The following is a 72,089-nucleotide window of genomic DNA, read 5'->3' on the forward strand; positions in this document are numbered from 1 at the left end:
TGTTCCACTCGATTGGCACGATTTACAAGTAGAATGACTGCTTTTGGTTAGTAGTGACCCCTGGTGGCTAATAGTTATAAGCTGCAAATGGTAAAGTGAGCTGATTATATATATATATATATATATAAATATATATATTGATGAATAGAAAGATAGCTAGATAGACAGATCGATAGATATTTATTTCAATGAAATAATTTCTTCATAAAACTAATTGTTTTTGGCTAGGAATTTCTGTATTGTAATAATTTAGGAAAAAAGATTACTTGTCCTAACCAAAAGCAGCAATTCTGCCTATTACAATACTGAGAATTGATCGAGGGCATGCCTTAACCCCAGGGAGATGAGCACTGTTTAACTGAAGCCAATAAGTCCTCGTTAGTATAGTGGTCAGTATCCCCGCCTGTCACGCGGGAGACCGGGGTTCAATTCCCCGACGGGGAGGAGATTCCTTTTATTCACACAATTAAATAAAATGATGTACGTTCTAACATTGTAAAATATATCTGTCATTATCCTTGCCTATTCCGATTGAGAAAAAAGGTTGAATTCACTGATGGCCAAAATGCTTACTGATGTGTTAACTGAAATTCAGAATATGCTCTGAATATTTCAGCATGCACAGGCGTACCATCAAAACCAATTTACGTCTACAATCTGTTGGAAAATGAGATGAAGCAGTGGTGAATCCTAGGCCGCTGTTCCACTCGATTGGCACGATTTACAAGTAGAATGACTGCTTTTGGTTAGTAGTGACCCCTGGTGGCTAATAGTTATAAGCTGCAAATGGTAAAGTGAGCTGATTATATATATATATATTTATATAAATATATAGATTGATGAATAGAAAGATAGCTAGATAGACAGATCGATAGATATTTATTTCAATGAAATAATTTCTTCATAAAACTAATTGTTTTTGGCTAGGAATTTCTGTATTGTAATAATTTAGGAAAAAAGATTACTTGTCCTAACCAAAAGCAGCAATTCTGCCTATTACAATACTGAGAATTGATCGAGGGCATGCCTTAACCCCAGGGAGATGAGCACTGTTTAACTGAAGCCAATAAGTCCTCGTTAGTATAGTGGTCAGTATCCCCGCCTGTCACGCGGGAGACCGGGGTTCATTTCCCCGACGGGGAGGAGATTCCTTTTATTCACACAATTAAATAAAATGATGTACTTTCTAACATTGTAAAATATATCTGTCATTATCCTTGCCTATTCCGATTGAGAAAAAAGGTTGATGTCACTGATGGCCAAAATGCTTACTGATGTGTTAACTGAAATTCAGAATATGCTCTGAATATTTCAGCATGCACAGGCGTACCATCAAAACCAATTTACGTCTACAATCTGTTGGAAAATGAGATGAAGCAGTGGTGAATCCTAGGCCGCTGTTCCACTCGATTGGCACGATTTACAAGTAGAATGACTGCTTTTGGTTAGTAGTGACCCCTGGTGGCTAATAGTTATAAGCTGCAAATGGTAAAGTGAGCTGATTATATATATATATATATATATAAATATATATATTGATGAATAGAAAGATAGCTAGATAGACAGATCGATAGATATTTATTTCAATGAAATAATTTCTTCATAAAACTAATTGTTTTTGGCTAGGAATTTCTGTATTGTAATAATTTAGGAAAAAAGATTACTTGTCCTAACCAAAAGCAGCAATTCTGCCTATTACAATACTGAGAATTGATCGAGGGCATGCCTTAACCCCAGGGAGATGAGCACTGTTTAACTGAAGCCAATAAGTCCTCGTTAGTATAGTGGTCAGTATCCCCGCCTGTCACGCGGGAGACCGGGGTTCATTTCCCCGACGGGGAGGCGATTCCTTTTATTCACACAATTAAATAAAATGATGTACTTTCTAACATTGTAAAATATATCTGTCATTATCCTTGCCTATTCCGATTGAGAAAAAAGGTTGAATTCACTGATGGCCAAAATGCTTACTGATGTGTTAACTGAAATTCAGAATATGCTCTGAATATTTCAGCATGCACAGGCGTACCATCAAAACCAATTTACGTCTACAATCTGTTAGAAAATGAGATGAAGCAGTGGTGAATCCTAGGCCGCTGTTCCACTCGATTGGCACAATTTACAAGTAGAATGACTGCTTTTGGTTAGTAGTGACCCCTGGTGGCTAATAGTTATAAGCTGCAAATGGTAAAGTGAGCTCATTATATATATATATATATATATATATAAATATATATATTGATGAATAGAAAGATAGCTAGATAGACAGATCGATAGATATTTATTTCAATGAAATAATTTCTTCATAAAACTAATTGTTTTTGGCTAGGAATTTCTGTATTGTAATAATTTAGGAAAAAAGATTACTTGTCCTAACCAAAAGCAGCAATTCTGCCTATTACAATACTGAGAATTGATCGAGGGCATGCCTTAACCCCAGGGAGGTGAGCACTGTTTAACTGAAGCCAATAAGTCCTCGTTAGTATAGTGGTCAGTATCCCCGCCTGTCACGCGGGAGACCAGGGTTCAATTCCCCGACGGGGAGGCGATTCCTTTTATTCACACAATTAAATAAAATGATGTACTTTCTAACATTGTAAAATATATCTGTCATTATCCTTGCCTATTCCGATTGAGAAAAAAGGTTGAATTCACTGATGGCCAAAATGCTTACTGATGTGTTAACTGAAATTCAGAATATGCTCTGAATATTTCAGCATGCACAGGCGTACCATCAAAACCAATTTACGTCTACAATCTGTTGGAAAATGAGATGAAGCAGTGGTGAATCCTAGGCCGCTGTTCCACTCGATTGGCACGATTTACAAGTAGAATGACTGCTTTTGGTTAGTAGTGACCCCTGGTGGCTAATAGTTATAAGCTGCAAATGGTAAAGTGAGCTGATTATATATATATATATTTATATAAATATATAGATTGATGAATAGAAAGATAGCTAGATAGACAGATCGATAGATATTTATTTCAATGAAATAATTTCTTCATAAAACTAATTGTTTTTGGCTAGGAATTTCTGTATTGTAATAATTTAGGAAAAAAGATTACTTGTCCTAACCAAAAGCAGCAATTCTGCCTATTACAATACTGAGAATTGATCGAGGGCATGCCTTAACCCCAGGGAGATGAGCACTGTTTAACTGAAGCCAATAAGTCCTCGTTAGTATAGTGGTCAGTATCCCCGCCTGTCACGCGGGAGACCGGGGTTCATTTCCCCGACGGGGAGGAGATTCCTTTTATTCACACAATTAAATAAAATGATGTACTTTCTAACATTGTAAAATATATCTGTCATTATCCTTGCCTATTCCGATTGAGAAAAAAGGTTGATGTCACTGATGGCCAAAATGCTTACTGATGTGTTAACTGAAATTCAGAATATGCTCTGAATATTTCAGCATGCACAGGCGTACCATCAAAACCAATTTACGTCTACAATCTGTTGGAAAATGAGATGAAGCAGTGGTGAATCCTAGGCCGCTGTTCCACTCGATTGGCACGATTTACAAGTAGAATGACTGCTTTTGGTTAGTAGTGACCCCTGGTGGCTAATAGTTATAAGCTGCAAATGGTAAAGTGAGCTGATTATATATATATATATTTATATAAATATATATATTGATGAATAGAAAGATAGCTAGATAGACAGATCGATAGATATTTATTTCAATGAAATAATTTCTTCATAAAACTAATTGTTTTTGGCTAGGAATTTCTGTATTGTAATAATTTAGGAAAAAAGATTACTTGTCCTAACCAAAAGCAGCAATTCTGCCTATTACAATACTGAGAATTGATCGAGGGCATGCCTTAACCCCAGGGAGGTGAGCACTGTTTAACTGAAGCCAATAAGTCCTCGTTAGTATAGTGGTCAGTATCCCCGCCTGTCACGCGGGAGACCAGGGTTCAATTCCCCGACGGGGAGGCGATTCCTTTTATTCACACAATTAAATAAAATGATGTACTTTCTAACATTGTAAAATATATCTGTCATTATCCTTGCCTATTCCGATTGAGAAAAAAGGTTGAATTCACTGATGGCCAAAATGCTTACTGATGTGTTAACTGAAATTCAGAATATGCTCTGAATATTTCAGCATGCACAGGCGTACCATCAAAACCAATTTACGTCTACAATCTGTTAGAAAATGAGATGAAGCAGTGGTGAATCCTAGGCCGCTGTTCCACTCGATTGGCACAATTTACAAGTAGAATGACTGCTTTTGGTTAGTAGTGACCCCTGGTGGCTAATAGTTATAAGCTGCAAATGGTAAAGTGAGCTCATTATATATATATATATATATATATATAAATATATATATTGATGAATAGAAAGATAGCTAGATAGACAGATCGATAGATATTTATTTCAATGAAATAATTTCTTCATAAAACTAATTGTTTTTGGCTAGGAATTTCTGTATTGTAATAATTTAGGAAAAAAGATTACTTGTCCTAACCAAAAGCAGCAATTCTGCCTATTACAATACTGAGAATTGATCGAGGGCATGCCTTAACCCCAGGGAGGTGAGCACTGTTTAACTGAAGCCAATAAGTCCTCGTTAGTATAGTGGTCAGTATCCCCGCCTGTCACGCGGGAGACCAGGGTTCAATTCCCCGACGGGGAGGCGATTCCTTTTATTCACACAATTAAATAAAATGATGTACTTTCTAACATTGTAAAATATATCTGTCATTATCCTTGCCTATTCCGATTGAGAAAAAAGGTTGAATTCACTGATGGCCAAAATGCTTACTGATGTGTTAACTGAAATTCAGAATATGCTCTGAATATTTCAGCATGCACAGGCGTACCATCAAAACCAATTTACGTCTACAATCTGTTAGAAAATGAGATGAAGCAGTGGTGAATCCTAGGCCGCTGTTCCACTCGATTGGCACAATTTACAAGTAGAATGACTGCTTTTGGTTAGTAGTGACCCCTGGTGGCTAATAGTTATAAGCTGCAAATGGTAAAGTGAGCTCATTATATATATATATATATATATATATAAATATATATATTGATGAATAGAAAGATAGCTAGATAGACAGATCGATAGATATTTATTTCAATGAAATAATTTCTTCATAAAACTAATTGTTTTTGGCTAGGAATTTCTGTATTGTAATAATTTAGGAAAAAAGATTACTTGTCCTAACCAAAAGCAGCAATTCTGCCTATTACAATACTGAGAATTGATCGAGGGCATGCCTTAACCCCAGGGAGATGAGCACTGTTTAACTGAAGCCAATAAGTCCTCGTTAGTATAGTGGTCAGTATCCCCGCCTGTCACGCGGGAGACCGGGGTTCAATTCCCCGACGGGGAGGAGATTCCTTTTATTCACACAATTAAATAAAATGATGTACGTTCTAACATTGTAAAATATATCTGTCATTATCCTTGCCTATTCCGATTGAGAAAAAAGGTTGATGTCACTGATGGCCAAAATGCTTACTGATGTGTTAACTGAAATTCAGAATATGCTCTGAATATTTCAGCATGCACAGGCGTACCATCAAAACCAATTTACGTCTACAATCTGTTGGAAAATGAGATGAAGCAGTGGTGAATCCTAGGCCGCTGTTCCACTCGATTGGCACGATTTACAAGTAGAATGACTGCTTTTGGTTAGTAGTGACCCCTGGTGGCTAATAGTTATAAGCTGCAAATGGTAAAGTGAGCTGATTATATATATATATATTTATATAAATATATAGATTGATGAATAGAAAGATAGCTAGATAGACAGATCGATAGATATTTATTTCAATGAAATAATTTCTTCATAAAACTAATTGTTTTTGGCTAGGAATTTCTGTATTGTAATAATTTAGGAAAAAAGATTACTTGTCCTAACCAAAAGCAGCAATTCTGCCTATTACAATACTGAGAATTGATCGAGGGCATGCCTTAACCCCAGGGAGATGAGCACTGTTTAACTGAAGCCAATAAGTCCTCGTTAGTATAGTGGTCAGTATCCCCGCCTGTCACGCGGGAGACCGGGGTTCATTTCCCCGACGGGGAGGAGATTCCTTTTATTCACACAATTAAATAAAATGATGTACTTTCTAACATTGTAAAATATATCTGTCATTATCCTTGCCTATTCCGATTGAGAAAAAAGGTTGATGTCACTGATGGCCAAAATGCTTACTGATGTGTTAACTGAAATTCAGAATATGCTCTGAATATTTCAGCATGCACAGGCGTACCATCAAAACCAATTTACGTCTACAATCTGTTGGAAAATGAGATGAAGCAGTGGTGAATCCTAGGCCGCTGTTCCACTCGATTGGCACGATTTACAAGTAGAATGACTGCTTTTGGTTAGTAGTGACCCCTGGTGGCTAATAGTTATAAGCTGCAAATGGTAAAGTGAGCTGATTATATATATATATATATATATAAATATATATATTGATGAATAGAAAGATAGCTAGATAGACAGATCGATAGATATTTATTTCAATGAAATAATTTCTTCATAAAACTAATTGTTTTTGGCTAGGAATTTCTGTATTGTAATAATTTAGGAAAAAAGATTACTTGTCCTAACCAAAAGCAGCAATTCTGCCTATTACAATACTGAGAATTGATCGAGGGCATGCCTTAACCCCAGGGAGGTGAGCACTGTTTAACTGAAGCAAATAAGTCCTCGTTAGTATAGTGGTCAGTATCCCCGCCTGTCACGCGGGAGACCAGGGTTCAATTCCCCGACGGGGAGGCGATTCCTTTTATTCACACAATTAAATAAAATGATGTACTTTCTAACATTGTAAAATATATCTGTCATTATCCTTGCCTATTCCGATTGAGAAAAAAGGTTGAATTCACTGATGGCCAAAATGCTTACTGATGTGTTAACTGAAATTCAGAATATGCTCTGAATATTTCAGCATGCACAGGCGTACCATCAAAACCAATTTACGTCTACAATCTGTTAGAAAATGAGATGAAGCAGTGGTGAATCCTAGGCCGCTGTTCCACTCGATTGGCACGATTTACAAGTAGAATGACTGCTTTTGGTTAGTAGTGACCCCTGGTGGCTAATAGTTATAAGCTGCAAATGGTAAAGTGAGCTCATTATATATATATATATATATATATATATATAAATATATATATTGATGAATAGAAAGATAGCTAGATAGACAGATCGATAGATATTTATTTCAATGAAATAATTTCTTCATAAAACTAATTGTTTTTGGCTAGGAATTTCTGTATTGTAATAATTTAGGAAAAAAGATTACTTGTCCTAACCAAAAGCAGCAATTCTGCCTATTACAATACTGAGAATTGATCGAGGGCATGCCTTAACCCCAGGGAGATGAGCACTGTTTAACTGAAGCCAATAAGTCCTCGTTAGTATAGTGGTCAGTATCCCCGCCTGTCACGCGGGAGACCGGGGTTCAATTCCCCGACGGGGAGGAGATTCCTTTTATTCACACAATTAAATAAAATGATGTACGTTCTAACATTGTAAAATATATCTGTCATTATCCTTGCCTATTCCGATTGAGAAAAAAGGTTGAATTCACTGATGGCCAAAATGCTTACTGATGTGTTAACTGAAATTCAGAATATGCTCTGAATATTTCAGCATGCACAGGCGTACCATCAAAACCAATTTATGTCTACAATCTGTTGGAAAATGAGATGAAGCAGTGGTGAATCCTAGGCCGCTGTTCCACTCGATTGGCACGATTTACAAGTAGAATGACTGCTTTTGGTTAGTAGTGACCCCTGGTGGCTAATAGTTATAAGCTGCAAATGGTAAAGTGAGCTGATTATATATATATATATATATATATAAATATATATTTTGATGAATAGAAAGATAGCTAGATAGACAGATCGATAGATATTTATTTCAATGAAATAATTTCTTCATAAAACTAATTGTTTTTGGCTAGGAATTTCTGTATTGTAATAATTTAGGAAAAAAGATTACTTGTCCTAACCAAAAGCAGCAATTCTGCCTATTACAATACTGAGAATTGATCGAGGGCATGCCTTAACCCCAGGGAGGTGAGCACTGTTTAACTGAAGCCAATAAGTCCTCGTTAGTATAGTGGTCAGTATCCCCGCCTGTCACGCGGGAGACCAGGGTTCAATTCCCCGACGGGGAGGCGATTCCTTTTATTCACACAATTAAATAAAATGATGTACTTTCTAACATTGTAAAATATATCTGTCATTATCCTTGCCTATTCCGATTGAGAAAAAAGGTTGATGTCACTGATGGCCAAAATGCTTACTGATGTGTTAACTGAAATTCAGAATATGCTCTGAATATTTCAGCATGCACAGGCGTACCATCAAAACCAATTTACGTCTACAATCTGTTGGAAAATGAGATGAAGCAGTGGTGAATCCTAGGCCGCTGTTCCACTCGATTGGCACGATTTACAAGTAGAATGACTGCTTTTGGTTAGTAGTGACCCCTGGTGGCTAATAGTTATAAGCTGCAAATGGTAAAGTGAGCTGATTATATATATATATATATATATAAATATATATATTGATGAATAGAAAGATAGCTAGATAGACAGATCGATAGATATTTATTTCAATGAAATAATTTCTTCATAAAACTAATTGTTTTTGGCTAGGAATTTCTGTATTGTAATAATTTAGGAAAAAAGATTACTTGTCCTAACCAAAAGCAGCAATTCTGCCTATTACAATACTGAGAATTGATCGAGGGCATGCCTTAACCCCAGGGAGGTGAGCACTGTTTAACTGAAGCCAATAAGTCCTCGTTAGTATAGTGGTCAGTATCCCCGCCTGTCACGCGGGAGACCGGGGTTCAATTCCCCGACGGGGAGGAGATTCCTTTTATTCACACAATTAAATAAAATGATGTACGTTCTAACATTGTAAAATATATCTGTCATTATCCTTGCCTATTCCGATTGAGAAAAAAGGTTGAATTCACTGATGGCCAAAATGCTTACTGATGTGTTAACTGAAATTCAGAATATGCTCTGAATATTTCAGCATGCACAGGCGTACCATCAAAACCAATTTACGTCTACAATCTGTTGGAAAATGAGATGAAGCAGTGGTGAATCCTAGGCCGCTGTTCCACTCGATTGGCACGATTTACAAGTAGAATGACTGCTTTTGGTTAGTAGTGACCCCTGGTGGCTAATAGTTATAAGCTGCAAATGGTAAAGTGAGCTGATTATATATATATATATTTATATAAATATATAGATTGATGAATAGAAAGATAGCTAGATAGACAGATCGATAGATATTTATTTCAATGAAATAATTTCTTCATAAAACTAATTGTTTTTGGCTAGGAATTTCTGTATTGTAATAATTTAGGAAAAAAGATTACTTGTCCTAACCAAAAGCAGCAATTCTGCCTATTACAATACTGAGAATTGATCGAGGGCATGCCTTAACCCCAGGGAGGTGAGCACTGTTTAACTGAAGCCAATAAGTCCTCGTTAGTATAGTGGTCAGTATCCCCGCCTGTCACGCGGGAGACCAGGGTTCAATTCCCCGACGGGGAGGCGATTCCTTTTATTCACACAATTAAATAAAATGATGTACTTTCTAACATTGTAAAATATATCTGTCATTATCCTTGCCTATTCCGATTGAGAAAAAAGGTTGAATTCACTGATGGCCAAAATGCTTACTGATGTGTTAACTGAAATTCAGAATATGCTCTGAATATTTCAGCATGCACAGGCGTACCATCAAAACCAATTTACGTCTACAATCTGTTAGAAAATGAGATGAAGCAGTGGTGAATCCTAGGCCGCTGTTCCACTCGATTGGCACGATTTACAAGTAGAATGACTGCTTTTAGTTAGTAGTGACCCCTGGTGGCTAATAGTTATAAGCTGCAAATGGTAAAGTGAGCTCATTATATATATATATATATATATATATATAAATATATATATTGATGAATAGAAAGATAGCTAGATAGACAGATCGATAGATATTTATTTCAATGAAATAATTTCTTCATAAAACTAATTGTTTTTGGCTAGGAATTTCTGTATTGTAATAATTTAGGAAAAAAGATTACTTGTCCTAACCAAAAGCAGCAATTCTGCCTATTACAATACTGAGAATTGATCGAGGGCATGCCTTAACCCCAGGGAGGTGAGCACTGTTTAACTGAAGCCAATAAGTCCTCGTTAGTATAGTGGTCAGTATCCCCGCCTGTCACGCGGGAGACCAGGGTTCAATTCCCCGACGGGGAGGCGATTCCTTTTATTCACACAATTAAATAAAATGATGTACTTTCTAACATTGTAAAATATATCTGTCATTATCCTTGCCTATTCCGATTGAGAAAAAAGGTTGAATTCACTGATGGCCAAAATGCTTACTGATGTGTTAACTGAAATTCAGAATATGCTCTGAATATTTCAGCATGCACAGGCGTACCATCAAAACCAATTTACGTCTACAATCTGTTAGAAAATGAGATGAAGCAGTGGTGAATCCTAGGCCGCTGTTCCACTCGATTGGCACGATTTACAAGTAGAATGACTGCTTTTGGTTAGTAGTGACCCCTGGTGGCTAATAGTTATAAGCTGCAAATGGTAAAGTGAGCTCATTATATATATATATATATATATAAATATATATATTGATGAATAGAAAGATAGCTAGATAGACAGATCGATAGATATTTATTTCAATGAAATAATTTCTTCATAAAACTAATTGTTTTTGGCTAGGAATTTCTGTATTGTAATAATTTAGGAAAAAAGATTACTTGTCCTAACCAAAAGCAGCAATTCTGCCTATTACAATACTGAGAATTGATCGAGGGCATGCCTTAACCCCAGGGAGGTGAGCACTGTTTAACTGAAGCCAATAAGTCCTCGTTAGTATAGTGGTCAGTATCCCCGCCTGTCACGCGGGAGACCAGGGTTCAATTCCCCGACGGGGAGGCGATTCCTTTTATTCACACAATTAAATAAAATGATGTACTTTCTAACATTGTAAAATATATCTGTCATTATCCTTGCCTATTCCGATTGAGAAAAAAGGTTGAATTCACTGATGGCCAAAATGCTTACTGATGTGTTAACTGAAATTCAGAATATGCTCTGAATATTTCAGCATGCACAGGCGTACCATCAAAACCAATTTACGTCTACAATCTGTTAGAAAATGAGATGAAGCAGTGGTGAATCCTAGGCCGCTGTTCCACTCGATTGGCACGATTTACAAGTAGAATGACTGCTTTTGGTTAGTAGTGACCCCAGGTGGCTAATAGTTATAAGCTGCAAATGGTAAAGTGAGCTCATTATATATATATATATATATATATAAATATATATATTGATGAATAGAAAGATAGCTAGATAGACAGATCGATAGATATTTATTTCAATGAAATAATTTCTTCATAAAACTAATTGTTTTTGGCTAGGAATTTCTGTATTGTAATAATTTAGGAAAAAAGATTACTTGTCCTAACCAAAAGCAGCAATTCTGCCTATTACAATACTGAGAATTGATCGAGGGCATGCCTTAACCCCAGGGAGGTGAGCACTGTTTAACTGAAGCCAATAAGTCCTTGTTAGTATAGTGGTCAGTATCCCCGCCTGTCACGCGGGAGACCAGGGTTCAATTCCCCGACGGGGAGGCGATTCCTTTTATTCACACAATTAAATAAAATGATGTACTTTCTAACATTGTAAAATATATCTGTCATTATCCTTGCCTACTCCGATTGAGAAAAAAGGTTGAATTCACTGATGGCCAAAATGCTTACTGATGTGTTAACTGAAATTCAGAATATGCTCTGAATATTTCAGCATGCACAGGCGTACCATCAAAACCAATTTACGTCTACAATCTGTTGGAAAATGAGATGAAGCAGTGGTGAATCCTAGGCCGCTGTTCCACTCGATTGGCACGATTTACAAGTAGAATGACTGCTTTTGGTTAGTAGTGACCCCTGGTGGCTAATAGTTATAAGCTGCAAATGGTAAAGTGAGCTGATTATATATATATATATATATATATATATAAATATATATATTGATGAATAGAAAGATAGCTAGATAGACAGATCGATAGATATTTATTTCAATGAAATAATTTCTTCATAAAACTAATTGTTTTTGGCTAGGAATTTCTGTATTGTAATAATTTAGGAAAAAAGATTACTTGTCCTAACCAAAAGCAGCAATTCTGCCTATTACAATACTGAGAATTGATCGAGGGCATGCCTTAACCCCAGGGAGGTGAGCACTGTTTAACTGAAGCCAATAAGTCCTCGTTAGTATAGTGGTCAGTATCCCCGCCTGTCACGCGGGAGACCGGGGTTCAATTCCCCGACGGGGAGGAGATTCCTTTTATTCACACAATTAAATAAAATGATGTACTTTCTAACATTGTAAAATATATCTGTCATTATCCTTGCCTATTCCGATTGAGAAAAAAGGTTGAATTCACTGATGGCCAAAATGCTTACTGATGTGTTAACTGAAATTCAGAATATGCTCTGAATATTTCAGCATGCACAGGCGTACCATCAAAACCAATTTACGTCTACAATCTGTTAGAAAATGAGATGAAGCAGTGGTGAATCCTAGGCCGCTGTTCCACTCGATTGGCACAATTTACAAGTAGAATGACTGCTTTTGGTTAGTAGTGACCCCTGGTGGCTAATAGTTATAAGCTGCAAATGGTAAAGTGAGCTCATTATATATATATATATATATATATATAAATATATATATTGATGAATAGAAAGATAGCTAGATAGACAGATCGATAGATATTTATTTCAATGAAATAATTTCTTCATAAAACTAATTGTTTTTGGCTAGGAATTTCTGTATTGTAATAATTTAGGAAAAAAGATTACTTGTCCTAACCAAAAGCAGCAATTCTGCCTATTACAATACTGAGAATTGATCGAGGGCATGCCTTAACCCCAGGGAGGTGAGCACTGTTTAACTGAAGCCAATAAGTCCTCGTTAGTATAGTGGTCAGTATCCCCGCCTGTCACGCGGGAGACCAGGGTTCAATTCCCCGACGGGGAGGCGATTCCTTTTATTCACACAATTAAATAAAATGATGTACTTTCTAACATTGTAAAATATATCTGTCATTATCCTTGCCTATTCCGATTGAGAAAAAAGGTTGAATTCACTGATGGCCAAAATGCTTACTGATGTGTTAACTGAAATTCAGAATATGCTCTGAATATTTCAGCATGCACAGGCGTACCATCAAAACCAATTTACGTCTACAATCTGTTGGAAAATGAGATGAAGCAGTGGTGAATCCTAGGCCGCTGTTCCACTCGATTGGCACGATTTACAAGTAGAATGACTGCTTTTGGTTAGTAGTGACCCCTGGTGGCTAATAGTTATAAGCTGCAAATGGTAAAGTGAGCTGATTATATATATATATATATATATATATAAATATATATATTGATGAATAGAAAGATAGCTAGATAGACAGATCGATAGATATTTATTTCAATGAAATAATTTCTTCATAAAACTAATTGTTTTTGGCTAGGAATTTCTGTATTGTAATAATTTAGGAAAAAAGATTACTTGTCCTAACCAAAAGCAGCAATTCTGCCTATTACAATACTGAGAATTGATCGAGGGCATGCCTTAACCCCAGGGAGGTGAGCACTGTTTAACTGAAGCCAATAAGTCCTCGTTAGTATAGTGGTCAGTATCCCCGCCTGTCACGCGGGAGACCGGGGTTCAATTCCCCAACGGGGAGGAGATTCCTTTTATTCACACAATTAAATAAAATGATGTCCTTTCTAACATTGTAAAATATATCTGTCATTATCCTTGCCTATTCCGATTGAGAAAAAAGGTTGAATTCACTGATGGCCAAAATGCTTACTGATGTGTTAACTGAAATTCAGAATATGCTCTGAATATTTCAGCATGCACAGGCGTACCATCAAAACCAATTTACGTCTACAATCTGTTAGAAAATGAGATGAAGCAGTGGTGAATCCTAGGCCGCTGTTCCACTCGATTGGCACGATTTACAAGTAGAATGACTGCTTTTGGTTAGTAGTGACCCCTGGTGGCTAATAGTTATAAGCTGCAAATGGTAAAGTGAGCTCATTATATATATATATATTTATATAAATATATATATTGATGAATAGAAAGATAGCTAGATAGACAGATCGATAGATATTTATTTCAATGAAATAATTTCTTCATAAAACTAATTGTTTTTGGCTAGGAATTTCTGTATTGTAATAATTTAGGAAAAAAGATTACTTGTCCTAACCAAAAGCAGCAATTCTGCCTATTACAATACTGAGAATTGATCGAGGGCATGCCTTAACCCCAGGGAGATGAGCACTGTTTAACTGAAGCCAATAAGTCCTCGTTAGTATAGTGGTCAGTATCCCCGCCTGTCACGCGGGAGACCGGGGTTCAATTCCCCGACGGGGAGGCGATTCCTTTTATTCACACAATTAAATAAAATGATGTACTTTCTAACATTGTAAAATATATCTGTCATTATCCTTGCCTATTCCGATTGAGAAAAAAGGTTGAATTCACTGATGGCCAAAATGCTTACTGATGTGTTAACTGAAATTCAGAATATGCTCTGAATATTTCAGCATGCACAGGCGTACCATCAAAACCAATTTACGTCTACAATCTGTTGGAAAATGAGATGAAGCAGTGGTGAATCCTAGGCCACTGTTCCACTCGATTGGCACGATTTACAAGTAGAATGACTGCTTTTGGTTAGTAGTGACCCCTGGTGGCTAATAGTTATAAGCTGCAAATGGTAAAGTGAGCTGATTATATATATATATATATATATATATAAATATATATATTGATGAATAGAAAGATAGCTAGATAGACAGATCGATAGATATTTATTTCAATGAAATAATGTCTTCATAAAACTAATTGTTTTTGGCTAGGAAATTCTGTATTGTAATAATTTAGGAAAAAAGTCTACTTGTCCTAACCAAAAGCAGCAATTCTGCCTATTACAATACTGAGAATTGATCGAGGGCATGCCTTAACCCCAGGGAGATGAGCACTGTTTAACTGAAGCCAATAAGTCCTCGTTAGTATAGTGGTCAGTATCCCCGCTTGTCACGCGGGAGACCGGGGTTCAATTCCCCGACGGGGAGGAGATTCCTTTTATTCACACAATTAAATAAAATGATGTACTTTCTAACATTGTAAAATATATCTGTCATTATCCTTGCCTATTCCGATTGAGAAAAAAGGTTGAATTCACTGATGGCCAAAATGCTTACTGATGTGTTAACTGAAATTCAGAATATGCTCTGAATATTTCAGCATGCACAGGCGTACCATCAAAACCAATTTACGTCTACAATCTGTTGGAAAATGAGATGAAGCAGTGGTGAATCCTAGGCCGCTGTTCCACTCGATTGGCACGATTTACAAGTAGAATGACTGCTTTTGGTTAGTAGTGACCCCTGGTGGCTAATAGTTATAAGCTGCAAATGGTAAAGTGAGCTGATTATATATATATATATATATATAAATATATATATTGATGAATAGAAAGATAGCTAGATAGACAGATCGATAGATATTTATTTCAATGAAATAATTTCTTCATAAAACTAATTGTTTTTGGCTAGGAATTTCTGTATTGTAATAATTTAGGAAAAAAGATTACTTGTCCTAACCAAAAGCAGCAATTCTGCCTATTACAATACTGAGAATTGATCGAGGGCATGCCTTAACCCCAGGGAGATGAGCACTGTTTAACTGAAGCCAATAAGTCCTCGTTAGTATAGTGGTCAGTATCCCCGCCTGTCACGCGGGAGACCGGGGTTCAATTCCCCGACGGGGAGGCGATTCCTTTTATTCACACAATTAAATAAAATGATGTACTTTCTAACATTGTAAAATATATCTGTCATTATCCTTGCCTATTCCGATTGAGAAAAAAGGTTGATGTCACTGATGGCCAAAATGCTTACTGATGTGTTAACTGAAATTCAGAATATGCTCTGAATATTTCAGCATGCACAGGCGTACCATCAAAACCAATTTACGTCTACAATCTGTTGGAAAATGAGATGAAGCAGTGGTGAATCCTAGGCGCTGTTCCACTCGATTGGCACAATTTACAAGTAGAATGACTGCTTTTGGTTAGTAGTGACCCCTGGTGGCTAATAGTTATAAGCTGCAAATGGTAAAGTGAGCTGATTATATATATATATATATATATATAAATATATATATTGATGAATAGAAAGATAGCTAGATAGACAGATCGATAGATATTTATTTCAATGAAATAATTTCTTCATAAAACTAATTGTTTTTGGCTAGGAATTTCTGTATTGTAATAATTTAGGAAAAAAGATTACTTGTCCTAACCAAAAGCAGCAATTCTGCCTATTACAATACTGAGAATTGATCGAGGGCATGCCTTAACCCCAGGGAGATGAGCACTGTTTAACTGAAGCCAATAAGTCCTCGTTAGTATAGTGGTCAGTATCCCCGCCTGTCACGCGGGAGACCGGGGTTCAATTCCCCGACGGGGAGGAGATTCCTTTTATTCACACAATTAAATAAAATGATGTACGTTCTAACATTGTAAAATATATCTATCATTATCCTTGCCTATTCCGATTGAGAAAAAAGGTTGAATTCACTGATGGCCAAAATGCTTACTGATGTGTTAACTGAAATTCAGAATATGCTCTGAATATTTCAGCATGCACAGGCGTACCATCAAAACCAATTTACGTCTACAATCTGTTGGAAAATGAGATGAAGCAGTGGTGAATCCTAGGCCGCTGTTCCACTCGATTGGCACGATTTACAAGTAGAATGACTGCTTTTGGTTAGTAGTGACCCCTGGTGGCTAATAGTTATAAGCTGCAAATGGTAAAGTGAGCTGATTATATATATATATATATATATAAATATATATATTGATGAATAGAAAGATAGCTAGATAGACAGATCGATAGATATTTATTTCAATGAAATAATTTCTTCATAAAACTAATTGTTTTTGGCTAGGAATTTCTGTATTGTAATAATTTAGGAAAAAAGATTACTTGTCCTAACCAAAAGCAGCAATTCTGCCTATTACAATACTGAGAATTGATCGAGGGCATGCCTTAACCCCAGGGAGATGAGCACTGTTTAACTGAAGCCAATAAGTCCTCGTTAGTATAGTGGTCAGTATCCCCGCCTGTCACGCGGGAGACCGGGGTTCAATTCCCCGACGGGGAGGAGATTCCTTTTATTCACACAATTAAATAAAATGATGTACTTTCTAACATTGTAAAATATATCTGTCATTATCCTTGCCTATTCCGATTGAGAAAAAAGGTTGAATTCACTGATGGCCAAAATGCTTACTGATGTGTTAACTGAAATTCAGAATATGCTCTGAATATTTCAGCATGCACAGGCGTACCATCAAAACCAATTTACGTCTACAATCTGTTGGAAAATGAGATGAAGCAGTGGTGAATCCTAGGCCGCTGTTCCACTCGATTGGCACGATTTACAAGTAGAATGACTGCTTTTGGTTAGTAGTGACCCCTGGTGGCTAATAGTTATAAGCTGCAAATGGTAAAGTGAGCTGATTATATATATATATATATATATATAAATATATATATTGATGAATAGAAAGATAGCTAGATAGACAGATCGATAGATATTTATTTCAATGAAATAATTTCTTCATAAAACTAATTGTTTTTGGCTAGGAATTTCTGTATTGTAATAATTTAGGAAAAAAGATTACTTGTCCTAACCAAAAGCAGCAATTCTGCCTATTACAATACTGAGAATTGATCGAGGGCATGCCTTAACCCCAGGGAGATGAGCACTGTTTAACTGAAGCCAATAAGTCCTCGTTAGTATAGTGGTCAGTATCCCCGCCTGTCACGCGGGAGACCGGGGTTCAATTCCCCGACGGGGAGGCGATTCCTTTTATTCACACAATTAAATAAAATGATGTACTTTCTAACATTGTAAAATATATCTGTCATTATCCTTGCCTATTCCGATTGAGAAAAAAGGTTGATGTCACTGATGGCCAAAATGCTTACTGATGTGTTAACTGAAATTCAGAATATGCTCTGAATATTTCAGCATGCACAGGCGTACCATCAAAACCAATTTACGTCTACAATCTGTTGGAAAATGAGATGAAGCAGTGGTGAATCCTAGGCGCTGTTCCACTCGATTGGCACAATTTACAAGTAGAATGACTGCTTTTGGTTAGTAGTGACCCCTGGTGGCTAATAGTTATAAGCTGCAAATGGTAAAGTGAGCTGATTATATATATATATATATATATATAAATATATATATTGATGAATAGAAAGATAGCTAGATAGACAGATCGATAGATATTTATTTCAATGAAATAATTTCTTCATAAAACTAATTGTTTTTGGCTAGGAATTTCTGTATTGTAATAATTTAGGAAAAAAGATTACTTGTCCTAACCAAAAGCAGCAATTCTGCCTATTACAATACTGAGAATTGATCGAGGGCATGCCTTAACCCCAGGGAGATGAGCACTGTTTAACTGAAGCCAATAAGTCCTCGTTAGTATAGTGGTCAGTATCCCCGCCTGTCACGCGGGAGACCGGGGTTCAATTCCCCGACGGGGAGGAGATTCCTTTTATTCACACAATTAAATAAAATGATGTACGTTCTAACATTGTAAAATATATCTATCATTATCCTTGCCTATTCCGATTGAGAAAAAAGGTTGAATTCACTGATGGCCAAAATGCTTACTGATGTGTTAACTGAAATTCAGAATATGCTCTGAATATTTCAGCATGCACAGGCGTACCATCAAAACCAATTTACGTCTACAATCTGTTGGAAAATGAGATGAAGCAGTGGTGAATCCTAGGCCGCTGTTCCACTCGATTGGCACGATTTACAAGTAGAATGACTGCTTTTGGTTAGTAGTGACCCCTGGTGGCTAATAGTTATAAGCTGCAAATGGTAAAGTGAGCTGATTATATATATATATATATATATAAATATATATATTGATGAATAGAAAGATAGCTAGATAGACAGATCGATAGATATTTATTTCAATGAAATAATTTCTTCATAAAACTAATTGTTTTTGGCTAGGAATTTCTGTATTGTAATAATTTAGGAAAAAAGATTACTTGTCCTAACCAAAAGCAGCAATTCTGCCTATTACAATACTGAGAATTGATCGAGGGCATGCCTTAACCCCAGGGAGATGAGCACTGTTTAACTGAAGCCAATAAGTCCTCGTTAGTATAGTGGTCAGTATCCCCGCCTGTCACGCGGGAGACCGGGGTTCAATTCCCCGACGGGGAGGCGATTCCTTTTATTCACACAATTAAATAAAATGATGTACTTTCTAACATTGTAAAATATATCTGTCATTATCCTTGCCTATTCCGATTGAGAAAAAAGGTTGATGTCACTGATGGCCAAAATGCTTACTGATGTGTTAACTGAAATTCAGAATATGCTCTGAATATTTCAGCATGCACAGGCGTACCATCAAAACCAATTTACGTCTACAATCTGTTGGAAAATGAGATGAAGCAGTGGTGAATCCTAGGCGCTGTTCCACTCGATTGGCACAATTTACAAGTAGAATGACTGCTTTTGGTTAGTAGTGACCCCTGGTGGCTAATAGTTATAAGCTGCAAATGGTAAAGTGAGCTGATTATATATATATATATATATATATAAATATATATATTGATGAATAGAAAGATAGCTAGATAGACAGATCGATAGATATTTATTTCAATGAAATAATTTCTTCATAAAACTAATTGTTTTTGGCTAGGAATTTCTGTATTGTAATAATTTAGGAAAAAAGATTACTTGTCCTAACCAAAAGCAGCAATTCTGCCTATTACAATACTGAGAATTGATCGAGGGCATGCCTTAACCCCAGGGAGATGAGCACTGTTTAACTGAAGCCAATAAGTCCTCGTTAGTATAGTGGTCAGTATCCCCGCCTGTCACGCGGGAGACCGGGGTTCAATTCCCCGACGGGGAGGCGATTCCTTTTATTCACACAATTAAATAAAATGATGTACTTTCTAACATTGTAAAATATATCTGTCATTATCCTTGCCTATTCCGATTGAGAAAAAAGGTTGATGTCACTGATGGCCAAAATGCTTACTGATGTGTTAACTGAAATTCAGAATATGCTCTGAATATTTCAGCATGCACAGGCGTACCATCAAAACCAATTTACGTCTACAATCTGTTGGAAAATGAGATGAAGCAGTGGTGAATCCTAGGCGCTGTTCCACTCGATTGGCACAATTTACAAGTAGAATGACTGCTTTTGGTTAGTAGTGACCCCTGGTGGCTAATAGTTATAAGCTGCAAATGGTAAAGTGAGCTGATTATATATATATATATATATATATAAATATATATATTGATGAATAGAAAGATAGCTAGATAGACAGATCGATAGATATTTATTTCAATGAAATAATTTCTTCATAAAACTAATTGTTTTTGGCTAGGAATTTCTGTATTGTAATAATTTAGGAAAAAAGATTACTTGTCCTAACCAAAAGCAGCAATTCTGCCTATTACAATACTGAGAATTGATCGAGGGCATGCCTTAACCCCAGGGAGATGAGCACTGTTTAACTGAAGCCAATAAGTCCTCGTTAGTATAGTGGTCAGTATCCCCGCCTGTCACGCGGGAGACCGGGGTTCAATTCCCCGACGGGGAGGAGATTCCTTTTATTCACACAATTAAATAAAATGATGTACGTTCTAACATTGTAAAATATATCTATCATTATCCTTGCCTATTCCGATTGAGAAAAAAGGTTGAATTCACTGATGGCCAAAATGCTTACTGATGTGTTAACTGAAATTCAGAATATGCTCTGAATATTTCAGCATGCACAGGCGTACCATCAAAACCAATTTACGTCTACAATCTGTTGGAAAATGAGATGAAGCAGTGGTGAATCCTAGGCCGCTGTTCCACTCGATTGGCACGATTTACAAGTAGAATGACTGCTTTTGGTTAGTAGTGACCCCTGGTGGCTAATAGTTATAAGCTGCAAATGGTAAAGTGAGCTGATTATATATATATATATATATATAAATATATATATTGATGAATAGAAAGATAGCTAGATAGACAGATCGATAGATATTTATTTCAATGAAATAATTTCTTCATAAAACTAATTGTTTTTGGCTAGGAATTTCTGTATTGTAATAATTTAGGAAAAAAGATTACTTGTCCTAACCAAAAGCAGCAATTCTGCCTATTACAATACTGAGAATTGATCGAGGGCATGCCTTAACCCCAGGGAGATGAGCACTGTTTAACTGAAGCCAATAAGTCCTCGTTAGTATAGTGGTCAGTATCCCCGCCTGTCACGCGGGAGACCGGGGTTCAATTCCCCGACGGGGAGGAGATTCCTTTTATTCACACAATTAAATAAAATGATGTACTTTCTAACATTGTAAAATATATCTGTCATTATCCTTGCCTATTCCGATTGAGAAAAAAGGTTGAATTCACTGATGGCCAAAATGCTTACTGATGTGTTAACTGAAATTCAGAATATGCTCTGAATATTTCAGCATGCACAGGCGTACCATCAAAACCAATTTACGTCTACAATCTGTTGGAAAATGAGATGAAGCAGTGGTGAATCCTAGGCCGCTGTTCCACTCGATTGGCACGATTTACAAGTAGAATGACTGCTTTTGGTTAGTAGTGACCCCTGGTGGCTAATAGTTATAAGCTGCAAATGGTAAAGTGAGCTGATTATATATATATATATATATATATAAATATATATATTGATGAATAGAAAGATAGCTAGATAGACAGATCGATAGATATTTATTTCAATGAAATAATTTCTTCATAAAACTAATTGTTTTTGGCTAGGAATTTCTGTATTGTAATAATTTAGGAAAAAAGATTACTTGTCCTAACCAAAAGCAGCAATTCTGCCTATTACAATACTGAGAATTGATCGAGGGCATGCCTTAACCCCAGGGAGATGAGCACTGTTTAACTGAAGCCAATAAGTCCTCGTTAGTATAGTGGTCAGTATCCCCGCCTGTCACGCGGGAGACCGGGGTTCAATTCCCCGACGGGGAGGCGATTCCTTTTATTCACACAATTAAATAAAATGATGTACTTTCTAACATTGTAAAATATATCTGTCATTATCCTTGCCTATTCCGATTGAGAAAAAAGGTTGATGTCACTGATGGCCAAAATGCTTACTGATGTGTTAACTGAAATTCAGAATATGCTCTGAATATTTCAGCATGCACAGGCGTACCATCAAAACCAATTTACGTCTACAATCTGTTGGAAAATGAGATGAAGCAGTGGTGAATCCTAGGCGCTGTTCCACTCGATTGGCACAATTTACAAGTAGAATGACTGCTTTTGGTTAGTAGTGACCCCTGGTGGCTAATAGTTATAAGCTGCAAATGGTAAAGTGAGCTGATTATATATATATATATATATATATAAATATATATATTGATGAATAGAAAGATAGCTAGATAGACAGATCGATAGATATTTATTTCAATGAAATAATTTCTTCATAAAACTAATTGTTTTTGGCTAGGAATTTCTGTATTGTAATAATTTAGGAAAAAAGATTACTTGTCCTAACCAAAAGCAGCAATTCTGCCTATTACAATACTGAGAATTGATCGAGGGCATGCCTTAACCCCAGGGAGATGAGCACTGTTTAACTGAAGCCAATAAGTCCTCGTTAGTATAGTGGTCAGTATCCCCGCCTGTCACGCGGGAGACCGGGGTTCAATTCCCCGACGGGGAGGAGATTCCTTTTATTCACACAATTAAATAAAATGATGTACGTTCTAACATTGTAAAATATATCTATCATTATCCTTGCCTATTCCGATTGAGAAAAAAGGTTGAATTCACTGATGGCCAAAATGCTTACTGATGTGTTAACTGAAATTCAGAATATGCTCTGAATATTTCAGCATGCACAGGCGTACCATCAAAACCAATTTACGTCTACAATCTGTTGGAAAATGAGATGAAGCAGTGGTGAATCCTAGGCCGCTGTTCCACTCGATTGGCACGATTTACAAGTAGAATGACTGCTTTTGGTTAGTAGTGACCCCTGGTGGCTAATAGTTATAAGCTGCAAATGGTAAAGTGAGCTGATTATATATATATATATATATATAAATATATATATTGATGAATAGAAAGATAGCTAGATAGACAGATCGATAGATATTTATTTCAATGAAATAATTTCTTCATAAAACTAATTGTTTTTGGCTAGGAATTTCTGTATTGTAATAATTTAGGAAAAAAGATTACTTGTCCTAACCAAAAGCAGCAATTCTGCCTATTACAATACTGAGAATTGATCGAGGGCATGCCTTAACCCCAGGGAGATGAGCACTGTTTAACTGAAGCCAATAAGTCCTCGTTAGTATAGTGGTCAGTATCCCCGCCTGTCACGCGGGAGACCGGGGTTCAATTCCCCGACGGGGAGGCGATTCCTTTTATTCACACAATTAAATAAAATGATGTACTTTCTAACATTGTAAAATATATCTGTCATTATCCTTGCCTATTCCGATTGAGAAAAAAGGTTGATGTCACTGATGGCCAAAATGCTTACTGATGTGTTAACTGAAATTCAGAATATGCTCTGAATATTTCAGCATGCACAGGCGTACCATCAAAACCAATTTACGTCTACAATCTGTTGGAAAATGAGATGAAGCAGTGGTGAATCCTAGGCGCTGTTCCACTCGATTGGCACAATTTACAAGTAGAATGACTGCTTTTGGTTAGTAGTGACCCCTGGTGGCTAATAGTTATAAGCTGCAAATGGTAAAGTGAGCTGATTATATATATATATATATATATATAAATATATATATTGATGAATAGAAAGATAGCTAGATAGACAGATCGATAGATATTTATTTCAATGAAATAATTTCTTCATAAAACTAATTGTTTTTGGCTAGGAATTTCTGTATTGTAATAATTTAGGAAAAAAGATTACTTGTCCTAACCAAAAGCAGCAATTCTGCCTATTACAATACTGAGAATTGATCGAGGGCATGCCTTAACCCCAGGGAGATGAGCACTGTTTAACTGAAGCCAATAAGTCCTCGTTAGTATAGTGGTCAGTATCCCCGCCTGTCACGCGGGAGACCGGGGTTCAATTCCCCGACGGGGAGGCGATTCCTTTTATTCACACAATTAAATAAAATGATGTACTTTCTAACATTGTAAAATATATCTGTCATTATCCTTGCCTATTCCGATTGAGAAAAAAGGTTGATGTCACTGATGGCCAAAATGCTTACTGATGTGTTAACTGAAATTCAGAATATGCTCTGAATATTTCAGCATGCACAGGCGTACCATCAAAACCAATTTACGTCTACAATCTGTTGGAAAATGAGATGAAGCAGTGGTGAATCCTAGGCGCTGTTCCACTCGATTGGCACAATTTACAAGTAGAATGACTGCTTTTGGTTAGTAGTGACCCCTGGTGGCTAATAGTTATAAGCTGCAAATGGTAAAGTGAGCTGATTATATATATATATATATATATATAAATATATATATTGATGAATAGAAAGATAGCTAGATAGACAGATCGATAGATATTTATTTCAATGAAATAATTTCTTCATAAAACTAATTGTTTTTGGCTAGGAATTTCTGTATTGTAATAATTTAGGAAAAAAGATTACTTGTCCTAACCAAAAGCAGCAATTCTGCCTATTACAATACTGAGAATTGATCGAGGGCATGCCTTAACCCCAGGGAGATGAGCACTGTTTAACTGAAGCCAATAAGTCCTCGTTAGTATAGTGGTCAGTATCCCCGCCTGTCACGCGGGAGACCGGGGTTCAATTCCCCGACGGGGAGGAGATTCCTTTTATTCACACAATTAAATAAAATGATGTACGTTCTAACATTGTAAAATATATCTATCATTATCCTTGCCTATTCCGATTGAGAAAAAAGGTTGAATTCACTGATGGCCAAAATGCTTACTGATGTGTTAACTGAAATTCAGAATATGCTCTGAATATTTCAGCATGCACAGGCGTACCATCAAAACCAATTTACGTCTACAATCTGTTGGAAAATGAGATGAAGCAGTGGTGAATCCTAGGCCGCTGTTCCACTCGATTGGCACGATTTACAAGTAGAATGACTGCTTTTGGTTAGTAGTGACCCCTGGTGGCTAATAGTTATAAGCTGCAAATGGTAAAGTGAGCTGATTATATATATATATATATATATAAATATATATATTGATGAATAGAAAGATAGCTAGATAGACAGATCGATAGATATTTATTTCAATGAAATAATTTCTTCATAAAACTAATTGTTTTTGGCTAGGAATTTCTGTATTGTAATAATTTAGGAAAAAAGATTACTTGTCCTAACCAAAAGCAGCAATTCTGCCTATTACAATACTGAGAATTGATCGAGGGCATGCCTTAACCCCAGGGAGATGAGCACTGTTTAACTGAAGCCAATAAGTCCTCGTTAGTATAGTGGTCAGTATCCCCGCCTGTCACGCGGGAGACCGGGGTTCAATTCCCCGACGGGGAGGAGATTCCTTTTATTCACACAATTAAATAAAATGATGTACTTTCTAACATTGTAAAATATATCTGTCATTATCCTTGCCTATTCCGATTGAGAAAAAAGGTTGAATTCACTGATGGCCAAAATGCTTACTGATGTGTTAACTGAAATTCAGAATATGCTCTGAATATTTCAGCATGCACAGGCGTACCATCAAAACCAATTTACGTCTACAATCTGTTGGAAAATGAGATGAAGCAGTGGTGAATCCTAGGCCGCTGTTCCACTCGATTGGCACGATTTACAAGTAGAATGACTGCTTTTGGTTAGTAGTGACCCCTGGTGGCTAATAGTTATAAGCTGCAAATGGTAAAGTGAGCTGATTATATATATATATATATATATATAAATATATATATTGATGAATAGAAAGATAGCTAGATAGACAGATCGATAGATATTTATTTCAATGAAATAATTTCTTCATAAAACTAATTGTTTTTGGCTAGGAATTTCTGTATTGTAATAATTTAGGAAAAAAGATTACTTGTCCTAACCAAAAGCAGCAATTCTGCCTATTACAATACTGAGAATTGATCGAGGGCATGCCTTAACCCCAGGGAGATGAGCACTGTTTAACTGAAGCCAATAAGTCCTCGTTAGTATAGTGGTCAGTATCCCCGCCTGTCACGCGGGAGACCGGGGTTCAATTCCCCGACGGGGAGGCGATTCCTTTTATTCACACAATTAAATAAAATGATGTACTTTCTAACATTGTAAAATATATCTGTCATTATCCTTGCCTATTCCGATTGAGAAAAAAGGTTGATGTCACTGATGGCCAAAATGCTTACTGATGTGTTAACTGAAATTCAGAATATGCTCTGAATATTTCAGCATGCACAGGCGTACCATCAAAACCAATTTACGTCTACAATCTGTTGGAAAATGAGATGAAGCAGTGGTGAATCCTAGGCGCTGTTCCACTCGATTGGCACAATTTACAAGTAGAATGACTGCTTTTGGTTAGTAGTGACCCCTGGTGGCTAATAGTTATAAGCTGCAAATGGTAAAGTGAGCTGATTATATATATATATATATATATATAAATATATATATTGATGAATAGAAAGATAGCTAGATAGACAGATCGATAGATATTTATTTCAATGAAATAATTTCTTCATAAAACTAATTGTTTTTGGCTAGGAATTTCTGTATTGTAATAATTTAGGAAAAAAGATTACTTGTCCTAACCAAAAGCAGCAATTCTGCCTATTACAATACTGAGAATTGATCGAGGGCATGCCTTAACCCCAGGGAGATGAGCACTGTTTAACTGAAGCCAATAAGTCCTCGTTAGTATAGTGGTCAGTATCCCCGCCTGTCACGCGGGAGACCGGGGTTCAATTCCCCGACGGGGAGGAGATTCCTTTTATTCACACAATTAAATAAAATGATGTACGTTCTAACATTGTAAAATATATCTATCATTATCCTTGCCTATTCCGATTGAGAAAAAAGGTTGAATTCACTGATGGCCAAAATGCTTACTGATGTGTTAACTGAAATTCAGAATATGCTCTGAATATTTCAGCATGCACAGGCGTACCATCAAAACCAATTTACGTCTACAATCTGTTGGAAAATGAGATGAAGCAGTGGTGAATCCTAGGCCGCTGTTCCACTCGATTGGCACGATTTACAAGTAGAATGACTGCTTTTGGTTAGTAGTGACCCCTGGTGGCTAATAGTTATAAGCTGCAAATGGTAAAGTGAGCTGATTATATATATATATATATATATATATAAATATATATATTGATGAATAGAAAGATAGCTAGATAGACAGATCGATAGATATTTATTTCAATGAAATAATTTCTTCATAAAACTAATTGTTTTTGGCTAGGAATTTCTGTATTGTAATAATTTAGGAAAAAAGATTACTTGTCCTAACCAAAAGCAGCAATTCTGCCTATTACAATACTGAGAATTGATCGAGGGCATGCCTTAACCCCAGGGAGATGAGCACTGTTTAACTGAAGCCAATAAGTCCTCGTTAGTATAGTGGTCAGTATCCCCGCCTGTCACGCGGGAGACCGGGGTTCAATTCCCCGACGGGGAGGCGATTCCTTTTATTCACACAATTAAATAAAATGATGTACTTTCTAACATTGTAAAATATATCTATCATTATCCTTGCCTATTCCGATTGAGAAAAAAGGTTGAATTCACTGATGGCCAAAATGCTTACTGATGTGTTAACTGAAATTCAGAATATGCTCTGAATATTTCAGCATGCACAGGCGTACCATCAAAACCAATTTACGTCTACAATCTGTTGGAAAATGAGATGAAGCAGTGGTGAATCCTAGGCCGCTGTTCCACTCGATTGGCACGATTTACAAGTAGAATGACTGCTTTTGGTTAGTAGTGACCCCTGGTGGCTAATAGTTATAAGCTGCAAATGGTAAAGTGAGCTGATATATATATATATATATATATATATAAATATATATATTGATGAATAGAAAGATAGCTAGATAGACAGATCGATAGATATTTATTTCAATGAAATAATTTCTTCATAAAACTAATTGTTTTTGGCTAGGAATTTCTGTATTGTAATAATTTAGGAAAAAAGATTACTTGTCCTAACCAAAAGCAGCAATTCTGCCTATTACAATACTGAGAATTGATCGAGGGCATGCCTTAACCCCAGGGAGATGAGCACTGTTTAACTGAAGCCAATAAGTCCTCGTTAGTATAGTGGTCAGTATCCCCGCCTGTCACGCGGGAGACCGGGGTTCAATTCCCCGACGGGGAGGCGATTCCTTTTATTCACACAATTAAATAAAATGATGTACTTTCTAACATTGTAAAATATATCTGTCATTATCCTTGCCTATTCCGATTGAGAAAAAAGGTTGATGTCACTGATGGCCAAAATGCTTACTGATGTGTTAACTGAAATTCAGAATATGCTCTGAATATTTCAGCATGCACAGGCGTACCATCAAAACCAATTTACGTCTACAATCTGTTGGAAAATGAGATGAAGCAGTGGTGAATCCTAGGCGCTGTTCCACTCGATTGGCACAATTTACAAGTAGAATGACTGCTTTTGGTTAGTAGTGACCCCTGGTGGCTAATAGTTATAAGCTGCAAATGGTAAAGTGAGCTGATTATATATATATATATATATATATAAATATATATATTGATGAATAGAAAGATAGCTAGATAGACAGATCGATAGATATTTATTTCAATGAAATAATTTCTTCATAAAACTAATTGTTTTTGGCTAGGAATTTCTGTATTGTAATAATTTAGGAAAAAAGATTACTTGTCCTAACCAAAAGCAGCAATTCTGCCTATTACAATACTGAGAATTGATCGAGGGCATGCCTTAACCCCAGGGAGATGAGCACTGTTTAACTGAAGCCAATAAGTCCTCGTTAGTATAGTGGTCAGTATCCCCGCCTGTCACGCGGGAGACCGGGGTTCAATTCCCCGACGGGGAGGAGATTCCTTTTATTCACACAATTAAATAAAATGATGTACGTTCTAACATTGTAAAATATATCTATCATTATCCTTGCCTATTCCGATTGAGAAAAAAGGTTGAATTCACTGATGGCCAAAATGCTTACTGATGTGTTAACTGAAATTCAGAATATGCTCTGAATATTTCAGCATGCACAGGCGTACCATCAAAACCAATTTACGTCTACAATCTGTTGGAAAATGAGATGAAGCAGTGGTGAATCCTAGGCCGCTGTTCCACTCGATTGGCACGATTTACAAGTAGAATGACTGCTTTTGGTTAGTAGTGACCCCTGGTGGCTAATAGTTATAAGCTGCAAATGGTAAAGTGAGCTGATTATATATATATATATATATATAAATATATATATTGATGAATAGAAAGATAGCTAGATAGACAGATCGATAGATATTTATTTCAATGAAATAATTTCTTCATAAAACTAATTGTTTTTGGCTAGGAATTTCTGTATTGTAATAATTTAGGAAAAAAGATTACTTGTCCTAACCAAAAGCAGCAATTCTGCCTATTACAATACTGAGAATTGATCGAGGGCATGCCTTAACCCCAGGGAGATGAGCACTGTTTAACTGAAGCCAATAAGTCCTCGTTAGTATAGTGGTCAGTATCCCCGCCTGTCACGCGGGAGACCGGGGTTCAATTCCCCGACGGGGAGGAGATTCCTTTTATTCACACAATTAAATAAAATGATGTACTTTCTAACATTGTAAAATATATCTGTCATTATCCTTGCCTATTCCGATTGAGAAAAAAGGTTGAATTCACTGATGGCCAAAATGCTTACTGATGTGTTAACTGAAATTCAGAATATGCTCTGAATATTTCAGCATGCACAGGCGTACCATCAAAACCAATTTACGTCTACAATCTGTTGGAAAATGAGATGAAGCAGTGGTGAATCCTAGGCCGCTGTTCCACTCGATTGGCACGATTTACAAGTAGAATGACTGCTTTTGGTTAGTAGTGACCCCTGGTGGCTAATAGTTATAAGCTGCAAATGGTAAAGTGAGCTGATTATATATATATATATATATATAAATATATATATTGATGAATAGAAAGATAGCTAGATAGACAGATCGATAGATATTTATTTCAATGAAATAATTTCTTCATAAAACTAATTGTTTTTGGCTAGGAATTTCTGTATTGTAATAATTTAGGAAAAAAGATTACTTGTCCTAACCAAAAGCAGCAATTCTGCCTATTACAATACTGAGAATTGATCGAGGGCATGCCTTAACCCCAGGGAGATGAGCACTGTTTAACTGAAGCCAATAAGTCCTCGTTAGTATAGTGGTCAGTATCCCCGCCTGTCACGCGGGAGACCGGGGTTCAATTCCCCGACGGGGAGGAGATTCCTTTTATTCACACAATTAAATAAAATGATGTACTTTCTAACATTGTAAAATATATCTGTCATTATCCTTGCCTATTCCGATTGAGAAAAAAGGTTGAATTCACTGATGGCCAAAATGCTTACTGATGTGTTAACTGAAATTCAGAATATGCTCTGAATATTTCAGCATGCACAGGCGTACCATCAAAACCAATTTACGTCTACAATCTGTTGGAAAATGAGATGAAGCAGTGGTGAATCCTAGGCCGCTGTTCCACTCGATTGGCACGATTTACAAGTAGAATGACTGCTTTTGGTTAGTAGTGACCCCTGGTGGCTAATAGTTATAAGCTGCAAATGGTAAAGTGAGCTGATTATATATATATATATTTATATAAATATATAGATTGATGAATAGAAAGATAGCTAGATAGACAGATCGATAGATATTTATTTCAATGAAATAATTTCTTCATAAAACTAATTGTTTTTGGCTAGGAATTTCTGTATTGTAATAATTTAGGAAAAAAGATTACTTGTCCTAACCAAAAGCAGCAATTCTGCCTATTACAATACTGAGAATTGATCGAGGGCATGCCTTAACCCCAGGGAGGTGAGCACTGTTTAACTGAAGCCAATAAGTCCTCGTTAGTATAGTGGTCAGTATCCCCGCCTGTCACGCGGGAGACCAGGGTTCAATTCCCCGACGGGGAGGCGATTCCTTTTATTCACACAATTAAATAAAATGATGTACTTTCTAACATTGTAAAATATATCTGTCATTATCCTTGCCTATTCCGATTGAGAAAAAAGGTTGAATTCACTGATGGCCAAAATGCTTACTGATGTGTTAACTGAAATTCAGAATATGCTCTGAATATTTCAGCATGCACAGGCGTACCATCAAAACCAATTTACGTCTACAATCTGTTAGAAAATGAGATGAAGCAGTGGTGAATCCTAGGCCGCTGTTCCACTCGATTGGCACGATTTACAAGTAGAATGACTGCTTTTAGTTAGTAGTGACCCCTGGTGGCTAATAGTTATAAGCTGCAAATGGTAAAGTGAGCTCATTATATATATATATATATATATATATATAAATATATATATTGATGAATAGAAAGATAGCTAGATAGACAGATCGATAGATATTTATTTCAATGAAATAATTTCTTCATAAAACTAATTGTTTTTGGCTAGGAATTTCTGTATTGTAATAATTTAGGAAAAAAGATTACTTGTCCTAACCAAAAGCAGCAATTCTGCCTATTACAATACTGAGAATTGATCGAGGGCATGCCTTAACCCCAGGGAGGTGAGCACTGTTTAACTGAAGCCAATAAGTCCTCGTTAGTATAGTGGTCAGTATCCCCGCCTGTCACGCGGGAGACCAGGGTTCAATTCCCCGACGGGGAGGCGATTCCTTTTATTCACACAATGAAATAAAATGATGTACTTTCTAACATTGTAAAATATATCTGTCATTATCCTTGCCTATTCCGATTGAGAAAAAAGGTTGAATTCACTGATGGCCAAAATGCTTACTGATGTGTTAACTGAAATTCAGAATATGCTCTGAATATTTCAGCATGCACAGGCGTACCATCAAAACCAATTTACGTCTACAATCTGTTAGAAAATGAGATGAAGCAGTGGTGAATCCTAGGCCGCTGTTCCACTCGATTGGCACGATTTACAAGTAGAATGACTGCTTTTGGTTAGTAGTGACCCCTGGTGGCTAATAGTTATAAGCTGCAAATGGTAAAGTGAGCTCATTATATATATATATATATATATAAATATATATATTGATGAATAGAAAGATAGCTAGATAGACAGATCGATAGATATTTATTTCAATGAAATAATTTCTTCATAAAACTAATTGTTTTTGGCTAGGAATTTCTGTATTGTAATAATTTAGGAAAAAAGATTACTTGTCCTAACCAAAAGCAGCAATTCTGCCTATTACAATACTGAGAATTGATCGAGGGCATGCCTTAACCCCAGGGAGGTGAGCACTGTTTAACTGAAGCCAATAAGTCCTCGTTAGTATAGTGGTCAGTATCCCCGCCTGTCACGCGGGAGACCAGGGTTCAATTCCCCGACGGGGAGGCGATTCCTTTTATTCACACAATTAAATAAAATGATGTACTTTCTAACATTGTAAAATATATCTGTCATTATCCTTGCCTATTCCGATTGAGAAAAAAGGTTGAATTCACTGATGGCCAAAATGCTTACTGATGTGTTAACTGAAATTCAGAATATGCTCTGAATATTTCAGCATGCACAGGCGTACCATCAAAACCAATTTACGTCTACAATCTGTTAGAAAATGAGATGAAGCAGTGGTGAATCCTAGGCCGCTGTTCCACTCGATTGGCACGATTTACAAGTAGAATGACTGCTTTTGGTTAGTAGTGACCCCAGGTGGCTAATAGTTATAAGCTGCAAATGGTAAAGTGAGCTCATTATATATATATATATATATATATAAATATATATATTGATGAATAGAAAGATAGCTAGATAGACAGATCGATAGATATTTATTTCAATGAAATAATTTCTTCATAAAACTAATTGTTTTTGGCTAGGAATTTCTGTATTGTAATAATTTAGGAAAAAAGATTACTTGTCCTAACCAAAAGCAGCAATTCTGCCTATTACAATACTGAGAATTGATCGAGGGCATGCCTTAACCCCAGGGAGGTGAGCACTGTTTAACTGAAGCCAATAAGTCCTTGTTAGTATAGTGGTCAGTATCCCCGCCTGTCACGCGGGAGACCAGGGTTCAATTCCCCGACGGGGAGGCGATTCCTTTTATTCACACAATTAAATAAAATGATGTACTTTCTAACATTGTAAAATATATCTGTCATTATCCTTGCCTATTCCGATTGAGAAAAAAGGTTGAATTCACTGATGGCCAAAATGCTTACTGATGTGTTAACTGAAATTCAGAATATGCTCTGAATATTTCAGCATGCACAGGCGTACCATCAAAACCAATTTACGTCTACAATCTGTTAGAAAATGAGATGAAGCAGTGGTGAATCCTAGGCCGCTGTTCCACTCGATTGGCACAATTTACAAGTAGAATGACTGCTTTTGGTTAGTAGTGACCCCTGGTGGCTAATAGTTATAAGCTGCAAATGGTAAAGTGAGCTCATTATATATATATATATATATATATATAAATATATATATTGATGAATAGAAAGATAGCTAGATAGACAGATCGATAGATATTTATTTCAATGAAATAATTTCTTCATAAAACTAATTGTTTTTGGCTAGGAATTTCTGTATTGTAATAATTTAGGAAAAAAGATTACTTGTCCTAACCAAAAGCAGCAATTCTGCCTATTACAATACTGAGAATTGATCGAGGGCATGCCTTAACCCCAGGGAGGTGAGCACTGTTTAACTGAAGCCAATAAGTCCTCGTTAGTATAGTGGTCAGTATCCCCGCCTGTCACGCGGGAGACCAGGGTTCAATTCCCCGACGGGGAGGCGATTCCTTTTATTCACACAATTAAATAAAATGATGTACTTTCTAACATTGTAAAATATATCTGTCATTATCCTTGCCTATTCCGATTGAGAAAAAAGGTTGAATTCACTGATGGCCAAAATGCTTACTGATGTGTTAACTGAAATTCAGAATATGCTCTGAATATTTCAGCATGCACAGGCGTACCATCAAAACCAATTTACGTCTACAATCTGTTGGAAAATGAGATGAAGCAGTGGTGAATCCTAGGCCGCTGTTCCACTCGATTGGCACGATTTACAAGTAGAATGACTGCTTTTGGTTAGTAGTGACCCCTGGTGGCTAATAGTTATAAGCTGCAAATGGTAAAGTGAGCTGATTATATATATATATATATATATATATAAATATATATATTGATGAATAGAAAGATAGCTAGATAGACAGATCGATAGATATTTATTTCAATGAAATAATTTCTTCATAAAACTAATTGTTTTTGGCTAGGAATTTCTGTATTGTAATAATTTAGGAAAAAAGATTACTTGTCCTAACCAAAAGCAGCAATTCTGCCTATTACAATACTGAGAATTGATCGAGGGCATGCCTTAACCCCAGGGAGATGAGCACTGTTTAACTGAAGCCAATAAGTCCTCGTTAGTATAGTGGTCAGTATCCCCGCCTGTCACGCGGGAGACCGGGGTTCAATTCCCCGACGGGGAGGAGATTCCTTTTATTCACACAATTAAATAAAATGATGTACGTTCTAACATTGTAAAATATATCTATCATTATCCTTGCCTATTCCGATTGAGAAAAAAGGTTGAATTCACTGATGGCCAAAATGCTTACTGATGTGTTAACTGAAATTCAGAATATGCTCTGAATATTTCAGCATGCACAGGCGTACCATCAAAACCAATTTACGTCTACAATCTGTTGGAAAATGAGATGAAGCAGTGGTGAATCCTAGGCGCTGTTCCACTCGATTGGCACAATTTACAAGTAGAATGACTGCTTTTGGTTAGTAGTGACCCCTGGTGGCTAATAGTTATAAGCTGCAAATGGTAAAGTGAGCTGATTATATATATATATATATATATATAAATATATATATTGATGAATAGAAAGATAGCTAGATAGACAGATCGATAGATATTTATTTCAATGAAATAATTTCTTCATAAAACTAATTGTTTTTGGCTAGGAATTTCTGTATTGTAATAATTTAGGAAAAAAGATTACTTGTCCTAACCAAAAGCAGCAATTCTGCCTATTACAATACTGAGAATTGATCGAGGGCATGCCTTAACCCCAGGGAGATGAGCACTGTTTAACTGAAGCCAATAAGTCCTCGTTAGTATAGTGGTCAGTATCCCCGCCTGTCACGCGGGAGACCGGGGTTCAATTCCCCGACGGGGAGGAGATTCCTTTTATTCACACAATTAAATAAAATGATGTACGTTCTAACATTGTAAAATATATCTATCATTATCCTTGCCTATTCCGATTGAGAAAAAAGGTTGAATTCACTGATGGCCAAAATGCTTACTGATGTGTTAACTGAAATTCAGAATATGCTCTGAATATTTCAGCATGCACAGGCGTACCATCAAAACCAATTTACGTCTACAATCTGTTGGAAAATGAGATGAAGCAGTGGTGAATCCTAGGCCGCTGTTCCACTCGATTGGCACGATTTACAAGTAGAATGACTGCTTTTGGTTAGTAGTGACCCCTGGTGGCTAATAGTTATAAGCTGCAAATGGTAAAGTGAGCTGATTATATATATATATATATATATAAATATATATATTGATGAATAGAAAGATAGCTAGATAGACAGATCGATAGATATTTATTTCAATGAAATAATTTCTTCATAAAACTAATTGTTTTTGGCTAGGAATTTCTGTATTGTAATAATTTAGGAAAAAAGATTACTTGTCCTAACCAAAAGCAGCAATTCTGCCTATTACAATACTGAGAATTGATCGAGGGCATGCCTTAACCCCAGGGAGATGAGCACTGTTTAACTGAAGCCAATAAGTCCTCGTTAGTATAGTGGTCAGTATCCCCGCCTGTCACGCGGGAGACCGGGGTTCAATTCCCCGACGGGGAGGCGATTCCTTTTATTCACACAATTAAATAAAATGATGTACTTTCTAACATTGTAAAATATATCTGTCATTATCCTTGCCTATTCCGATTGAGAAAAAAGGTTGATGTCACTGATGGCCAAAATGCTTACTGATGTGTTAACTGAAATTCAGAATATGCTCTGAATATTTCAGCATGCACAGGCGTACCATCAAAACCAATTTACGTCTACAATCTGTTGGAAAATGAGATGAAGCAGTGGTGAATCCTAGGCGCTGTTCCACTCGATTGGCACAATTTACAAGTAGAATGACTGCTTTTGGTTAGTAGTGACCCCTGGTGGCTAATAGTTATAAGCTGCAAATGGTAAAGTGAGCTGATTATATATATATATATATATATATAAATATATATATTGATGAATAGAAAGATAGCTAGATAGACAGATCGATAGATATTTATTTCAATGAAATAATTTCTTCATAAAACTAATTGTTTTTGGCTAGGAATTTCTGTATTGTAATAATTTAGGAAAAAAGATTACTTGTCCTAACCAAAAGCAGCAATTCTGCCTATTACAATACTGAGAATTGATCGAGGGCATGCCTTAACCCCAGGGAGATGAGCACTGTTTAACTGAAGCCAATAAGTCCTCGTTAGTATAGTGGTCAGTATCCCCGCCTGTCACGCGGGAGACCGGGGTTCAATTCCCCGACGGGGAGGAGATTCCTTTTATTCACACAATTAAATAAAATGATGTACGTTCTAACATTGTAAAATATATCTATCATTATCCTTGCCTATTCCGATTGAGAAAAAAGGTTGAATTCACTGATGGCCAAAATGCTTACTGATGTGTTAACTGAAATTCAGAATATGCTCTGAATATTTCAGCATGCACAGGCGTACCATCAAAACCAATTTACGTCTACAATCTGTTGGAAAATGAGATGAAGCAGTGGTGAATCCTAGGCCGCTGTTCCACTCGATTGGCACGATTTACAAGTAGAATGACTGCTTTTGGTTAGTAGTGACCCCTGGTGGCTAATAGTTATAAGCTGCAAATGGTAAAGTGAGCTGATTATATATATATATATATATATAAATATATATATTGATGAATAGAAAGATAGCTAGATAGACAGATCGATAGATATTTATTTCAATGAAATAATTTCTTCATAAAACTAATTGTTTTTGGCTAGGAATTTCTGTATTGTAATAATTTAGGAAAAAAGATTACTTGTCCTAACCAAAAGCAGCAATTCTGCCTATTACAATACTGAGAATTGATCGAGGGCATGCCTTAACCCCAGGGAGATGAGCACTGTTTAACTGAAGCCAATAAGTCCTCGTTAGTATAGTGGTCAGTATCCCCGCCTGTCACGCGGGAGACCGGGGTTCAATTCCCCGACGGGGAGGAGATTCCTTTTATTCACACAATTAAATAAAATGATGTACTTTCTAACATTGTAAAATATATCTGTCATTATCCTTGCCTATTCCGATTGAGAAAAAAGGTTGAATTCACTGATGGCCAAAATGCTTACTGATGTGTTAACTGAAATTCAGAATATGCTCTGAATATTTCAGCATGCACAGGCGTACCATCAAAACCAATTTACGTCTACAATCTGTTGGAAAATGAGATGAAGCAGTGGTGAATCCTAGGCCGCTGTTCCACTCGATTGGCACGATTTACAAGTAGAATGACTGCTTTTGGTTAGTAGTGACCCCTGGTGGCTAATAGTTATAAGCTGCAAATGGTAAAGTGAGCTGATTATATATATATATATATATATAAATATATATATTGATGAATAGAAAGATAGCTAGATAGACAGATCGATAGATATTTATTTCAATGAAATAATTTCTTCATAAAACTAATTGTTTTTGGCTAGGAATTTCTGTATTGTAATAATTTAGGAAAAAAGATTACTTGTCCTAACCAAAAGCAGCAATTCTGCCTATTACAATACTGAGAATTGATCGAGGGCATGCCTTAACCCCAGGGAGATGAGCACTGTTTAACTGAAGCCAATAAGTCCTCGTTAGTATAGTGGTCAGTATCCCCGCCTGTCACGCGGGAGACCGGGGTTCAATTCCCCGACGGGGAGGAGATTCCTTTTATTCACACAATTAAATAAAATGATGTACTTTCTAACATTGTAAAATATATCTGTCATTATCCTTGCCTATTCCGATTGAGAAAAAAGGTTGAATTCACTGATGGCCAAAATGCTTACTGATGTGTTAACTGAAATTCAGAATATGCTCTGAATATTTCAGCATGCACAGGCGTACCATCAAAACCAATTTACGTCTACAATCTGTTGGAAAATGAGATGAAGCAGTGGTGAATCCTAGGCCGCTGTTCCACTCGATTGGCACGATTTACAAGTAGAATGACTGCTTTTGGTTAGTAGTGACCCCTGGTGGCTAATAGTTATAAGCTGCAAATGGTAAAGTGAGCTGATTATATATATATATATATATATAAATATATATATTGATGAATAGAAAGATAGCTAGATAGACAGATCGATAGATATTTATTTCAATGAAATAATTTCTTCATAAAACTAATTGTTTTTGGCTAGGAATTTCTGTATTGTAATAATTTAGGAAAAAAGATTACTTGTCCTAACCAAAAGCAGCAATTCTGCCTATTACAATACTGAGAATTGATCGAGGGCATGCCTTAACCCCAGGGAGATGAGCACTGTTTAACTGAAGCCAATAAGTCCTCGTTAGTATAGTGGTCAGTATCCCCGCCTGTCACGCGGGAGACCGGGGTTCAATTCCCCGACGGGGAGGAGATTCCTTTTATTCACACAATTAAATAAAATGATGTACGTTCTAACATTGTAAAATATATCTATCATTATCCTTGCCTATTCCGATTGAGAAAAAAGGTTGAATTCACTGATGGCCAAAATGCTTACTGATGTGTTAACTGAAATTCAGAATATGCTCTGAATATTTCAGCATGCACAGGCGTACCATCAAAACCAATTTACGTCTACAATCTGTTGGAAAATGAGATGAAGCAGTGGTGAATCCTAGGCCGCTGTTCCACTCGATTGGCACGATTTACAAGTAGAATGACTGCTTTTGGTTAGTAGTGACCCCTGGTGGCTAATAGTTATAAGCTGCAAATGGTAAAGTGAGCTGATTATATATATATATATATATATAAATATATATATTGATGAATAGAAAGATAGCTAGATAGACAGATCGATAGATATTTATTTCAATGAAATAATTTCTTCATAAAACTAATTGTTTTTGGCTAGGAATTTCTGTATTGTAATAATTCAGGAAAAAAGATTACTTGTCCTAACCAAAAGCAGCAATTCTGCCTATTACAATACTGAGAATTGATCGAGGGCATGCCTTAACCCCAGGGAGATGAGCACTGTTTAACTGAAGCCAATAAGTCCTCGTTAGTATAGTGGTCAGTATCCCCGCCTGTCACGCGGGAGACCGGGGTTCAATTCCCCGACGGGGAGGAGATTCCTTTTATTCACACAATTAAATAAAATGATGTACTTTCTAACATTGTAAAATATATCTGTCATTATCCTTGCCTATTCCGATTGAGAAAAAAGGTTGAATTCACTGATGGCCAAAATGCTTACTGATGTGTTAACTGAAATTCAGAATATGCTCTGAATATTTCAGCATGCACAGGCGTACCATCAAAACCAATTTACGTCTACAATCTGTTGGAAAATGAGATGAAGCAGTGGTGAATCCTAGGCCGCTGTTCCACTCGATTGGCACGATTTACAAGTAGAATGACTGCTTTTGGTTAGTAGTGACCCCTGGTGGCTAATAGTTATAAGCTGCAAATGGTAAAGTGAGCTGATTATATATATATATATATATATAAATATATATATTGATGAATAGAAAGATAGCTAGATAGACAGATCGATAGATATTTATTTCAATGAAATAATTTCTTCATAAAACTAATTGTTTTTGGCTAGGAATTTCTGTATTGTAATAATTTAGGAAAAAAGATTACTTGTCCTAACCAAAAGCAGAAATTCTGCCTATTACAATACTGAGAATTGATCGAGGGCATGCCTTAACCCCAGGGAGATGAGCACTGTTTAACTGAAGCCAATAAGTCCTCGTTAGTATAGTGGTCAGTATCCCCGCCTGTCACGCGGGAGACCGGGGTTCAATTCCCCGACGGGGAGGCGATTCCTTTTATTCACACAATTAAATAAAATGATGTACTTTCTAACATTGTAAAATATATCTGTCATTATCCTTGCCTATTCCGATTGAGAAAAAAGGTTGATGTCACTGATGGCCAAAATGCTTACTGATGTGTTAACTGAAATTCAGAATATGCTCTGAATATTTCAGCATGCACAGGCGTACCATCAAAACCAATTTACGTCTACAATCTGTTGGAAAATGAGATGAAGCAGTGGTGAATCCTAGGCGCTGTTCCACTCGATTGGCACAATTTACAAGTAGAATGACTGCTTTTGGTTAGTAGTGACCCCTGGTGGCTAATAGTTATAAGCTGCAAATGGTAAAGTGAGCTGATTATATATATATATATATATATATATAAATATATATATTGATGAATAGAAAGATAGCTAGATAGACAGATCGATAGATATTTATTTCAATGAAATAATTTCTTCATAAAACTAATTGTTTTTGGCTAGGAATTTCTGTATTGTAATAATTTAGGAAAAAAGATTACTTGTCCTAACCAAAAGCAGCAATTCTGCCTATTACAATACTGAGAATTGATCGAGGGCATGCCTTAACCCCAGGGAGATGAGCACTGTTTAACTGAAGCCAATAAGTCCTCGTTAGTATAGTGGTCAGTATCCCCGCCTGTCACGCGGGAGACCGGGGTTCAATTCCCCGACGGGGAGGAGATTCCTTTTATTCACACAATTAAATAAAATGATGTACGTTCTAACATTGTAAAATATATCTATCATTATCCTTGCCTATTCCGATTGAGAAAAAAGGTTGAATTCACTGATGGCCAAAATGCTTACTGATGTGTTAACTGAAATTCAGAATATGCTCTGAATATTTCAGCATGCACAGGCGTACCATCAAAACCAATTTACGTCTACAATCTGTTGGAAAATGAGATGAAGCAGTGGTGAATCCTAGGCCGCTGTTCCACTCGATTGGCACGATTTACAAGTAGAATGACTGCTTTTGGTTAGTAGTGACCCCTGGTGGCTAATAGTTATAAGCTGCAAATGGTAAAGTGAGCTGATTATATATATATATATATATATAAATATATATATTGATGAATAGAAAGATAGCTAGATAGACAGATCGATAGATATTTATTTCAATGAAATAATTTCTTCATAAAACTAATTGTTTTTGGCTAGGAATTTCTGTATTGTAATAATTTAGGAAAAAAGATTACTTGTCCTAACCAAAAGCAGCAATTCTGCCTATTACAATACTGAGAATTGATCGAGGGCATGCCTTAACCCCAGGGAGATGAGCACTGTTTAACTGAAGCCAATAAGTCCTCGTTAGTATAGTGGTCAGTATCCCCGCCTGTCACGCGGGAGACCGGGGTTCAATTCCCCGACGGGGAGGAGATTCCTTTTATTCACACAATTAAATAAAATGATGTACTTTCTAACATTGTAAAATATATCTGTCATTATCCTTGCCTATTCCGATTGAGAAAAAAGGTTGAATTCACTGATGGCCAAAATGCTTACTGATGTGTTAACTGAAATTCAGAATATGCTCTGAATATTTCAGCATGCACAGGCGTACCATCAAAACCAATTTACGTCTACAATCTGTTGGAAAATGAGATGAAGCAGTGGTGAATCCTAGGCCGCTGTTCCACTCGATTGGCACGATTTACAAGTAGAATGACTGCTTTTGGTTAGTAGTGACCCCTGGTGGCTAATAGTTATAAGCTGCAAATGGTAAAGTGAGCTGATTATATATATATATATATATATAAATATATATATTGATGAATAGAAAGATAGCTAGATAGACAGATCGATAGATATTTATTTCAATGAAATAATTTCTTCATAAAACTAATTGTTTTTGGCTAGGAATTTCTGTATTGTAATAATTTAGGAAAAAAGATTACTTGTCCTAACCAAAAGCAGCAATTCTGCCTATTACAATACTGAGAATTGATCGAGGGCATGCCTTAACCCCAGGGAGATGAGCACTGTTTAACTGAAGCCAATAAGTCCTCGTTAGTATAGTGGTCAGTAGCCCCGCCTGTCACGCGGGAGACCGGGGTTCAATTCCCCGACGGGGAGGAGATTCCTTTTATTCACACAATTAAATAAAATGATGTACTTTCTAACATTGTAAAATATATCTGTCATTATCCTTGCCTATTCCGATTGAGAAAAAAGGTTGAATTCACTGATGGCCAAAATGCTTACTGATGTGTTAACTGAAATTCAGAATATGCTCTGAATATTTCAGCATGCACAGGCGTACCATCAAAACCAATTTACGTCTACAATCTGTTGGAAAATGAGATGAAGCAGTGGTGAATCCTAGGCCGCTGTTCCACTCGATTGGCACGATTTACAAGTAGAATGACTGCTTTTGGTTAGTAGTGACCCCTGGTGGCTAATAGTTATAAGCTGCAAATGGTAAAGTGAGCTGATTATATATATATATATATATATAAATATATATATTGATGAATAGAAAGATAGCTAGATAGACAGATCGATAGATATTTATTTCAATGAAATAATTTCTTCATAAAACTAATTGTTTTTGGCTAGGAATTTCTGTATTGTAATAATTTAGGAAAAAAGATTACTTGTCCTAACCAAAAGCAGCAATTCTGCCTATTACAATACTGAGAATTGATCGAGGGCATGCCTTAACCCCAGGGAGATGAGCACTGTTTAACTGAAGCCAATAAGTCCTCGTTAGTATAGTGGTCAGTATCCCCGCCTGTCACGCGGGAGACCGGGGTTCAATTCCCCGACGGGGAGGAGATTCCTTTTATTCACACAATTAAATAAAATGATGTACGTTCTAACATTGTAAAATATATCTATCATTATCCTTGCCTATTCCGATTGAGAAAAAAGGTTGAATTCACTGATGGCCAAAATGCTTACTGATGTGTTAACTGAAATTCAGAATATGCTCTGAATATTTCAGCATGCACAGGCGTACCATCAAAACCAATTTACGTCTACAATCTGTTGGAAAATGAGATGAAGCAGTGGTGAATCCTAGGCCGCTGTTCCACTCGATTGGCACGATTTACAAGTAGAATGACTGCTTTTGGTTAGTAGTGACCCCTGGTGGCTAATAGTTATAAGCTGCAAATGGTAAAGTGAGCTGATTATATATATATATATATATATAAATATATATATTGATGAATAGAAAGATAGCTAGATAGACAGATCGATAGATATTTATTTCAATGAAATAATTTCTTCATAAAACTAATTGTTTTTGGCTAGGAATTTCTGTATTGTAATAATTCAGGAAAAAAGATTACTTGTCCTAACCAAAAGCAGCAATTCTGCCTATTACAATACTGAGAATTGATCGAGGGCATGCCTTAACCCCAGGGAGATGAGCACTGTTTAACTGAAGCCAATAAGTCCTCGTTAGTATAGTGGTCAGTATCCCCGCCTGTCACGCGGGAGACCGGGGTTCAATTCCCCGACGGGGAGGAGATTCCTTTTATTCACACAATTAAATAAAATGATGTACTTTCTAACATTGTAAAATATATCTGTCATTATCCTTGCCTATTCCGATTGAGAAAAAAGGTTGAATTCACTGATGGCCAAAATGCTTACTGATGTGTTAACTGAAATTCAGAATATGCTCTGAATATTTCAGCATGCACAGGCGTACCATCAAAACCAATTTACGTCTACAATCTGTTGGAAAATGAGATGAAGCAGTGGTGAATCCTAGGCCGCTGTTCCACTCGATTGGCACGATTTACAAGTAGAATGACTGCTTTTGGTTAGTAGTGACCCCTGGTGGCTAATAGTTATAAGCTGCAAATGGTAAAGTGAGCTGATTATATATATATATATATATATAAATATATATATTGATGAATAGAAAGATAGCTAGATAGACAGATCGATAGATATTTATTTCAATGAAATAATTTCTTCATAAAACTAATTGTTTTTGGCTAGGAATTTCTGTATTGTAATAATTTAGGAAAAAAGATTACTTGTCCTAACCAAAAGCAGAAATTCTGCCTATTACAATACTGAGAATTGATCGAGGGCATGCCTTAACCCCAGGGAGATGAGCACTGTTTAACTGAAGCCAATAAGTCCTCGTTAGTATAGTGGTCAGTATCCCCGCCTGTCACGCGGGAGACCGGGGTTCAATTCCCCGACGGGGAGGCGATTCCTTTTATTCACACAATTAAATAAAATGATGTACTTTCTAACATTGTAAAATATATCTGTCATTATCCTTGCCTATTCCGATTGAGAAAAAAGGTTGATGTCACTGATGGCCAAAATGCTTACTGATGTGTTAACTGAAATTCAGAATATGCTCTGAATATTTCAGCATGCACAGGCGTACCATCAAAACCAATTTACGTCTACAATCTGTTGGAAAATGAGATGAAGCAGTGGTGAATCCTAGGCGCTGTTCCACTCGATTGGCACAATTTACAAGTAGAATGACTGCTTTTGGTTAGTAGTGACCCCTGGTGGCTAATAGTTATAAGCTGCAAATGGTAAAGTGAGCTGATTATATATATATATATATATATATATAAATATATATATTGATGAATAGAAAGATAGCTAGATAGACAGATCGATAGATATTTATTTCAATGAAATAATTTCTTCATAAAACTAATTGTTTTTGGCTAGGAATTTCTGTATTGTAATAATTTAGGAAAAAAGATTACTTGTCCTAACCAAAAGCAGCAATTCTGCCTATTACAATACTGAGAATTGATCGAGGGCATGCCTTAACCCCAGGGAGATGAGCACTGTTTAACTGAAGCCAATAAGTCCTCGTTAGTATAGTGGTCAGTATCCCCGCCTGTCACGCGGGAGACCGGGGTTCAATTCCCCGACGGGGAGGAGATTCCTTTTATTCACACAATTAAATAAAATGATGTACGTTCTAACATTGTAAAATATATCTATCATTATCCTTGCCTATTCCGATTGAGAAAAAAGGTTGAATTCACTGATGGCCAAAATGCTTACTGATGTGTTAACTGAAATTCAGAATATGCTCTGAATATTTCAGCATGCACAGGCGTACCATCAAAACCAATTTACGTCTACAATCTGTTGGAAAATGAGATGAAGCAGTGGTGAATCCTAGGCCGCTGTTCCACTCGATTGGCACGATTTACAAGTAGAATGACTGCTTTTGGTTAGTAGTGACCCCTGGTGGCTAATAGTTATAAGCTGCAAATGGTAAAGTGAGCTGATTATATATATATATATATATATAAATATATATATTGATGAATAGAAAGATAGCTAGATAGACAGATCGATAGATATTTATTTCAATGAAATAATTTCTTCATAAAACTAATTGTTTTTGGCTAGGAATTTCTGTATTGTAATAATTTAGGAAAAAAGATTACTTGTCCTAACCAAAAGCAGCAATTCTGCCTATTACAATACTGAGAATTGATCGAGGGCATGCCTTAACCCCAGGGAGATGAGCACTGTTTAACTGAAGCCAATAAGTCCTCGTTAGTATAGTGGTCAGTATCCCCGCCTGTCACGCGGGAGACCGGGGTTCAATTCCCCGACGGGGAGGCGATTCCTTTTATTCACACAATTAAATAAAATGATGTACTTTCTAACATTGTAAAATATATCTGTCATTATCCTTGCCTATTCCGATTGAGAAAAAAGGTTGATGTCACTGATGGCCAAAATGCTTACTGATGTGTTAACTGAAATTCAGAATATGCTCTGAATATTTCAGCATGCACAGGCGTACCATCAAAACCAATTTACGTCTACAATCTGTTGGAAAATGAGATGAAGCAGTGGTGAATCCTAGGCGCTGTTCCACTCGATTGGCACAATTTACAAGTAGAATGACTGCTTTTGGTTAGTAGTGACCCCTGGTGGCTAATAGTTATAAGCTGCAAATGGTAAAGTGAGCTGATTATATATATATATATATATATATAAATATATATATTGATGAATAGAAAGATAGCTAGATAGACAGATCGATAGATATTTATTTCAATGAAATAATTTCTTCATAAAACTAATTGTTTTTGGCTAGGAATTTCTGTATTGTAATAATTTAGGAAAAAAGATTACTTGTCCTAACCAAAAGCAGCAATTCTGCCTATTACAATACTGAGAATTGATCGAGGGCATGCCTTAACCCCAGGGAGATGAGCACTGTTTAACTGAAGCCAATAAGTCCTCGTTAGTATAGTGGTCAGTATCCCCGCCTGTCACGCGGGAGACCGGGGTTCAATTCCCCGACGGGGAGGAGATTCCTTTTATTCACACAATTAAATAAAATGATGTACGTTCTAACATTGTAAAATATATCTATCATTATCCTTGCCTATTCCGATTGAGAAAAAAGGTTGAATTCACTGATGGCCAAAATGCTTACTGATGTGTTAACTGAAATTCAGAATATGCTCTGAATATTTCAGCATGCACAGGCGTACCATCAAAACCAATTTACGTCTACAATCTGTTGGAAAATGAGATGAAGCAGTGGTGAATCCTAGGCCGCTGTTCCACTCGATTGGCACGATTTACAAGTAGAATGACTGCTTTTGGTTAGTAGTGACCCCTGGTGGCTAATAGTTATAAGCTGCAAATGGTAAAGTGAGCTGATTATATATATATATATATATATAAATATATATATTGATGAATAGAAAGATAGCTAGATAGACAGATCGATAGATATTTATTTCAATGAAATAATTTCTTCATAAAACTAATTGTTTTTGGCTAGGAATTTCTGTATTGTAATAATTTAGGAAAAAAGATTACTTGTCCTAACCAAAAGCAGCAATTCTGCCTATTACAATACTGAGAATTGATCGAGGGCATGCCTTAACCCCAGGGAGATGAGCACTGTTTAACTGAAGCCAATAAGTCCTCGTTAGTATAGTGGTCAGTATCCCCGCCTGTCACGCGGGAGACCGGGGTTCAATTCCCCGACGGGGAGGAGATTCCTTTTATTCACACAATTAAATAAAATGATGTACTTTCTAACATTGTAAAATATATCTGTCATTATCCTTGCCTATTCCGATTGAGAAAAAAGGTTGATGTCACTGATGGCCAAAATGCTTACTGATGTGTTAACTGAAATTCAGAATATGCTCTGAATATTTCAGCATGCACAGGCGTACCATCAAAACCAATTTACGTCTACAATCTGTTGGAAAATGAGATGAAGCAGTGGTGAATCCTAGGCCGCTGTTCCACTCGATTGGCACGATTTACAAGTAGAATGACTGCTTTTGGTTAGTAGTGACCCCTGGTGGCTAATAGTTATAAGCTGCAAATGGTAAAGTGAGCTGATTATATATATATATATTTATATAAATATATAGATTGATGAATAGAAAGATAGCTAGATAGACAGATCGATAGATATTTATTTCAATGAAATAATTTCTTCATAAAACTAATTGTTTTTGGCTAGGAATTTCTGTATTGTAATAATTTAGGAAAAAAGATTACTTGTCCTAACCAAAAGCAGCAATTCTGCCTATTACAATACTGAGAATTGATCGAGGGCATGCCTTAACCCCAGGGAGGTGAGCACTGTTTAACTGAAGCCAATAAGTCCTCGTTAGTATAGTGGTCAGTATCCCCGCCTGTCACGCGGGAGACCGGGGTTCAATTCCCCGACGGGGAGGAGATTCCTTTTATTCACACAATTAAATAAAATGATGTACTTTCTAACATTGTAAAATATATCTGTCATTATCCTTGCCTATTCCGATTGAGAAAAAAGGTTGATGTCACTGATGGCCAAAATGCTTACTGATGTGTTAACTGAAATTCAGAATATGCTCTGAATATTTCAGCATGCACAGGCGTACCATCAAAACCAATTTACGTCTACAATCTGTTGGAAAATGAGATGAAGCAGTGGTGAATCCTAGGCCGCTGTTCCACTCGATTGGCACGATTTACAAGTAGAATGACTGCTTTTGGTTAGTAGTGACCCCTGGTGGCTAATAGTTATAAGCTGCAAATGGTAAAGTGAGCTGATTATATATATATATATATATATAAATATATATATTGATGAATAGAAAGATAGCTAGATAGACAGATCGATAGATATTTATTTCAATGAAATAATTTCTTCATAAAACTAATTGTTTTTGGCTAGGAATTTCTGTATTGTAATAATTTAGGAAAAAAGATTACTTGTCCTAACCAAAAGCAGCAATTCTGCCTATTACAATACTGAGAATTGATCGAGGGCATGCCTTAACCCCAGGGAGATGAGCACTGTTTAACTGAAGCCAATAAGTCCTCGTTAGTATAGTGGTCAGTATCCCCGCCTGTCACGCGGGAGACCGGGGTTCAATTCCCCGACGGGGAGGCGATTCCTTTTATTCACACAATTAAATAAAATGATGTACTTTCTAACATTGTAAAATATATCTGTCATTATCCTTGCCTATTCCGATTGAGAAAAAAGGTTGATGTCACTGATGGCCAAAATGCTTACTGATGTGTTAACTGAAATTCAGAATATGCTCTGAATATTTCAGCATGCACAGGCGTACCATCAAAACCAATTTACGTCTACAATCTGTTGGAAAATGAGATGAAGCAGTGGTGAATCCTAGGCGCTGTTCCACTCGATTGGCACAATTTACAAGTAGAATGACTGCTTTTGGTTAGTAGTGACCCCTGGTGGCTAATAGTTATAAGCTGCAAATGGTAAAGTGAGCTGATTATATATATATATATATATATATAAATATATATATTGATGAATAGAAAGATAGCTAGATAGACAGATCGATAGATATTTATTTCAATGAAATAATTTCTTCATAAAACTAATTGTTTTTGGCTAGGAATTTCTGTATTGTAATAATTTAGGAAAAAAGATTACTTGTCCTAACCAAAAGCAGCAATTCTGCCTATTACAATACTGAGAATTGATCGAGGGCATGCCTTAACCCCAGGGAGATGAGCACTGTTTAACTGAAGCCAATAAGTCCTCGTTAGTATAGTGGTCAGTATCCCCGCCTGTCACGCGGGAGACCGGGGTTCAATTCCCCGACGGGGAGGAGATTCCTTTTATTCACACAATTAAATAAAATGATGTACGTTCTAACATTGTAAAATATATCTATCATTATCCTTGCCTATTCCGATTGAGAAAAAAGGTTGAATTCACTGATGGCCAAAATGCTTACTGATGTGTTAACTGAAATTCAGAATATGCTCTGAATATTTCAGCATGCACAGGCGTACCATCAAAACCAATTTACGTCTACAATCTGTTGGAAAATGAGATGAAGCAGTGGTGAATCCTAGGCCGCTGTTCCACTCGATTGGCACGATTTACAAGTAGAATGACTGCTTTTGGTTAGTAGTGACCCCTGGTGGCTAATAGTTATAAGCTGCAAATGGTAAAGTGAGCTGATTATATATATATATATATATATAAATATATATATTGATGAATAGAAAGATAGCTAGATAGACAGATCGATAGATATTTATTTCAATGAAATAATTTCTTCATAAAACTAATTGTTTTTGGCTAGGAATTTCTGTATTGTAATAATTTAGGAAAAAAGATTACTTGTCCTAACCAAAAGCAGCAATTCTGCCTATTACAATACTGAGAATTGATCGAGGGCATGCCTTAACCCCAGGGAGATGAGCACTGTTTAACTGAAGCCAATAAGTCCTCGTTAGTATAGTGGTCAGTATCCCCGCCTGTCACGCGGGAGACCGGGGTTCAATTCCCCGACGGGGAGGAGATTCCTTTTATTCACACAATTAAATAAAATGATGTACTTTCTAACATTGTAAAATATATCTGTCATTATCCTTGCCTATTCCGATTGAGAAAAAAGGTTGATGTCACTGATGGCCAAAATGCTTACTGATGTGTTAACTGAAATTCAGAATATGCTCTGAATATTTCAGCATGCACAGGCGTACCATCAAAACCAATTTACGTCTACAATCTGTTGGAAAATGAGATGAAGCAGTGGTGAATCCTAGGCCGCTGTTCCACTCGATTGGCACGATTTACAAGTAGAATGACTGCTTTTGGTTAGTAGTGACCCCTGGTGGCTAATAGTTATAAGCTGCAAATGGTAAAGTGAGCTGATTATATATATATATATTTATATAAATATATAGATTGATGAATAGAAAGATAGCTAGATAGACAGATCGATAGATATTTATTTCAATGAAATAATTTCTTCATAAAACTAATTGTTTTTGGCTAGGAATTTCTGTATTGTAATAATTTAGGAAAAAAGATTACTTGTCCTAACCAAAAGCAGCAATTCTGCCTATTACAATACTGAGAATTGATCGAGGGCATGCCTTAACCCCAGGGAGGTGAGCACTGTTTAACTGAAGCCAATAAGTCCTCGTTAGTATAGTGGTCAGTATCCCCGCCTGTCACGCGGGAGACCGGGGTTCAATTCCCCGACGGGGAGGAGATTCCTTTTATTCACACAATTAAATAAAATGATGTACTTTCTAACATTGTAAAATATATCTGTCATTATCCTTGCCTATTCCGATTGAGAAAAAAGGTTGATGTCACTGATGGCCAAAATGCTTACTGATGTGTTAACTGAAATTCAGAATATGCTCTGAATATTTCAGCATGCACAGGCGTACCATCAAAACCAATTTACGTCTACAATCTGTTGGAAAATGAGATGAAGCAGTGGTGAATCCTAGGCCGCTGTTCCACTCGATTGGCACGATTTACAAGTAGAATGACTGCTTTTGGTTAGTAGTGACCCCTGGTGGCTAATAGTTATAAGCTGCAAATGGTAAAGTGAGCTGATTATATATATATATATATATATAAATATATATATTGATGAATAGAAAGATAGCTAGATAGACAGATCGATAGATATTTATTTCAATGAAATAATTTCTTCATAAAACTAATTGTTTTTGGCTAGGAATTTCTGTATTGTAATAATTTAGGAAAAAAGATTACTTGTCCTAACCAAAAGCAGCAATTCTGCCTATTACAATACTGAGAATTGATCGAGGGCATGCCTTAACCCCAGGGAGATGAGCACTGTTTAACTGAAGCCAATAAGTCCTCGTTAGTATAGTGGTCAGTATCCCCGCCTGTCACGCGGGAGACCGGGGTTCAATTCCCCGACGGGGAGGCGATTCCTTTTATTCACACAATTAAATAAAATGATGTACTTTCTAACATTGTAAAATATATCTGTCATTATCCTTGCCTATTCCGATTGAGAAAAAAGGTTGATGTCACTGATGGCCAAAATGCTTACTGATGTGTTAACTGAAATTCAGAATATGCTCTGAATATTTCAGCATGCACAGGCGTACCATCAAAACCAATTTACGTCTACAATCTGTTGGAAAATGAGATGAAGCAGTGGTGAATCCTAGGCGCTGTTCCACTCGATTGGCACAATTTACAAGTAGAATGACTGCTTTTGGTTAGTAGTGACCCCTGGTGGCTAATAGTTATAAGCTGCAAATGGTAAAGTGAGCTGATTATATATATATATATATATATAAATATATATATTGATGAATAGAAAGATAGCTAGATAGACAGATCGATAGATATTTATTTCAATGAAATAATTTCTTCATAAAACTAATTGTTTTTGGCTAGGAATTTCTGTATTGTAATAATTTAGGAAAAAAGATTACTTGTCCTAACCAAAAGCAGCAATTCTGCCTATTACAATACTGAGAATTGATCGAGGGCATGCCTTAACCCCAGGGAGATGAGCACTGTTTAACTGAAGCCAATAAGTCCTCGTTAGTATAGTGGTCAGTATCCCCGCCTGTCACGCGGGAGACCGGGGTTCAATTCCCCGACGGGGAGGAGATTCCTTTTATTCACACAATTAAATAAAATGATGTACTTTCTAACATTGTAAAATATATCTGTCATTATCCTTGCCTATTCCGATTGAGAAAAAAGGTTGATGTCACTGATGGCCAAAATGCTTACTGATGTGTTAACTGAAATTCAGAATATGCTCTGAATATTTCAGCATGCACAGGCGTACCATCAAAACCAATTTACGTCTACAATCTGTTGGAAAATGAGATGAAGCAGTGGTGAATCCTAGGCCGCTGTTCCACTCGATTGGCACGATTTACAAGTAGAATGACTGCTTTTGGTTAGTAGTGACCCCTGGTGGCTAATAGTTATAAGCTGCAAATGGTAAAGTGAGCTGATTATATATATATATATATATATAAATATATATATTGATGAATAGAAAGATAGCTAGATAGACAGATCGATAGATATTTATTTCAATGAAATAATTTCTTCATAAAACTAATTGTTTTTGGCTAGGAATTTCTGTATTGTAATAATTTAGGAAAAAAGATTACTTGTCCTAACCAAAAGCAGCAATTCTGCCTATTACAATACTGAGAATTGATCGAGGGCATGCCTTAACCCCAGGGAGATGAGCACTGTTTAACTGAAGCCAATAAGTCCTCGTTAGTATAGTGGTCAGTATCCCCGCCTGTCACGCGGGAGACCGGGGTTCAATTCCCCGACGGGGAGGCGATTCCTTTTATTCACACAATTAAATAAAATGATGTACTTTCTAACATTGTAAAATATATCTGTCATTATCCTTGCCTATTCCGATTGAGAAAAAAGGTTGATGTCACTGATGGCCAAAATGCTTACTGATGTGTTAACTGAAATTCAGAATATGCTCTGAATATTTCAGCATGCACAGGCGTACCATCAAAACCAATTTACGTCTACAATCTGTTGGAAAATGAGATGAAGCAGTGGTGAATCCTAGGCGCTGTTCCACTCGATTGGCACAATTTACAAGTAGAATGACTGCTTTTGGTTAGTAGTGACCCCTGGTGGCTAATAGTTATAAGCTGCAAATGGTAAAGTGAGCTGATTATATATATATATATATATATATAAATATATATATTGATGAATAGAAAGATAGCTAGATAGACAGATCGATAGATATTTATTTCAATGAAATAATTTCTTCATAAAACTAATTGTTTTTGGCTAGGAATTTCTGTATTGTAATAATTTAGGAAAAAAGATTACTTGTCCTAACCAAAAGCAGCAATTCTGCCTATTACAATACTGAGAATTGATCGAGGGCATGCCTTAACCCCAGGGAGATGAGCACTGTTTAACTGAAGCCAATAAGTCCTCGTTAGTATAGTGGTCAGTATCCCCGCCTGTCACGCGGGAGACCGGGGTTCAATTCCCCGACGGGGAGGAGATTCCTTTTATTCACACAATTAAATAAAATGATGTACGTTCTAACATTGTAAAATATATCTATCATTATCCTTGCCTATTCCGATTGAGAAAAAAGGTTGAATTCACTGATGGCCAAAATGCTTACTGATGTGTTAACTGAAATTCAGAATATGCTCTGAATATTTCAGCATGCACAGGCGTACCATCAAAACCAATTTACGTCTACAATCTGTTGGAAAATGAGATGAAGCAGTGGTGAATCCTAGGCCGCTGTTCCACTCGATTGGCACGATTTACAAGTAGAATGACTGCTTTTGGTTAGTAGTGACCCCTGGTGGCTAATAGTTATAAGCTGCAAATGGTAAAGTGAGCTGATTATATATATATATATATATATAAATATATATATTGATGAATAGAAAGATAGCTAGATAGACAGATCGATAGATATTTATTTCAATGAAATAATTTCTTCATAAAACTAATTGTTTTTGGCTAGGAATTTCTGTATTGTAATAATTTAGGAAAAAAGATTACTTGTCCTAACCAAAAGCAGCAATTCTGCCTATTACAATACTGAGAATTGATCGAGGGCATGCCTTAACCCCAGGGAGATGAGCACTGTTTAACTGAAGCCAATAAGTCCTCGTTAGTATAGTGGTCAGTATCCCCGCCTGTCACGCGGGAGACCGGGGTTCAATTCCCCGACGGGGAGGAGATTCCTTTTATTCACACAATTAAATAAAATGATGTACTTTCTAACATTGTAAAATATATCTGTCATTATCCTTGCCTATTCCGATTGAGAAAAAAGGTTGATGTCACTGATGGCCAAAATGCTTACTGATGTGTTAACTGAAATTCAGAATATGCTCTGAATATTTCAGCATGCACAGGCGTACCATCAAAACCAATTTACGTCTACAATCTGTTGGAAAATGAGATGAAGCAGTGGTGAATCCTAGGCCGCTGTTCCACTCGATTGGCACGATTTACAAGTAGAATGACTGCTTTTGGTTAGTAGTGACCCCTGGTGGCTAATAGTTATAAGCTGCAAATGGTAAAGTGAGCTGATTATATATATATATATTTATATAAATATATAGATTGATGAATAGAAAGATAGCTAGATAGACAGATCGATAGATATTTATTTCAATGAAATAATTTCTTCATAAAACTAATTGTTTTTGGCTAGGAATTTCTGTATTGTAATAATTTAGGAAAAAAGATTACTTGTCCTAACCAAAAGCAGCAATTCTGCCTATTACAATACTGAGAATTGATCGAGGGCATGCCTTAACCCCAGGGAGGTGAGCACTGTTTAACTGAAGCCAATAAGTCCTCGTTAGTATAGTGGTCAGTATCCCCGCCTGTCACGCGGGAGACCGGGGTTCAATTCCCCGACGGGGAGGAGATTCCTTTTATTCACACAATTAAATAAAATGATGTACTTTCTAACATTGTAAAATATATCTGTCATTATCCTTGCCTATTCCGATTGAGAAAAAAGGTTGATGTCACTGATGGCCAAAATGCTTACTGATGTGTTAACTGAAATTCAGAATATGCTCTGAATATTTCAGCATGCACAGGCGTACCATCAAAACCAATTTACGTCTACAATCTGTTGGAAAATGAGATGAAGCAGTGGTGAATCCTAGGCCGCTGTTCCACTCGATTGGCACGATTTACAAGTAGAATGACTGCTTTTGGTTAGTAGTGACCCCTGGTGGCTAATAGTTATAAGCTGCAAATGGTAAAGTGAGCTGATTATATATATATATATATATATAAATATATATATTGATGAATAGAAAGATAGCTAGATAGACAGATCGATAGATATTTATTTCAATGAAATAATTTCTTCATAAAACTAATTGTTTTTGGCTAGGAATTTCTGTATTGTAATAATTTAGGAAAAAAGATTACTTGTCCTAACCAAAAGCAGCAATTCTGCCTATTACAATACTGAGAATTGATCGAGGGCATGCCTTAACCCCAGGGAGATGAGCACTGTTTAACTGAAGCCAATAAGTCCTCGTTAGTATAGTGGTCAGTATCCCCGCCTGTCACGCGGGAGACCGGGGTTCAATTCCCCGACGGGGAGGCGATTCCTTTTATTCACACAATTAAATAAAATGATGTACTTTCTAACATTGTAAAATATATCTGTCATTATCCTTGCCTATTCCGATTGAGAAAAAAGGTTGATGTCACTGATGGCCAAAATGCTTACTGATGTGTTAACTGAAATTCAGAATATGCTCTGAATATTTCAGCATGCACAGGCGTACCATCAAAACCAATTTACGTCTACAATCTGTTGGAAAATGAGATGAAGCAGTGGTGAATCCTAGGCGCTGTTCCACTCGATTGGCACAATTTACAAGTAGAATGACTGCTTTTGGTTAGTAGTGACCCCTGGTGGCTAATAGTTATAAGCTGCAAATGGTAAAGTGAGCTGATTATATATATATATATATATATAAATATATATATTGATGAATAGAAAGATAGCTAGATAGACAGATCGATAGATATTTATTTCAATGAAATAATTTCTTCATAAAACTAATTGTTTTTGGCTAGGAATTTCTGTATTGTAATAATTTAGGAAAAAAGATTACTTGTCCTAACCAAAAGCAGCAATTCTGCCTATTACAATACTGAGAATTGATCGAGGGCATGCCTTAACCCCAGGGAGATGAGCACTGTTTAACTGAAGCCAATAAGTCCTCGTTAGTATAGTGGTCAGTATCCCCGCCTGTCACGCGGGAGACCGGGGTTCAATTCCCCGACGGGGAGGAGATTCCTTTTATTCACACAATTAAATAAAATGATGTACTTTCTAACATTGTAAAATATATCTGTCATTATCCTTGCCTATTCCGATTGAGAAAAAAGGTTGATGTCACTGATGGCCAAAATGCTTACTGATGTGTTAACTGAAATTCAGAATATGCTCTGAATATTTCAGCATGCACAGGCGTACCATCAAAACCAATTTACGTCTACAATCTGTTGGAAAATGAGATGAAGCAGTGGTGAATCCTAGGCCGCTGTTCCACTCGATTGGCACGATTTACAAGTAGAATGACTGCTTTTGGTTAGTAGTGACCCCTGGTGGCTAATAGTTATAAGCTGCAAATGGTAAAGTGAGCTGATTATATATATATATATATATATAAATATATATATTGATGAATAGAAAGATAGCTAGATAGACAGATCGATAGATATTTATTTCAATGAAATAATTTCTTCATAAAACTAATTGTTTTTGGCTAGGAATTTCTGTATTGTAATAATTTAGGAAAAAAGATTACTTGTCCTAACCAAAAGCAGCAATTCTGCCTATTACAATACTGAGAATTGATCGAGGGCATGCCTTAACCCCAGGGAGATGAGCACTGTTTAACTGAAGCCAATAAGTCCTCGTTAGTATAGTGGTCAGTATCCCCGCCTGTCACGCGGGAGACCGGGGTTCAATTCCCCGACGGGGAGGCGATTCCTTTTATTCACACAATTAAATAAAATGATGTACTTTCTAACATTGTAAAATATATCTGTCATTATCCTTGCCTATTCCGATTGAGAAAAAAGGTTGATGTCACTGATGGCCAAAATGCTTACTGATGTGTTAACTGAAATTCAGAATATGCTCTGAATATTTCAGCATGCACAGGCGTACCATCAAAACCAATTTACGTCTACAATCTGTTGGAAAATGAGATGAAGCAGTGGTGAATCCTAGGCGCTGTTCCACTCGATTGGCACAATTTACAAGTAGAATGACTGCTTTTGGTTAGTAGTGACCCCTGGTGGCTAATAGTTATAAGCTGCAAATGGTAAAGTGAGCTGATTATATATATATATATATATATATAAATATATATATTGATGAATAGAAAGATAGCTAGATAGACAGATCGATAGATATTTATTTCAATGAAATAATTTCTTCATAAAACTAATTGTTTTTGGCTAGGAATTTCTGTATTGTAATAATTTAGGAAAAAAGATTACTTGTCCTAACCAAAAGCAGCAATTCTGCCTATTACAATACTGAGAATTGATCGAGGGCATGCCTTAACCCCAGGGAGATGAGCACTGTTTAACTGAAGCCAATAAGTCCTCGTTAGTATAGTGGTCAGTATCCCCGCCTGTCACGCGGGAGACCGGGGTTCAATTCCCCGACGGGGAGGAGATTCCTTTTATTCACACAATTAAATAAAATGATGTACGTTCTAACATTGTAAAATATATCTATCATTATCCTTGCCTATTCCGATTGAGAAAAAAGGTTGAATTCACTGATGGCCAAAATGCTTACTGATGTGTTAACTGAAATTCAGAATATGCTCTGAATATTTCAGCATGCACAGGCGTACCATCAAAACCAATTTACGTCTACAATCTGTTGGAAAATGAGATGAAGCAGTGGTGAATCCTAGGCCGCTGTTCCACTCGATTGGCACGATTTACAAGTAGAATGACTGCTTTTGGTTAGTAGTGACCCCTGGTGGCTAATAGTTATAAGCTGCAAATGGTAAAGTGAGCTGATTATATATATATATATATATATAAATATATATATTGATGAATAGAAAGATAGCTAGATAGACAGATCGATAGATATTTATTTCAATGAAATAATTTCTTCATAAAACTAATTGTTTTTGGCTAGGAATTTCTGTATTGTAATAATTTAGGAAAAAAGATTACTTGTCCTAACCAAAAGCAGCAATTCTGCCTATTACAATACTGAGAATTGATCGAGGGCATGCCTTAACCCCAGGGAGATGAGCACTGTTTAACTGAAGCCAATAAGTCCTCGTTAGTATAGTGGTCAGTATCCCCGCCTGTCACGCGGGAGACCGGGGTTCAATTCCCCGACGGGGAGGAGATTCCTTTTATTCACACAATTAAATAAAATGATGTACTTTCTAACATTGTAAAATATATCTGTCATTATCCTTGCCTATTCCGATTGAGAAAAAAGGTTGATGTCACTGATGGCCAAAATGCTTACTGATGTGTTAACTGAAATTCAGAATATGCTCTGAATATTTCAGCATGCACAGGCGTACCATCAAAACCAATTTACGTCTACAATCTGTTGGAAAATGAGATGAAGCAGTGGTGAATCCTAGGCCGCTGTTCCACTCGATTGGCACGATTTACAAGTAGAATGACTGCTTTTGGTTAGTAGTGACCCCTGGTGGCTAATAGTTATAAGCTGCAAATGGTAAAGTGAGCTGATTATATATATATATATTTATATAAATATATAGATTGATGAATAGAAAGATAGCTAGATAGACAGATCGATAGATATTTATTTCAATGAAATAATTTCTTCATAAAACTAATTGTTTTTGGCTAGGAATTTCTGTATTGTAATAATTTAGGAAAAAAGATTACTTGTCCTAACCAAAAGCAGCAATTCTGCCTATTACAATACTGAGAATTGATCGAGGGCATGCCTTAACCCCAGGGAGGTGAGCACTGTTTAACTGAAGCCAATAAGTCCTCGTTAGTATAGTGGTCAGTATCCCCGCCTGTCACGCGGGAGACCGGGGTTCAATTCCCCGACGGGGAGGAGATTCCTTTTATTCACACAATTAAATAAAATGATGTACTTTCTAACATTGTAAAATATATCTGTCATTATCCTTGCCTATTCCGATTGAGAAAAAAGGTTGATGTCACTGATGGCCAAAATGCTTACTGATGTGTTAACTGAAATTCAGAATATGCTCTGAATATTTCAGCATGCACAGGCGTACCATCAAAACCAATTTACGTCTACAATCTGTTGGAAAATGAGATGAAGCAGTGGTGAATCCTAGGCCGCTGTTCCACTCGATTGGCACGATTTACAAGTAGAATGACTGCTTTTGGTTAGTAGTGACCCCTGGTGGCTAATAGTTATAAGCTGCAAATGGTAAAGTGAGCTGATTATATATATATATATATATATAAATATATATATTGATGAATAGAAAGATAGCTAGATAGACAGATCGATAGATATTTATTTCAATGAAATAATTTCTTCATAAAACTAATTGTTTTTGGCTAGGAATTTCTGTATTGTAATAATTTAGGAAAAAAGATTACTTGTCCTAACCAAAAGCAGCAATTCTGCCTATTACAATACTGAGAATTGATCGAGGGCATGCCTTAACCCCAGGGAGATGAGCACTGTTTAACTGAAGCCAATAAGTCCTCGTTAGTATAGTGGTCAGTATCCCCGCCTGTCACGCGGGAGACCGGGGTTCAATTCCCCGACGGGGAGGCGATTCCTTTTATTCACACAATTAAATAAAATGATGTACTTTCTAACATTGTAAAATATATCTGTCATTATCCTTGCCTATTCCGATTGAGAAAAAAGGTTGATGTCACTGATGGCCAAAATGCTTACTGATGTGTTAACTGAAATTCAGAATATGCTCTGAATATTTCAGCATGCACAGGCGTACCATCAAAACCAATTTACGTCTACAATCTGTTGGAAAATGAGATGAAGCAGTGGTGAATCCTAGGCGCTGTTCCACTCGATTGGCACAATTTACAAGTAGAATGACTGCTTTTGGTTAGTAGTGACCCCTGGTGGCTAATAGTTATAAGCTGCAAATGGTAAAGTGAGCTGATTATATATATATATATATATATAAATATATATATTGATGAATAGAAAGATAGCTAGATAGACAGATCGATAGATATTTATTTCAATGAAATAATTTCTTCATAAAACTAATTGTTTTTGGCTAGGAATTTCTGTATTGTAATAATTTAGGAAAAAAGATTACTTGTCCTAACCAAAAGCAGCAATTCTGCCTATTACAATACTGAGAATTGATCGAGGGCATGCCTTAACCCCAGGGAGATGAGCACTGTTTAACTGAAGCCAATAAGTCCTCGTTAGTATAGTGGTCAGTATCCCCGCCTGTCACGCGGGAGACCGGGGTTCAATTCCCCGACGGGGAGGAGATTCCTTTTATTCACACAATTAAATAAAATGATGTACTTTCTAACATTGTAAAATATATCTGTCATTATCCTTGCCTATTCCGATTGAGAAAAAAGGTTGATGTCACTGATGGCCAAAATGCTTACTGATGTGTTAACTGAAATTCAGAATATGCTCTGAATATTTCAGCATGCACAGGCGTACCATCAAAACCAATTTACGTCTACAATCTGTTGGAAAATGAGATGAAGCAGTGGTGAATCCTAGGCCGCTGTTCCACTCGATTGGCACGATTTACAAGTAGAATGACTGCTTTTGGTTAGTAGTGACCCCTGGTGGCTAATAGTTATAAGCTGCAAATGGTAAAGTGAGCTGATTATATATATATATATTTATATAAATATATAGATTGATGAATAGAAAGATAGCTAGATAGACAGATCGATAGATATTTATTTCAATGAAATAATTTCTTCATAAAACTAATTGTTTTTGGCTAGGAATTTCTGTATTGTAATAATTTAGGAAAAAAGATTACTTGTCCTAACCAAAAGCAGCAATTCTGCCTATTACAATACTGAGAATTGATCGAGGGCATGCCTTAACCCCAGGGAGGTGAGCACTGTTTAACTGAAGCCAATAAGTCCTCGTTAGTATAGTGGTCAGTATCCCCGCCTGTCACGCGGGAGACCGGGGTTCAATTCCCCGACGGGGAGGAGATTCCTTTTATTCACACAATTAAATAAAATGATGTACTTTCTAACATTGTAAAATATATCTGTCATTATCCTTGCCTATTCCGATTGAGAAAAAAGGTTGATGTCACTGATGGCCAAAATGCTTACTGATGTGTTAACTGAAATTCAGAATATGCTCTGAATATTTCAGCATGCACAGGCGTACCATCAAAATCAATTTACGTCTACAATCTGTTAGAAAATGAGATGAAGCAGTGGTGAATCCTAGGCCGCTGTTCCACTCGATTGGCACGATTTACAAGTAGAATGACTGTTTTTGGTTAGTAGTGACCCCTGGTGGCTAATAGTTATAAGCTGCAAATGGTAAAGTGAGCTCATTATATATATATATATATATATATATAAATATATATATTGATGAATAGAAAGATAGCTAGATAGACAGATCGATAGATATTTATTTCAATGAAATAATTTCTTCATAAAACTAATTGTTTTTGGCTAGGAATTTCTGTATTGTAATAATTTAGGAAAAAAGATTACTTGTCCTAACCAAAAGCAGCAATTCTGCCTATTACAATACTGAGAATTGATCGAGGGCATGCCTTAACCCCAGGGAGGTGAGCACTGTTTAACTGAAGCCAATAAGTCCTCGTTAGTATAGTGGTCAGTATCCCCGCCTGTCACGCGGGAGACCAGGGTTCAATTCCCCGACGGGGAGGCGATTCCTTTTATTCACACAATTAAATAAAATGATGTACTTTCTAACATTGTAAAATATATCTGTCATTATCCTTGCCTATTCCGATTGAGAAAAAAGGTTGAATTCACTGATGGCCAAAATGCTTACTGATGTGTTAACTGAAATTCAGAATATGCTCTGAATATTTCAGCATGCACAGGCGTACCATCAAAACCAATTTACGTCTACAATCTGTTAGAAAATGAGATGAAGCAGTGGTGAATCCTAGGCCGCTGTTCCACTCGATTGGCACGATTTACAAGTAGAATGACTGCTTTTGGTTAGTAGTGACCCCTGGTGGCTAATAGTTATAAGCTGCAAATGGTAAAGTGAGCTCATTATATATATATATATATATATATATAAATATATATATTGATGAATAGAAAGATAGCTAGATAGACAGATCGATAGATATTTATTTCAATGAAATAATTTCTTCATAAAACTAATTGTTTTTGGCTAGGAATTTCTGTATTGTAATAATTTAGGAAAAAAGATTACTTGTCCTAACCAAAAGCAGCAATTCTGCCTATTACAATACTGAGAATTGATCGAGGGCATGCCTTAACCCCAGGGAGGTGAGCACTGTTTAACTGAAGCCAATAAGTCCTCGTTAGTATAGTGGTCAGTATCCCCGCCTGTCACGCGGGAGACCGGGGTTCAATTCCCCGACGGGGAGGCGATTCCTTTTATTCACACAATTAAATAAAATGATGTACTTTCTAACATTGTAAAATATATCTGTCATTATCCTTGCCTATTCCGATTGAGAAAAAAGGTTGAATTCACTGATGGCCAAAATGCTTACTGATGTGTTAACTGAAATTCAGAATATGCTCTGAATATTTCAGCATGCACAGACGTACCATCAAAACCAATTTATGTCTACAATCTGTTGGAAAATGAGATGAAGCAGTGGTGAATCCTAGGCCGCTGTTCCACTCGATTGGCACGATTTACAAGTAGAATGACTGCTTTTGGTTAGTAGTGACCCCTGGTGGCTAATAGTTATAAGCTGCAAATGGTAAAGTGAGCTGATTATATATATATATATTTATATAAATATATAGATTGATGAATAGAAAGATAGCTAGATAGACAGATCGATAGATATTTATTTCAATGAAATAATTTCTTCATAAAACTAATTGTTTTTGGCTAGGAATTTCTGTATTGTAATAATTTAGGAAAAAAGATTACTTGTCCTAACCAAAAGCAGCAATTCTGCCTATTACAATACTGAGAATTGATCGAGGGCATGCCTTAACCCCAGGGAGGTGAGCACTGTTTAACTGAAGCCAATAAGTCCTCGTTAGTATAGTGGTCAGTATCCCCGCCTGTCACGCGGGAGACCGGGGTTCAATTCCCCGACGGGGAGGAGATTCCTTTTATTCACACAATTAAATAAAATGATGTACTTTCTAACATTGTAAAATATATCTGTCATTATCCTTGCCTATTCCGATTGAGAAAAAAGGTTGATGTCACTGATGGCCAAAATGCTTACTGATGTGTTAACTGAAATTCAGAATATGCTCTGAATATTTCAGCATGCACAGGCGTACCATCAAAATCAATTTACGTCTACAATCTGTTAGAAAATGAGATGAAGCAGTGGTGAATCCTAGGCCGCTGTTCCACTCGATTGGCACGATTTACAAGTAGAATGACTGCTTTTGGTTAGTAGTGACCCCTGGTGGCTAATAGTTATAAGCTGCAAATGGTAAAGTGAGCTCATTATATATATATATATATATATATATATATATAAATATATATATTGATGAATAGAAAGATAGCTAGATAGACAGATCGATAGATATTTATTTCAATGAAATAATTTCTTCATAAAACTAATTGTTTTTGGCTAGGAATTTCTGTATTGTAATAATTTAGGAAAAAAGATTACTTGTCCTAACCAAAAGCAGCAATTCTGCCTATTACAATACTGAGAATTGATCGAGGGCATGCCTTAACCCCAGGGAGGTGAGCACTGTTTAACTGAAGCCAATAAGTCCTCGTTAGTATAGTGGTCAGTATCCCCGCCTGTCACGCGGGAGACCAGGGTTCAATTCCCCGACGGGGAGGCGATTCCTTTTATTCACACAATTAAATAAAATGATGTACTTTCTAACATTGTAAAATATATCTGTCATTATCCTTGCCTATTCCGATTGAGAAAAAAGGTTGAATTCACTGATGGCCAAAATGCTTACTGATGTGTTAACTGAAATTCAGAATATGCTCTGAATATTTCAGCATGCACAGGCGTACCATCAAAACCAATTTACGTCTACAATCTGTTGGAAAATGAGATGAAGCAGTGGTGAATCCTAGGCGCTGTTCCACTCGATTGGCACAATTTACAAGTAGAATGACTGCTTTTGGTTAGTAGTGACCCCTGGTGGCTAATAGTTATAAGCTGCAAATGGTAAAGTGAGCTGATTATATATATATATATATATATATAAATATATATATTGATGAATAGAAAGATAGCTAGATAGACAGATCGATAGATATTTATTTCAATGAAATAATTTCTTCATAAAACTAATTGTTTTTGGCTAGGAATTTCTGTATTGTAATAATTTAGGAAAAAAGATTACTTGTCCTAACCAAAAGCAGCAATTCTGCCTATTACAATACTGAGAATTGATCGAGGGCATGCCTTAACCCCAGGGAGATGAGCACTGTTTAACTGAAGCCAATAAGTCCTCGTTAGTATAGTGGTCAGTATCCCCGCCTGTCACGCGGGAGACCGGGGTTCAATTCCCCGACGGGGAGGAGATTCCTTTTATTCACACAATTAAATAAAATGATGTACTTTCTAACATTGTAAAATATATCTGTCATTATCCTTGCCTATTCCGATTGAGAAAAAAGGTTGAATTCACTGATGGCCAAAATGCTTACTGATGTGTTAACTGAAATTCAGAATATGCTCTGAATATTTCAGCATGCACAGGCGTACCATCAAAACCAATTTACGTCTACAATCTGTTGGAAAATGAGATGAAGCAGTGGTGAATCCTAGGCCGCTGTTCCACTCGATTGGCACGATTTACAAGTAGAATGACTGCTTTTGGTTAGTAGTGACCCCTGGTGGCTAATAGTTATAAGCTGCAAATGGTAAAGTGAGCTGATTATATATATATATATATATATAAATATATATATTGATGAATAGAAAGATAGCTAGATAGACAGATCGATAGATATTTATTTCAATGAAATAATTTCTTCATAAAACTAATTGTTTTTGGCTAGGAATTTCTGTATTGTAATAATTTAGGAAAAAAGATTACTTGTCCTAACCAAAAGCAGCAATTCTGCCTATTACAATACTGAGAATTGATCGAGGGCATGCCTTAACCCCAGGGAGATGAGCACTGTTTAACTGAAGCCAATAAGTCCTCGTTAGTATAGTGGTCAGTATCCCCGCCTGTCACGCGGGAGACCGGGGTTCAATTCCCCGACGGGGAGGAGATTCCTTTTATTCACACAATTAAATAAAATGATGTACTTTCTAACATTGTAAAATATATCTGTCATTATCCTTGCCTATTCCGATTGAGAAAAAAGGTTGATGTCACTGATGGCCAAAATGCTTACTGATGTGTTAACTGAAATTCAGAATATGCTCTGAATATTTCAGCATGCACAGGCGTACCATCAAAACCAATTTACGTCTACAATCTGTTGGAAAATGAGATGAAGCAGTGGTGAATCCTAGGCCGCTGTTCCACTCGATTGGCACGATTTACAAGTAGAATGACTGCTTTTGGTTAGTAGTGACCCCTGGTGGCTAATAGTTATAAGCTGCAAATGGTAAAGTGAGCTGATTATATATATATATATTTATATAAATATATAGATTGATGAATAGAAAGATAGCTAGATAGACAGATCGATAGATATTTATTTCAATGAAATAATTTCTTCATAAAACTAATTGTTTTTGGCTAGGAATTTCTGTATTGTAATAATTTAGGAAAAAAGATTACTTGTCCTAACCAAAAGCAGCAATTCTGCCTATTACAATACTGAGAATTGATCGAGGGCATGCCTTAACCCCAGGGAGGTGAGCACTGTTTAACTGAAGCCAATAAGTCCTCGTTAGTATAGTGGTCAGTATCCCCGCCTGTCACGCGGGAGACCGGGGTTCAATTCCCCGACGGGGAGGAGATTCCTTTTATTCACACAATTAAATAAAATGATGTACTTTCTAACATTGTAAAATATATCTGTCATTATCCTTGCCTATTCCGATTGAGAAAAAAGGTTGATGTCACTGATGGCCAAAATGCTTACTGATGTGTTAACTGAAATTCAGAATATGCTCTGAATATTTCAGCATGCACAGGCGTACCATCAAAATCAATTTACGTCTACAATCTGTTAGAAAATGAGATGAAGCAGTGGTGAATCCTAGGCCGCTGTTCCACTCGATTGGCACGATTTACAAGTAGAATGACTGCTTTTGGTTAGTAGTGACCCCTGGTGGCTAATAGTTATAAGCTGCAAATGGTAAAGTGAGCTCATTATATATATATATATATATATATATAAATATATATATTGATGAATAGAAAGATAGCTAGATAGACAGATCGATAGATATTTATTTCAATGAAATAATTTCTTCATAAAACTAATTGTTTTTGGCTAGGAATTTCTGTATTGTAATAATTTAGGAAAAAAGATTACTTGTCCTAACCAAAAGCAGCAATTCTGCCTATTACAATACTGAGAATTGATCGAGGGCATGCCTTAACCCCAGGGAGGTGAGCACTGTTTAACTGAAGCCAATAAGTCCTCGTTAGTATAGTGGTCAGTATCCCCGCCTGTCACGCGGGAGACCAGGGTTCAATTCCCCGACGGGGAGGCGATTCCTTTTATTCACACAATTAAATAAAATGCTGTACTTTCTAACATTGTAAAATATATCTGTCATTATCCTTGCCTATTCCGATTGAGAAAAAAGGTTGAATTCACTGATGGCCAAAATGCTTACTGATGTGTTAACTGAAATTCAGAATATGCTCTGAATATTTCAGCATGCACAGGCGTACCATCAAAACCAATTTACGTCTACAATCTGTTAGAAAATGAGATGAAGCAGTGGTGAATCCTAGGCCGCTGTTCCACTCGATTGGCACGATTTACAAGTAGAATGACTGCTTTTGGTTAGTAGTGACCCCTGGTGGCTAATAGTTATAAGCTGCAAATGGTAAAGTGAGCTCATTATATATATATATATATATATATATAAATATATATATTGATGAATAGAAAGATAGCTAGATAGACAGATCGATAGATATTTATTTCAATGAAATAATTTCTTCATAAAACTAATTGTTTTTGGCTAGGAATTTCTGTATTGTAATAATTTAGGAAAAAAGATTACTTGTCCTAACCAAAAGCAGCAATTCTGCCTATTACAATACTGAGAATTGATCGAGGGCATGCCTTAACCCCAGGGAGGTGAGCACTGTTTAACTGAAGCCAATAAGTCCTCGTTAGTATAGTGGTCAGTATCCCCGCCTGTCACGCGGGAGACCGGGGTTCAATTCCCCGACGGGGAGGCGATTCCTTTTATTCACACAATTAAATAAAATGATGTACTTTCTAACATTGTAAAATATATCTGTCATTATCCTTGCCTATTCCGATTGAGAAAAAAGGTTGAATTCACTGATGGCCAAAATGCTTACTGATGTGTTAACTGAAATTCAGAATATGCTCTGAATATTTCAGCATGCACAGGCGTACCATCAAAACCAATTTATGTCTACAATCTGTTGGAAAATGAGATGAAGCAGTGGTGAATCCTAGGCCGCTGTTCCACTCGATTGGCACGATTTACAAGTAGAATGACTGCTTTTGGTTAGTAGTGACCCCTGGTGGCTAATAGTTATAAGCTGCAAATGGTAAAGTGAGCTGATTATATATATATATATTTATATAAATATATAGATTGATGAATAGAAAGATAGCTAGATAGACAGATCGATAGATATTTATTTCAATGAAATAATTTCTTCATAAAACTAATTGTTTTTGGCTAGGAATTTCTGTATTGTAATAATTTAGGAAAAAAGATTACTTGTCCTAACCAAAAGCAGCAATTCTGCCTATTACAATACTGAGAATTGATCGAGGGCATGCCTTAACCCCAGGGAGGTGAGCACTGTTTAACTGAAGCCAATAAGTCCTCGTTAGTATAGTGGTCAGTATCCCCGCCTGTCACGCGGGAGACCGGGGTTCAATTCCCCGACGGGGAGGAGATTCCTTTTATTCACACAATTAAATAAAATGATGTACTTTCTAACATTGTAAAATATATCTGTCATTATCCTTGCCTATTCCGATTGAGAAAAAAGGTTGATGTCACTGATGGCCAAAATGCTTACTGATGTGTTAACTGAAATTCAGAATATGCTCTGAATATTTCAGCATGCACAGGCGTACCATCAAAATCAATTTACGTCTACAATCTGTTAGAAAATGAGATGAAGCAGTGGTGAATCCTAGGCCGCTGTTCCACTCGATTGGCACGATTTACAAGTAGAATGACTGCTTTTGGTTAGTAGTGACCCCTGGTGGCTAATAGTTATAAGCTGCAAATGGTAAAGTGAGCTCATTATATATATATATATATATATATATATATATATAAATATATATATTGATGAATAGAAAGATAGCTAGATAGACAGATCGATAGATATTTATTTCAATGAAATAATTTCTTCATAAAACTAATTGTTTTTGGCTAGGAATTTCTGTATTGTAATAATTTAGGAAAAAAGATTACTTGTCCTAACCAAAAGCAGCAATTCTGCCTATTACAATACTGAGAATTGATCGAGGGCATGCCTTAACCCCAGGGAGGTGAGCACTGTTTAACTGAAGCCAATAAGTCCTCGTTAGTATAGTGGTCAGTATCCCCGCCTGTCACGCGGGAGACCAGGGTTCAATTCCCCGACGGGGAGGCGATTCCTTTTATTCACACAATTAAATAAAATGATGTACTTTCTAACATTGTAAAATATATCTGTCATTATCCTTGCCTATTCCGATTGAGAAAAAAGGTTGAATTCACTGATGGCCAAAATGCTTACTGATGTGTTAACTGAAATTCAGAATATGCTCTGAATATTTCAGCATGCACAGGCGTACCATCAAAACCAATTTACGTCTACAATCTGTTAGAAAATGAGATGAAGTAGTGGTGAATCCTAGGCCGCTGTTCCACTCGATTGGCACGATTTACAAGTAGAATGACTGCTTTTGGTTAGTAGTGACCCCTGGTGGCTAATAGTTATAAGCTGCAAATGGTAAAGTGAGCTCATTATATATATATATATATATATATATATATAAATATATATTTTGATGAATAGAAAGATAGCTAGATAGACAGATCGATAGATATTTATTTCAATGAAATAATTTCTTCATAAAACTAATTGTTTTTGGCTAGGAATTTCTGTATTGTAATAATTTAGGAAAAAAGATTACTTGTCCTAACCAAAAGCAGCAATTCTGCCTATTACAATACTGAGAATTGATCGAGGGCATGCCTTAACCCCAGGGAGATGAGCACTGTTTAACTGAAGCCAATAAGTCCTCGTTAGTATAGTGGTCAGTATCCCCGCCTGTCACGCGGGAGACCGGGGTTCAATTCCCCGACGGGGAGGAGATTCCTTTTATTCACACAATTAAATAAAATGATGTACGTTCTAACATTGTAAAATATATCTATCATTATCCTTGCCTATTCCGATTGAGAAAAAAGGTTGAATTCACTGATGGCCAAAATGCTTACTGATGTGTTAACTGAAATTCAGAATATGCTCTGAATATTTCAGCATGCACAGGCGTACCATCAAAACCAATTTACGTCTACAATCTGTTGGAAAATGAGATGAAGCAGTGGTGAATCCTAGGCCGCTGTTCCACTCGATTGGCACGATTTACAAGTAGAATGACTGCTTTTGGTTAGTAGTGACCCCTGGTGGCTAATAGTTATAAGCTGCAAATGGTAAAGTGAGCTGATTATATATATATATATATATATATAAATATATATATTGATGAATAGAAAGATAGCTAGATAGACAGATCGATAGATATTTATTTCAATGAAATAATTTCTTCATAAAACTAATTGTTTTTGGCTAGGAATTTCTGTATTGTAATAATTTAGGAAAAAAGATTACTTGTCCTAACCAAAAGCAGCAATTCTGCCTATTACAATACTGAGAATTGATCGAGGGCATGCCTTAACCCCAGGGAGATGAGCACTGTTTAACTGAAGCCAATAAGTCCTCGTTAGTATAGTGGTCAGTATCCCCGCCTGTCACGCGGGAGACCGGGGTTCAATTCCCCGACGGGGAGGAGATTCCTTTTATTCACACAATTAAATAAAATGATGTACTTTCTAACATTGTAAAATATATCTGTCATTATCCTTGCCTATTCCGATTGAGAAAAAAGGTTGATGTCACTGATGGCCAAAATGCTTACTGATGTGTTAACTGAAATTCAGAATATGCTCTGAATATTTCAGCATGCACAGGCGTACCATCAAAACCAATTTACGTCTACAATCTGTTGGAAAATGAGATGAAGCAGTGGTGAATCCTAGGCCGCTGTTCCACTCGATTGGCACGATTTACAAGTAGAATGACTGCTTTTGGTTAGTAGTGACCCCTGGTGGCTAATAGTTATAAGCTGCAAATGGTAAAGTGAGCTGATTATATATATATATATTTATATAAATATATAGATTGATGAATAGAAAGATAGCTAGATAGACAGATCGATAGATATTTATTTCAATGAAATAATTTCTTCATAAAACTAATTGTTTTTGGCTAGGAATTTCTGTATTGTAATAATTTAGGAAAAAAGATTACTTGTCCTAACCAAAAGCAGCAATTCTGCCTATTACAATACTGAGAATTGATCGAGGGCATGCCTTAACCCCAGGGAGATGAGCACTGTTTAACTGAAGCCAATAAGTCCTCGTTAGTATAGTGGTCAGTATCCCCGCCTGTCACGCGGGAGACCGGGGTTCAATTCCCCGACGGGGAGGAGATTCCTTTTATTCACACAATTAAATAAAATGATGTACTTTCTAACATTGTAAAATATATCTGTCATTATCCTTGCCTATTCCGATTGAGAAAAAAGGTTGAATTCACTGATGGCCAAAATGCTTACTGATGTGTTAACTGAAATTCAGAATATGCTCTGAATATTTCAGCATGCACAGGCGTACCATCAAAACCAATTTACGTCTACAATCTGTTGGAAAATGAGATGAAGCAGTGGTGAATCCTAGGCCGCTGTTCCACTCGATTGGCACGATTTACAAGTAGAATGACTGCTTTTGGTTAGTAGTGACCCCTGGTGGCTAATAGTTATAAGCTGCAAATGGTAAAGTGAGCTGATTATATATATATATATATATATAAATATATATATTGATGAATAGAAAGATAGCTAGATAGACAGATCGATAGATATTTATTTCAATGAAATAATTTCTTCATAAAACTAATTGTTTTTGGCTAGGAATTTCTGTATTGTAATAATTTAGGAAAAAAGATTACTTGTCCTAACCAAAAGCAGCAATTCTGCCTATTACAATACTGAGAATTGATCGAGGGCATGCCTTAACCCCAGGGAGATGAGCACTGTTTAACTGAAGCCAATAAGTCCTCGTTAGTATAGTGGTCAGTATCCCCGCCTGTCACGCGGGAGACCGGGGTTCAATTCCCCGACGGGGAGGAGATTCCTTTTATTCACACAATTAAATAAAATGATGTACTTTCTAACATTGTAAAATATATCTGTCATTATCCTTGCCTATTCCGATTGAGAAAAAAGGTTGATGTCACTGATGGCCAAAATGCTTACTGATGTGTTAACTGAAATTCAGAATATGCTCTGAATATTTCAGCATGCACAGGCGTACCATCAAAACCAATTTA

Source organism: Lissotriton vulgaris, unplaced genomic scaffold (assembly GCF_964263255.1).
Source record: "Lissotriton vulgaris unplaced genomic scaffold, aLisVul1.2 SCAFFOLD_514, whole genome shotgun sequence".
NCBI classification, from domain to species: domain Eukaryota; kingdom Metazoa; phylum Chordata; class Amphibia; order Caudata; family Salamandridae; genus Lissotriton; species Lissotriton vulgaris.